This window comes from Henckelia pumila, chromosome 1 (genome assembly GCF_033568475.1).
Source record: "Henckelia pumila isolate YLH828 chromosome 1, ASM3356847v2, whole genome shotgun sequence".
Taxonomy (NCBI): Eukaryota; Viridiplantae; Streptophyta; class Magnoliopsida; order Lamiales; family Gesneriaceae; genus Henckelia; species Henckelia pumila.
This window is the reverse complement of record NC_133120.1, coordinates 105891910-105963779: the sequence shown is the minus strand read 5'-3', so window position 1 is coordinate 105963779 and position 71870 is coordinate 105891910. Positions and strand designations below refer to the sequence as shown.

Here is a 71870-nt window from a genome sequence, read left to right as displayed (position 1 = left end):
AAGTTCCAGATGTTTTGAAACTGCTGTCCAAATTTCAGCTCGATCCGATGGCTAGAACTGAAGATATGAATTTTTCAAGAAAACTAAGCGCAGACAAGGTTGTATGCACGGACCCCGTGCATGGGTCCGGATAAGGGTCCGTGCATCCTCGTAAAAAAAATCGGCGTTTTCAGTTTAATGCATGGACCTAGACACGAACCCTTATCCGGGGTCCGTGCATGTCGCAGAATCAGAAAAAATAGAATTTTCGGGAATTAAAACTTTCAAGTTTTCGGGCTTTATTTCTTGGGCTTTCAAAGACATATAAATAGAAGATTGTCAGACGTGAAAGGGGGTTCAAATCGCATAAGAGAGACGGCGGCTAGGAGACTTGGAGATTGAAGAACGCTCCATTCGAGTTTTTCTTCTTTTCTTCTTTAGATTATTAAACTTTTGTTTGAACTATATTTTCGTTTATTGATTAGTTTTTCTTCAATCAAGACCGCGAGATTGGGCCAGACAGTTTTATGTTGAATATTTGGATGTTTATTTAGGATTTTTGGATTTTTGTTAATATTATTGATTGTTGGATTTAAATTTTATCTTGTGAATAACCTGATCAACTATTTACTTGCTTGTTAATTGATTCCAAGTCGACAGAGGAGGAATTGATTTCGATCACTCCAATAATTGACATATGGTTAAACCGACTAGAAATAGTATTCGGTTTCAGTATGCGGCTTTAGGTGAAAACTGAATTATCATAAATATTGAATGCATTCATGTTTGATTAGAATTATGAAAATTAATCCGTCATAACTTGAATAGGTTTAACATGTTCTAGAAATAGACTATTAACAAGATAGAATAATCCGCCGTGATTTAAGATTAAATCTGGATCCTGGATTTGCCACTTGTTTGCATGATTTGTTTGGTACCTGCGTGTGTCTTGGTTGTCTCTATTTAATTGAATTTATTCTTCTTCTAGTTTAATTCTTATTTTATTTTAGTAATTAAATTTTAGTTAGTTCTTAGCACTTGTTTTATTATTTTGTCTAGATTAAGTAAAATAATTAATTCTTGAGAATTGACAACAGTCCCTGTGGGATCGATACTTGGACTCTCTGTCCACTTTACTATTACTTGACCTAGTGCACTTGCTAGTACACCGAATTTGGCGGTCACTATACAAGGTGATATGCACTCAGGACGTTGTGATAATTAAGGTATATTTTATTATCTAAAAATAATTTATCAAACAAATTTAAAGAGCTTATAAGCTATTTCAAACATCGTGTAATTAACCACAATAGATTTCAAATGATTCCAATATTCTAAGGATTTGAAATTCATAGTTATTAGCTCAATTATAACTAGTGTAAATAAATATAGAGAATTTATTTTGATTACATTTAAATCCATATATGAATTCCTTATCCTTTCATTCAAACCTAATCTTAATTAATTATTTGTATTTTAATTATTTATTCAAACACTCAAACTTATTAATTTGTACCACTAATTACATAAAAATAACACCTCGTACATCGCATGAATCAAATACTAGTCTAGACTAAAAATAAACTTGAATTTTTATTTTGACCATGTATGTTAATTAAATCATTTACATGCAATAACTGACATATCAATTCGTCAATTTATTAATTAGTCATGTACTACCTATATGATTTTACTCGCTCAAAAAAAAAAAAAAAAATTTGTTTGACGTTGTCTCGCATTCAAAGTCACCATCTACATTGTACAAAGTAGGAGTATTTGGTCCCCAATTAACTCAAACAAATTAAGACAAGAATATGGAGATTTTGGCGCACGGATTTTACCTGTTTTGGGCTGCGATCAGCGCTATTTTCTTGAAACTCGCCTTCAACGCTATCGATAATACAGTGTTTTCAAACTCAGCCTCCCCGCTTTCTATGTTGTTGTTCAAGCATTCTTCGGCTGTGTTCACTTGCTACTCCGCCAATCATGCTTTCTATCGTTTCCGGATGAAGGAGCCTATCGACTCGTATCTCGTACTTTTCGCCAACGGAATCATAATTCTCGTGATCCTCACCGGAGGTTCACTCTTATTCTGCTTTGTCCCTATTTACGCCGCCATAAATCAGTACCATCTATTCATCGAAGCTTCTGACGATGGCCGTTTCAGCTCCAAATGGAAACTCGTGTTATATGCGTCGTACATAATAGCAACAGCTTTTGTATTTGTTCCTGTAGCCTTTGACCCGACAAGTTTCAATGGTCATGCTAAAACCTTTACAATGGTGGCCGTCACATGTCAGAACATTATATCTATCATAGTTTTAAAAGATGGCAAATTCGGATCAAAACGGGAACTAGTGGGATACTCTTTGTACGTTATAATAGCAACAGGAGCTTCTGCAAGTAATTTTACATTTCCAGCTTCTGGCTGGACAAATCTCGAGGGTAATAATATTATTTATAATTACTTGTTAATAATTTCTTCATCTCTCATTTTGGCTCCTGTTCTATTGTGTGGCCTTGTTAATACAAGTAGCGAAGGCGAATCTCGTCCAACGACCGAACCAGGACATGATCCATTAATTCTCATTCTCAATTATAACGATGACAATTATAAGTACAAGATAAAAAAGTGGGCAGAATTTGCAGTTGGGTTGCTGGGAACCATTCTTTTCCAGAATTTCTTCAGAATAAACTCCTTTGAAGAAGTGGTGGGGTTCCTCTACTTCGCGGTGGCGTGGCTGGCCAACACCACCATGCTCTCGGCTTCTCATGATCTCGGGGTATTCAATTTTCTGCTGGGAAACGCCATCGTGGGTTGCAGTGTGAGCGAATTCGGGCTCGGAAGACAGACTTGGATTGCTTATGCTGCTTGTGTCTTCCTCTACAGTTTGAGACTCAAGACCCAATCTCTGTCCTTTGTAAACACACAACATGGAAATCGTAAGGTTATTCTATGGTGAAACTACAAAATAACACTAGTGTTACGTTTAAGCCTTCAGCCTGTAAAATTTGATACGACAGCTGTTGAATATTTATTAATGGGTAATGCTACATGTACACGAAAGGTTACACGTTGGGTTACATAATGTACTTGAAATTACATGATTATCCTACATGCATTTTTGAAAGATTTTTTCCAAATAATGTGCAGGGATAATCATGTAATTTCAAGTGCATTGTGTAACTCAACGTTTAACCCTCCATGTACATGTAGCATTATCCTTAATTAATTTGATTGATTACTTTGATATATTTTTATAAAGAAGGATCGATTTAATTAAATTAATCTGAAATGTACTGATTAATGAATTTAATTCAGTCACCAAATTAACAATCAAACTCATCACATGCATAAGAATTAATATACATCATTATAACAAGTATAATTAAGCTTTTTTTAGTTCTATTATTAGAAGAAATATTAATGACACAAAACTGAAATTAATAAGTAGCTAGATATATAGTTTTTAATATTAATACTTTGTTCATTAAAAACCTTAATAAATTATCTTGAAATGATTATGTGTAAGCATGGTTCTTTTTACGCAAAAGGGGGCAATGAATACATATATATATATATGTACACTTCTGAAAGTAATACCAAAGGTCAAAGAATTTTATTAAAAATTATATATAAGAGATTCTGAGGCCTAATTGCATTAATCTTCTATGTGAAAAGTCTAAAAACCATAAAACCTCCTAAAAAATATTAATAGGCTAATGCATCCCTCTGTTTTTTAAAATATAGCACATTTCACCCCTATGTTATACAAAATCGGGCACATTTATACCCTCTCATAGGGGTTTTTATGCTAATTTTTTTAAAACATAGGGTCTAACATGCTATTAATTTTACACAAGGTGTTTTATGTCTTTTAGACTTTTCACGGGGGGTGTGGATGCAATTAGCCCAAGATTTTGATTATTAATTTTTTAAAATACATACAAGAGATGAATTGATGTTAAATATTATGTTATTTCTTCAAAGGATTTTCCACCACCCCCTCTCCTGGTCGCTGTCGATTTTAAATCTTATCCACCGCCTACGTAACCCATATTTTTCTGGGGAAGTTTCCAACGGAATAAAAAACATTTTAATTTGGGATATATATATATATATATATATACATATTTAAATCTATGTGGTAGACAATAAATTTGGGAAAAGTTTCCCATTTAAAGTTAGGTTATATGTATTTAGTCGCAAGCTACAATATTGTGTCAAAGTTCTATGGACTGTAATAATATCATAAACATCTCGTTCATATAAATGATACTAAACGTTAAATGTTCATATACGTTTTAGAAGAATTGAATAGTAAATTTAACATTCGAATAATAGCAACAGCTTTTGTGTTTGTTCCAGCTTTTCGCACAAGTTTCATTGGTCATGCTACTGTTGTGGTATAATTTTTTTAAAAAAATCAACACGTTGGATCCAATTTTAATTAAATAAAATATACGCTAATTAGTAACGATAATTTACGACAATTTATTTTCATTTTATCAGTTAATAACTTTAAATTAAAAATATCAGACAAACCAACTCATGACAGGACAAGTAGACCATCATCCTAGCAGGCCAAAAACCCAACCGAACAAAACCCGAGGTGGGTTTCGGGTTAAGCGAGGTGGCCAAATAAAAAATAAAAAAATCTTTATAATTAATTACATTTTAATTTCATAGATATTTTAAAAAAAAACTTGATAAAATTTTTAATTATTAATTTCCACACTTATAAATTTTATACAAAAATAACTAAAAAAAAATACATATATCATCTTAAATACGTAATGCAAAAAATAATTAAAAATCCCTTCCAGGCCCGCGGCTAATCCGAGCCCATCCTACATGGGCCCGCGATCCGCCCATCTTTAAATAGTTTAACAAAATTTAAAATAGACATCTCTAATTAAATTTCGACTTTCGAGGTTCCTGCTTATTAATTCGCACGTTCAGTTGTTCACCACTCGCTGCTCAATCCATAGACTTTCAATTTACCAGACCACATATTCTATACCAAGAAGAAGAAGAAGAAGAAGAAGAAGAAGAAGAAGAAGAAGAAGAAGAAGAAGAAGAAGAAGAAGAAGAAGAAAGATATGGAGATTTCCGAGGATAAATTTTTCTTGTTTTGGTCTGTCATCAGCGGTATTTTCTTGAAACTCGGATTCAGCGCTATAGATGATACAGAGCTCTCGAACTCGGTTCCCCCAATTGTCATGTTTCTGCTCAAACATTCCATGTCTATTTTCACCTGCTACTCATCCGTTCATGCCTTGTTTTTTCGTCACCAGACAAACAAATCTGTCAACATATGTCTCCTCAATTTCACCTTCGGAATCTTGTTTCTCGTCCCTTTCTTCGGTGGAGCATCTGGATATTGTTTCTTGCCCATTTACGCCGTCGCCACTTTATACAATCTATTTCTCATCGTCTACGATCATGGCGATTTCGCCTCCGATCCCAACTACAAATGGCAACTCCTAGTCTATGCGGGTTACACCGTATCAGCAACTATTTTTGTATGTCTTTCAGCTTTTGACCCGAAAAATTCCGAAACTCGTGGTTATCTCATGTATGCGTTTTGTTTGTATGCCTCGTGGCTTTATCAATTTGAAGACAAACGATGGGGGAAATCGCTCCCATCAACCCATCCAGATCGAGTAAATGATCAAAATCTCACCATCTCCGATGGTACTACTCGCAGTAGTAACAGAATGAAAAAGTCGATAGAATTCGCAGTTGGTTTGCTGGGCACCATTGTTTTTCAGAACTTCTTCAGATTAAACTCCTTCCAAGAAGTGGTGGCGTTCCTCTACTTCGCCGTGGCGTGGATCGCCGACCTGACTCTGCTTTTGCCTTCCCACGATCTGGGGGTGTTCAATTTTCTGCTGGGAAACGCGATCGTGGGTTCTAGTGTGAGTGAATTCGGGCTTAGAGAGAAAACTTGGATTGCATATGCTGCTTGTGTTTTCCTCTACTGCTCGAGACTCAAGATCCAATCTTTATCCTTTGTGAACACCCAAGGTGGAAATCGTAAAGTTATTCTATGGTGAAAAGTTTCGATTACTTTGAATAGCAAAATTAATTAGCATTGTTTGCTACGAATGCAACAGCTATACATTGATTTTATTCGAATACTTGGATGTGTATCTGAAATGTACTTACTAAATGAATCTATAGCTAATTGAGTAGCCAAAACAATCAAATTCATCGAACACAATATATATACATAATAACATGTTTAAGCTTTTTGAGTTCGATTCGAGGAAAAAATGAGACGAAAATCAAATTCATCATCTTTTAAATAATTATTTTTAAACATGGTTCATTTTACTTTAAATGGGGGTAAATGGTGGATATATAAATCTATAATGATACTGAAAATGTAATGATCTCTCATATCACCATCAATGGTCAAAGAATCAATCATTATTTAATTCAACAGAGGAATTGATGCTGAGATTATCTTATAATTTCATCCCCAGTCCCCTCCTCCAACTCGACCCAGATTAATTATTTTTTGCGTTTGAATAAGTCTCCCACGGATTAAAGAACAGTAAATTTGTTTCAGTCAACACACCGGATCCACGTATATAAAATTGGTTTAATACATGTCGCCCGCAAGACACTATCTTGCGGGTGATGTGTAACTCTATGATTGAGCCAAAATTAGTGGGTTTCACGTGTGGCCCACCGATTTTAACCAATCATGAATAGCCACGTCACCCGCAGGACACTACCTTGCGGGTAGCATCTACTCTGCGGGCACTACCCTGCGGGTGATGTGTAACTCCATGATTGGGCCAAAATTAATGGGTTTCACGTGTGGCCCACCGATCACGTCACCCACAAGGCACTACCCTGCGGGTAGCATCTACTCAACCATCTATAAAATTTATGTAATAGTCAATAAATTTGCGAAGACTTTATTTTCATTTAAAGTTTATTATTAACATAGGTATTCCATGGATGTTCACCGTAATAAAATATGACTACACTGGAAATAGAAAGAAAACACCCAGAGATGATATGTCCCTGCCTGACCAAAGCTAGTGCCCTCTAGCACACACGCTAGTTAACACTCAACAAAGAAAAATGAATTGATCCCTACAAACTCCCATCCTTCCCATATTTGTTTATTTCCTTATTTCTAGACTCTTCTGGAGTTGTGACTATTGGATCCAGACTCACCAATAACAGGTTCATAATAATATCTCCGATGGATAAATCGAACTTTAGACCTAATGATCTTAGGATCTCATATTCTCAGCCTTAATCATTGGACTAAAACCTCGTCGGCATCTCCCTGCTAATCATAAAAGTTTGTTTTATTTGAGTCACTCATTTTTATCAACTAGGAATGAACACGTGGTTGAAAAATAATAGAAAATATATCACGAGATTTAGAAAATGTCTAATATCGTTTAAATAACATCATATTTATGAGTATTGATTATAAATCTAAATAGAACAAAACATAGTAGATAAAAATATATTCAAACAATAAATCATATATGTTCATTTATTATAAGACCATCTCACATGAGTTTTTATGAATTCATATTTGTTGTAAGGATTATTTTGATTAAAACATTATAAATAATATCACATACATTTAATTCACAACCAAAAAGTAATTTTTTAAATAATCAAATTATACTACAAATAAATATTCGATTACAAATAAAAATATCTCATCCGAAAGCAAATCAATATATTATGTCATTTATACTCCACCCCACAATTTTATCATAACAAATTTGGATGAGATAGTGACAATAATTTGTTTATATCTACATTCCGTTGAGTTGCGGTAATAATAATAATAATAATAATAATTAAAATAATAATAATAATAATAATAATAATAATAATAATAATAATAATGTACTATTTATTAGTAATTATTATCTAGTTGATGTGTAATATTCATTATTAACAGTTTTGTCATTTAAAAATTAGGTTAAAAGTTATATATATATATATATATATATATATATATATATATATATATAATCAAAAATATATAGAATGAACAAATAAGACAACAAAGAAAGATAAAATATGGACAAAGTTACATTTATTCGCGGAAAAGAATAACCCAAAATTTTTCCATTTGAAAAAATTCTTTATAAAATAAAAATTTGCATTTGGTGATATAATTCGCTAAATTTTATCATATTTAATGTGTGTGTTTAAATAGAGCTATGTACATTAGACCTAGACAATGCCGGGTCTAACCCGGACCCAGCCCATTGTCAACGGACCGGTTAACCGAGTCAATGGGTTTGACCCGAAACTATGACCGGACCGATCATTATGGTTTATGGGTGACAAACCTATTGAATTTCCAGGTGGGACAGGTTGACCAGCGGGTCAGTCCATTTTTTAAAAATATATTAATATATATTGAATATATAATGAAATGTGATTATATGTGAGTGAATATAATGAAAATGAAATATATATTTTTTATTATATAAAATGTTAAAGTTGAAATGTTATATATTTTTTATTGAATAAATGTAATATATTTTTTATTGGGATAATGAAATATTCGATAGAATTTTTAATAGAACAATTGTGCAAAGTTTTATTTTTAAAATTCACTTTTTTATTCTTTATATATTTATTTAAAAATAATTTTTTGGTCGTCCAGCATTCACTAGAGTGAAGACATCGGGATTCAAGCCATTTATAAATTGATCGGCTTGAGCTTCATCACTCCCAGCGATATGTGGAGCAAACTTCAGTAAGCTGGTGAACTTTGCAACATATTCTTCAATATTCATATGCCCTTGTTGCAAACTTGCAAACTCCGCTTCCTTGTCCTTACGATAAGAAATAGGATAGAACCGTTGATAGAAAGCAGTTTTAAATACAGCCCATGTGATAACTGTACCTCGATTTTCAAATGCTCTCTTTGTCGCTACCCATCAATTCTTTGCAAGGCCATGTAATTGATTGATCACCAGTCTCACACGACGTTCATCTGTATAGTCGAGAGATTCAAATAACTGCTCGATATCCTCTAGCCAATTCTCACAATCCACAGCGTTCTCAGTTCCATGTAACGTCAGTGGTTTGAAGGATTGAAATCGTTTCAGCAATTTTCCATCGGATTGGCATCACCACTCATCGTATCAACAGAAGTACTACCCTGTCCTAGTTCAGGTGCTATTACTGGTACCTGTGGCAATGTCTGTGCAGCATTAGTCTGTTCTGGTTGATTCACTGCCAAAGTACGTCTAGGAGTCGGTGCTGGTCAGGGAGGCATATCTGATAACCAAATAGATTAGTGCACAATTCATCAATATATATCTTAGACCATAGTTCTGTTTCAGTTTCCCTCTGATTAGCACAATCATGTCTTCTCAAAAGATCAAGTCTGATTCAATCTCAGTCCAACATGCTTCCAATCATATCATATAACAGATAGCATGCAATGTCTTTGTAGTGACCCTGCATGGAATCACCTACTAACTGACAACTAATAGCATGTATTAATCTTAATACAACAAAATACTTAACAGAGTAAAAACGTGCGGAAACATAACCATAATTTACATATCAGCTTAGTAACATAATCCAGGCTTATATCTGTAGTGATACAACCATATCGAAAACTTAACGTAAATAGTCTTAAAACATGAATACAACTAAAACAAATCCTGCTGTATAAAATCTCCTGAAAAGCTTCGACTCCCTAGTCCTGCCTCGAACTACCGGCTCCGTCCATCCTGTGACCTGCCCCATGGAATAGGGTGTCCAAGATAACAACTAGGACGTGAGCGCTAACGCCCAGTACATAGATATGAGTAAACATATATATATATAATGCATGCAACATGATGACTGGTAAAGGGTCATCCGAAAATTCATGCTCAGTACCGGCGCCACATGAGTGCTGCCACCGCACGGATCAACCTCTGGGTGCAACCACACTCGTCTAGTACACCAGAGTAGACAGACATAAATGCCCCCGCCGTCGCGGTACTCTCAGTGACAGACTATCGAGTATAGAGCTGAGCGGCTCTATAGTCAGGTATAACAAGGTATAGGCTCAACGTGTATATGCACATGACATATGAATATAGAAAGAGATAAATCATATATCATGCCATATAATAATGACAAATAAATGCAACATATAAACATGTATATTTGCTGGCAATCTCAGTCAATGTGTACGTACCTCTAGGCTAGTTCAAATATAGTAGGATCCTAGATTCCAAGCCTATATTCAAAAGTTCACCGTATCACTACATAAATTCTATAAGCCTTAACTAAGCTAATAAGTACTTTCAAAACTTAAATAGATTCTCGGACCATACCTTCGTCCGTAGTAAGCCCTTTGATGTTGCTGACTCTGGATGACTATAACAACTTCTTTGTTATTCCAGAATCTCACTATTACCGATAGGGCCCTCTGTATAACGCTTACTATAAACTGAACACTCGGAATACTTGATTTATATCTAATTTCTTGTCCGAATGGCCCTATTTATAGGCAAAATATGCCGGAGTTCGGAGCCTCCGAACTGGGGTTCGGGCCCTCCGAACCTGCATGCCCGACACTTGTCAAAAATCGCGGATTAGTCATCTAGCATTTTTGTCTGGGGGAGTTCGGAGCCTCCTAAGAGCTGGGTTCGGATCCTCCGAACCCAGGTTCGGATGGTCCGAACTTGGTATTTGAGTTCGGATGGTCCGAACTTATTTCGGTGCCTCCGAACTGTCCGAGACCCCCGGGAACCTTCCTACCATTTTCGGACGTTTCGGAGCTGATTTTCCACTTATTTTCACCAAATAAGGACTCCTTAATCATGTTTTGCCACTTTTAAAATTATATGTCATATCATAGCATGTAAAGTGGAACTTGGCTACTACCTTTAGATGTAGCGATCCATCTGGTAATTCTGAAGTCCAATTAAGCCTCAGAATTGGTTAATTACTAACCCTTAATCATGTTTAACATATTATTATCTTAAAATGGGTTCTGGGTTACTACAGTCTTAAAGCTGTAAATTAAGTAAAATAATAAACATTCTTCAAGAATAAATAGATCATAATAGAAGACTCAATCTACCCCGCTCATCTATTCTCAGTCCGAGAAACTTAAGCTCTGATACCACCTGTTGTGGGGACCTCGGGTTGCTAATCTTATCTTAGGGTAATTAATGATTAATGAAACAATTAATCAAGTCTTTAAAATAATATTCAAACCAAGAGCTAAATTTTTTTTTAAAATACAGCACCTTGCTCGATCGGGCAAATTTAGCCGATCGAGCGAGCTAGGAATCCAAGCTCTCGGGTCTGCAACATTTTTGGCCTCGCTCGATTGGATGAATTTGTCCGATCGAGCGATCCCAAAAACATGTCTCTCGGGTTTTCAAATTCACAGGCCGCGCTCGATCGGTGGAATTCACCCGATCGAGCAGGCTCTGTTTCCAGAAAATCTGCAGAACAGGTTTTTGCTGTCAAAACTTGGAACATGGCATGATTCATCATCAAACATGGATTCTAAACATGTTATAAAATCTGGAAACATGCATACATAGATGTAGTAAGTCCCTAGCATCAAACCATGCGATTATTACATCAAACTAGTCGTTCAAAAAGCGATAAGAGTCACAACGACATCAATACTTATACATAAACTTCAACCTAAAATAGTTCTATGATGTTTGATGCTTCTAGACATAAAAGTTCAGCTATAACCCGAGTCCACACTTGCTATATATCTCTCCCAAGCATGTCAATGACGTCTTTGACTAGCTCCTTCCCCCTCTGTTGTCATGAACACATATAAAACAAAGAAACAGCCGGATAAACTCCAGTGAGAAATCATTCCTAGTATAAGACATATATAAAGCGTTAAATAAATCATATGAACTCTATTCATAATCAACTTAACAATAGAGTAAATAACGCATATATCGATCAAGAATTGATTCCTATAACGTCGTTGCCATCAAGATTCGTAACCGATCTTGATATGGATATCCATCTATCGTATTCATTCTTGACTAGAAAATAAGGTCGCCTCAGACCTCGGCATAGAATCAATTCAATATCATATCATATCATCATCGTATCGACTCAAACTCAAAGATCCACTACCTGAGATGGATCGACAACATCAAAATCAAATCAAAACAATAAACAAGTATGTGGTTTTGGCGGAACAACTCAAGAAACTTCATTCTCGAGTTTCAAATCCCTGACTCGCGATGTCGTCATATACCTTTGTATATCTTGGTTCTGAATACTTCAAATCTGAAACATACATCAAAACATTCATATCAAACTTTGTTCAAATCTATCATTTCAAAATCATCAATAGATCTTTAATCAAAATCACTTCAACCTCAACCTCTTTTTCTTCGGTTCGAATTCAAGTTCTTGAGTTGTTAGCCTTCAAAACTAGTCTGAAATTGAAGAATATAAATGCTACAACATCAACAATATCTCAAAGAACATCTCAGCTCAATAATAGGCTATCAAAACGGTCTCAAAACATGAATCGACGGCGTAGCGATTGAAAATCGATAATCGACGAAATATCGAAACCATTTCTACCCATTAAAAATCATCCGTACATCAAATATCAGCAAGATCAACTCAATATCACTTCTAATAGCAGCTATAAACATCGAAAATTAGCTGGAATTCATGATTAAATACAAATAAGATAAACCCTTCGCTCCGGTTTCGATATCGGAATGTATAAACGTCGAAGAACACATACATAACATCAATTTCTGATATCTACCATATTTCGATCTTCAAAACATGCCGAAATAAATCAAGACTTATATCAAATCGAAGCCTTCATCGCAAAGATTCCAGAACTATTTTCGGAATCGAAATCAGACGAGCGGATCAAAAATTACGAGGATTTGAAAATTGAAATATCAAGAAAAACGAAGAAGGTCTCGACTTGCTCTTTTCAATTTCTGAATATCATTAAGAAACTACACGTATGCATGCTGATAATTCACTAATAATCGGATATGTTTTGCATAAATTGCAATTTAATTCCTGAAAATTTCATAAATTGCAATTCAGTCATCGACCCTCTATTTAATTCAATTTTAATCCTAAATAATTTAAGAATATTAGAATTTAAATCGAAACTCTAAATATTCTCAAATTAAATATACTCGGATTAAAATTAAATTCATTCTGGATCAAATCAAATAATCCCGGGCCTTACATATATATATATAGTATATATATATTTTTATTTATTTATATATATTTATGTATATATAAGTTTATTTTTCAAGCTCAAGATCGAGTAGTTATAAATATATACGAGTAGAATTTGAATTTGAAATTAATTACTCGATCGAGCTCGATTAGACCAAATATGAATCGAATCGAGTTCGAGTAGTATGAGATTTAAAAGATGTATAAAATTCACGATTCCTAGTAAAAAAAAATAGAAAACGAATTTAAAATGTGATGGTCTTGATTTTTCAAATGCAGTATATTTTAAATTAAAGAATAAATTAATTTCTCTGTATTTAACTTTTTTAGTTTTATTTTTAAAATTATTTCATTCGATCGAAGCATTTTAAATATTTGTTTCATGAGGTCATTCGAAATTTAAATTTCAAATGCCTAGGCCAAATCTCATCAAAAATTTTATTTAACAGCTTTTTTTTTTCAACTATCGTGTGATGTTGGGAGTGAATGCTTATTTTAAACTTTTATCTTAAGAAATTCAATGTATTCAATGTATTTTAAATCCTTATTTTATGAGGCCATTCCAAATTAAAATTTCAAATGCTTAAGCAAAAGCTCACCAACAATTTTATTTTAACAGCATTGTTTTTTATCAACTATCGTATGATGTTGTGAGTGCATGCTTATTTTAAACTTTTATCTTAACAAATTCAATACTATATTCAATGCATAACTATTAATGTCCATAACTTAATAATTAATTATTAGTTAAGATAGACAATGAAATTATAAATTAATCCATATTAAAATAACTTGCTAAACTAAATAATCGAACACATTTAAGGAATTTCACAATTGAAAGTGGTATATCTAAATTTCAAATGCCGAGGAAAAATCTCACCAACAATTTTATTTTAACAGTTTTTTATCAACTATTGTGTGATGTTGGGAGTGCATGTTTATTTTAAACTTTTATCTTAACAAATACAATATTGTATTCAATGCATAACTGTTAATATTCATAATTTAATAATTAACTATTAGTTAAGATACAGAATGAAATTACAAATTGAACCATATTAAAAATAACTTGATAAATTAAATAGTGGAGGATATTTAAGGAATCTCACAATTAGAAGTGTCATATTATAATAAATAATAATAATAATAATAATAATAATAACAAAAAAAAAATTTATAATATAAATATTGTTGTGAAAAAGTAAAAATTTACGGTAAAAAGTAAAAACTCAAAAACTCAAAATTCTACACTTTATAAAATTTTTCTCTCTTCACAATTGTGTTTTTCTACACAAATGGAGAGACCTATTTATAGATCTCAATTGGAGATTAGTCAAAAATTAATACATCATTAATTACATCATCACACACTAATTTTCAATATTTTACAACTCAATTTTCAACTTTCAACCTTCAACATTCAACAATAAATAATAATATATATTTATATATATTTTCAACACTCCCCCTTGTGATGATGATCATGATAGAATGACTATCTCCATTACGTGTTGTATACTGCCTCGTTAAAAACCTTACTAGGAAAAACCCATTGGGACAAAAACCATAGTAAGGAAAAAAGAGTGCAGCCACGTAAACTCTCCCTGATGTCAAAATGAATGATTCTTCACATATTTCGTAGATTGCGCATCCCAATATTATAAATGTGTTTTCTGAATATCGCCGTGGGAAGTGCCTTTGTGAAGAGATCGGATGAGTTCTCACTTGATTGAATGTAACAGATATCAATATATTTATTCTTCTCCAGCTCTTGAGTGTATGCAAAGAATTTAGGAGGAATATGTTTAGTTCTGTCACTTTTGATGTATCCTTCTTTCATTTGGGCAACACATGCGGCATTATCTTCATACAGTGTGATTGGATTCTTGTCCACTGATAATCCGCAAGAAGTTTGGATATGCCGAGTCATTGATTTAAGCCAGACACATTCACGGCTTGCTTCATGTAGTGCAATAATCTCGGCATGATTTGATGAAGTTGTAACAAGTGTTTGTTTCTGTGATCGCCAAGAGATTGCAGTGCCTCCACGAGTAAATACATATCCGGTTTGGGAACGTGCCTTATGTGGATCAGATAAGTATCCAGCATCAGCATAACCAATTATTCTCTGATTTGTATCTTTTGGATACAAAAGTCCCAAATCCGTCGTTCCTCGTAAATAACGGAATATATGTTTAATTCCGTTCCAGTGCCTCTTCGTTGGACATGAACTGAATCTTGCCAATAAATTTACTGCAAAAGATATGTCTGGTCTAGTGCAATTTGCAAGATACATAAGGGCACCAATGACACTTAGATATGGTACTTCAGGACCAAGAACAACTTCATCATCTTCACATGGACGAAATGGATCCTTTTCTATATTCAATGATCTGACAACCATTGGAGTACTTAAAGGATTTGATTGATCCATATTGAAACGTTTAAGGACCTTCTCTGTATAATTAGACTGGTGAACAAAAATTCCACATTCTTTTTGTTCAATTTGTGAACCAAGACAATACTTGTTTTTCCAAGGTCTTTCATTTCAAATTCTTCCTTCAAGTACATCATAACTTCTTGAATTTCTTTATTCGTTCCAATGATGTTTAAATCATCAACATATACAGCAATAATTACACATCCGGATGTTGTTTTCTTGATGAAAACACAAGGGCATACTGGATCATTTACATATCCCTTTTTCATCAAGTGCTCACTTAGCCGATTATACCACATTCGGCCAGATTGCTTTAACCCATATAATGATCTTTGCAATTTTACAGAATAAAATTCTCTGGGTTTTGAACTTTGTGCTTCAGGCATCTTAAATCCTTCAGGGATTTTCATGTATATATCACTATCAAGTGATCCGTATAAATAAGCTGTAACAACATCCATTAGACGCATGTCCAAGTTTTCAGACACTGCTAAACTGATCAAATACCGAAACGTAATTGCATCCATAACAGGAGAATATGTTTCTTCATAATCAATTCCAGGTCTTTGAGAAAAACCTTGTGCAACAAGTCGAGCTTTATATCTCACTATTTCATTTTTCTCATTTCTCTTTCGAATAAAAACCCATTTGTACCCAACAGGTTTAACACCTTTAGGTGTAAGGACTATAGGTCCAAAAACACTACGTTTATTTAGCGAATTTAATTCAACCTGGATGGCATCTTTCCATTTTGACCAATCCTTTCGAGTTTTGCATTCACCAAAAGATTTTGGTTCATTATCTTCATTTACGATGTCACATGCCACATTGTACGAAAATATCTCATCAATATCTTGTACATTCTTTCGGTTCCATATTTTTCCAGTATTAATATAATTGATAGAGATTTCATGATTCTCGTCAGTTTGTGGTTCTGACAGAATATTTTCATCATCGTGTGTTTCTTCTGGAACACCATTTTCTATTTTCTGATCATCATTTTTCTCTATGTATTTTCTTTTCCGAGGATTTTTATCCTTTGAACCGATTGGCCTTCCACGCTTCAGGCGTTTTATGACATCATGAATGTCTTCATTTTGTTTCTTTGGAATTTCAACTCGAGCAGGGGCATTTACAGCAGGTATATATGATTTTGTTACCCCTTTTGTGTCTGCAAATGCATCTGGCATTTGATTTGCTATTCTTTGCAAATGCACAATTTGCTGTACATCTTTATCACATTGTTTAGTTCTAGGATCCAAATGTAATAATGATGGTACATACCATGTGATTTCTTTTTCGATGTGTTTCTTTTCTCCCCCTAACATTGGGAAGTTATTTTCATCAAAATGACAATCAGCAAACCGTGCTGTAAACACATCGCCTGTCTGAGCCTCAAGATATCTAATGATTGATGGACTATCATAGCCGATATAAATACCATTCTTTCTTTGAGGTCCCATTTTTGTTCTTTGAGGTGGTGCAATAGGCACATACACCATACATCAAAAAATTTTCAAATGAGAAATATCTGGTTCTTTGCCAAATACAAGCTGCAATGGGGAGTGTTTATGATATGCACTTGGCCTGATGCGAATCAATGCAGCAGCATGTAAAATTGCATGTCCCCATATAGAAATAGGGAGTTTCGTTCTCATAATCATTGGTCTAGCAATCAACTGCAGACGTTTAATCAATGATTCAGCTAATCCATTTTGTGTATGAACATGAGCTACAGGATGTTCAACAGTAATTCCCATCGACATACAATAGTCGTTAAAAGTCTGGGAAGTAAATTCTCCAGCATTATCAAGTCTTATTTTCTTGATCGTATATTCGGGAAATTGATTCCGCAATTTTATTATTTGAGCCATCAATTTTGCAAATGCCACATTCCGAGTGGACAATAAACATACATGTGACCATCTGCTAGAGGCATCGATCAATACCATAAAATATCGAAATGGTCCACATGGTGGATGAATTGGCCCACAAATATCACCTTGAATACGTTCAAGAAATATGGGTGATTCCTTTTGGATTTTAGCTGGTGATGGTCTTATAATAAGTTTCCCCAGAGAACATGCTTTACACTGAAACTTATTATTCTGAAAGATCTTCTGGTCTTTCAGTGGATGACCACTTGTTTTTCTATAATCCTTCGCATCATTATTGAACCAGGATGTCCCAATCGATCATGCCAATTTGTTAGTATTGAAGAATTTCCAATAACCATATTTGATTCGATTGGACTTATATGTGTATAATGCAATCCAGTAGGGAGCATTGATAATTTCTCAACTACATATTTCTTTCCTGATTTATATGTAGTAAGACACATATATTTCTCATTTCCTTCGGTTATTGTTTCCGTATCATAACCATGAGAATATATATCATTAAAACTCAACAAATTTCTTTGTGATCGTGGTGAATATAAAGCACTATTTATCAAAAATTTTGTACCATTAGGTAACAAAAATTGTGCTTTGCCACATCCTTCAATCAAGTCTACAGGACCTGATATTGTATTCACCATTGTTTTTGTTGGTTTTAATTCCAAGAAATATTTTTCATTTCTGAGGATAGTGTGCGTTGTACCACTATCTGGTATGCAAACTTCCAGTGCATTATTTCCATCTTTGATCATAGCTTTTTCCATAATGATCTTCAAAAACAATATGCAATAAAATGAATTAAGAAAGATACATGCAAATTATAATATGTTACAATTTAATTTCAGAATAAAACAATACATGCAAAATATAATATGTTTTACAATATAAAAATTACATTGTTACATTCTTTTCCCACCAGTACATTTAATCAATATCTTCGAAATCATTCAAAAAGTACGCAGCATCTAAATTCATTGAACCACTTGCATGGTCAATGTTTTCAGTAAAATTGGTCTCTTTTTCTTTCCCCTTTATTGAATCTTTATAGAGCTTACACAGATGCTCAGGGGCTCGACAAGTTCTTGACCAATGTCCTGGAGTGCCACATCTATAACAAACACTCTCAGTTCTTTTTGGATGATTTTCATTTTCACCCGTATTATCATGCTGCCTCTTTTGTGGGTGGTTCGTGACGTTCCTTTGAGATGAGTTATTGAAATAACTATCTCTTTTATTTTCAAATCCACGGCCTCGACCACGACCGCGATCATTTCTACGCCCACGTCCACGCCCACGTCCTCGTCCACGACCTCGACCAAAATCTTGTCTATATCTTTGATTTTGGTTTTCATTTTTACTTACGACATTTGCTTCAGGAAATGCCGTTGAACCAGTAGGTCTGGACTGATGATTTCTCATTAGCAATTCATTATTCTTTTCCGCCACGAGTAAACATGCGATGAGTTCTGAGTATCTTGAAAATCCACGCACTCAATATTGCTGTTGTAGAGTTATATTTGATGCGTGGAATGTGGAAAATGTCTTTTCAAGCATTTCCATCTCAGTAATATTATGCCCACAAAATTTCAGCTGTGAGACAGTTCGATACATCGCAGAATTATAATCACTCACCTTTTTAAAATCTTGGAATCTTAAAGTATTTCATTCATCTCGTGCGGTCGGAAGTATAACTTTCCGTATATGCTCAAAACGTTCTTTTAACCCTTTCCACAAAATCATTGGGTCTTTTTCGGTCAAATATTCACATTTCAACCCCTCATCAAGATGTCTGCATAAAAATATCATCGCTTTTGCTTTATCTTGTGAGGATGATATGTTATTTTCTTTGATAGTTTCGTTAAGACCCAATGACTCGAGATGCATTTCTACATCGAGGGTCCATGGCATATAATTCTTTCCGGTTATATCAAGTGCAATGAATTCGAGTTTCGCCAAGTTCGACATGGTGGTACTAGAAAATAACAATGCATTTTATTAGTTAATTTCTATAAATATGACAATACAAAATAATGGAAGAACGTAAATTACAAGTGCGTATACAAATAGAGAAAAAATATGTGTTGGAAAATCGCTGGTGAGTAAAAGACTCGTGAGCATGATGATCATAGTCGTTATGAAAAATATCCTTATAAATGTCATCATCTCCATCTTCGAAAAAACCGAGGATAAAATATTTTGAGAAAGAATGAATTTGGTGTGATTGAAAATGAGTTTGAGTGAACATATTTATAGGGCAAAAACTAGCCGTTTTGTTACCGTTTGTGACCGTTGGGGGTAAAGAAAAAATTGAGTATGTGTTGAATAAAAATTCGTGATAATCATGTAATGCATATAATGATAATCATAATTAAATAATTATGTATATCATATCACATTATTATAAGGTCAGTGTCGTAGACAGCTTTTTATATAATGTTGTGAAATTATACCAATATAGTTAGTATAAAGTCAGGTATAGTATATCATATCACATTATTATAAGATCGGTGTCGTAGACAACCTTTTATATAATAACATGAGATTATACAAATATGGTTAGTATATAAATACACAATAATATATATCATATCACGTTATTATAAGGTCAGTGTCATAGACAACCTTTTATATAATAACATGAAATTATATATTAATATAGTTAATATATATACATAATAAATATATATCACGTTATTGTTTAAAAACCTTAGAGGCTTTTATACTTGTCGTATCCCTTACCGGGAGTGTGGGATGTCGTCTTAACATCCTCCCAGGATTTATAACAAGTTTTGAAAAAAAACTTATTTTTTTCATAACATGATATTATATATTAATATATACACAATAAAAATATATAAACAGTAAAATAAAAATTCTTACTTGTTGAATATTTTTGACTTCTTCTTGTATTTTGGAGCGTCGGAAAATATAGAGAACCTTCGAGCGATCGTGCTGATAACGTGTTGTGAAAAAGTAAAAATTTACGGTAAAAAGTAAAAACTCAAAAACTCAAAATTCTACACTTTATAAAATTTTTCTCTCTTCACAATTGTGTTTTTCTACAAAAATGGAGAGACCTATTTATAGATCTCAATTGGAGATTAGTCAAAAATTAATACATCATTAATTACATCATCACACACTAATTTTCAATATTTTACAACTCAATTTTCAATTTTCAACCTTCAACATTCAACAATAAATAATAATATATATTTATATATATTTTCAACAAATATAAATATAATAAGAAGAAGAAAGAAGAAAGAAGAATTATATATATATATATATTATTTATAGAAGATAGATGGATAGAATAGATAATAATAATTCCTCAAAAAAAAAAAGATAATAATTGGCAAATTAAAAAAACATATTATTACAAAATTCAGTCCCCCAATTACAAATTCCTGACTCTGACGCTGGTTCCGGCCCTATATGCGAGTTCAAGATATATCAAGATGCATACGCCGGAGAGGTTTATGAAAAATAAAATATAATAAACAATAAGGCCTCTCAAGTCAAATCTCCCCTGTATAAAAGACACCGACTTGAGCTCGAGGCGCAGACGGTAGAGGAGAATAGATGCGGGGTAAGCAATCAGCCAAGTATGAACTCTGAGCCCGAACACAGCCACCGTAGAACCGATGATCACGTTGGTTAGTATAAAGTTGAAAACACCGAAATCGTTGGAAAGGGAAAGAAGCGTGATGGTAGCAAGCCAGCTCATAGCGAGGTAGATGAATGCCAAGACATGCTTAAATGAGCTTAAGCTCAAGTATGACTGAAAAAGAATGGTGCCCGCCATTGCAAGTGCAAATTTAGTCGTCTTTCGGTTCCTGGCTGATAAGATGTTATCGGCCTCTTGTCCCGGGATAGCACTAGCAGTACTATCTAGTACTGGTAGAAGGAAGTTAGTTTCTTTGTGGTGTAGCATGTATATCCGGAGCCAAGTGGCGCAGATACGAAGTGAAGGGAAAGTGAGGAGTCGGTGAAACAGGGCAACATACCGCGAGGGCAAAAGAACTGGATAGAGCATGAGTGAAAGAGTTGCTAGCAAGCAAACATATTTACTTTTCGGGAAAAAATGAAATATTGGTTCCATTGAGAAAAGAAAAAGAACAAGAAGAAGATTAAACAATTCAAAAGCGGCATTGACGAAGAGATTGTGTGAAGGGAGGACTAAGAACACCCGAGAGGTTGAGTTGACTGTGAGAAAACAAAAAAAATATTTAAACAGAGACATGACAAATGGGGGGACTGAGCTTGAGAGGCCTGATGTGTGCATGGTGCCTAATCCAGCGATCAGGTAAAAGAAGGCAATACCTATGAGAGATATGGTATAAGTAAGCTCATCAAGAGAGCAAGAAAGAAGAGGGCTTTTCGCCATGTTTCTCTCTCTTTTTAGGCTAAGTGAAAATTACATAAATATATCTTTTAACAACCCAGCTGAGGTCACAATGAAATACCGCGTAACCCAATAATATTTATAATATATTGGTCGCGACTTTGGACTTTGGAGTCGTCCATGGAAAAGAACAGCTAACTACTACCTATCTAAAACTAAATTTTTGGCTGAATCAGAGCCATCGCTATTCACCTGCCCCCACTGCAGGGTCAAATAATCATCCCTTCTTAGTAGCAAGAGAAAATGATTTTTCCGTCCATTTTTGGCTTTTGTTTTTGGTATATTAATTTTTAGTTAAATCAAAAATGAAACTGAGCTGGGGAATATGTGAATCTAAAATATCCCAGAAAGCATAAACCGGAGAGCGCCGCGATATATAAAATCCGACAAATAATACGACCTCTGGAGTCTAATCTTCCTTGCATAAAAGACACCTATTCGAGCTCGAAGAGATGCAGCATATGCAAGCCAAGTATGAGCTCTGAGCCCGAATTTACCCACCGTAGAACCTACCACCACGTTGCCTGCCTAGTATAAAGTTCAAAACCCCCAAGTTGTCGGCAAAAGAAAGCAGCGTCAGAAGTTCAGACATCCGGTGAAAGTTGGGATCTAACACCCCCATGTTCATATTATGTTCTGATTCCTCGCCTTATGTTCCGATTCCTCGCATTTTAAAGGATAAACATACGAATTAGTTGATAAATAATAACAAATAGTTAAATAGTAATTTAAATACCGAATATCGAATTAGTATACGAAAATCAAAAGATAGATAAGTTAATGGTCCAAAAATATTTGTTTTCCCTACTATTCCAAAAAATAATACATATGCTGCAAATAATTAAATATGTGTCGCCAAATACATTACCGATGATAAATCGATAAATTGAGAGGATAATAACATTTCTAACACGACCACCATTTGATATACTTTTTTAATTTATACAATGGGTTGGAGGATTTTCGTCCAACTAAAGACTATAGAGTAAATTTTTTTATAGGCCTGTTATCATTATTAAGAAAACCCATTATTGGTTAGTAATGGAACACAAAAGAAAGGATAAAAAAAGGTCGATTGACAGAAATAATTTACACGATAGGATTTATCTGCATCTAAAGTATCAATTCCAACAAATATAAAAAAAAGAGAAATTTATTTCTTTCGAAATCGTTTTATATATCCGATGAATTGAATCTAGTAGTTCAATTTGTTACTTGTTTGTTAATTTTAAAAATAATCCCAATTTTGATCTTGTATGTTGAGTATGTATATTAGAGCTAATACCCATAATTGTTCCTCCATATTTGATTTGTTCGTTTGTGTTACTTAATTTCCTTGGTAATTTTACTCATTTTTTTTTTGGTGTGACATCCGTGGTTATTGTGTTATATCAGGTCAGCACTAACTAGGAAAAAAATAAAATAAAATTACAAAAACAAATATAGACAAAAGTTGTAATAAGTTGCATTAACATGTATTTTTGACCAAACAGGAACCAACATAGTAAAAATACCTAAGTGCACCAGTACATGAGGTTAAATCTGCAATCTTTATTTCAACATCGAACACATGTTCGGAATGAGTGGATCCCGGAATGCAGACGCCGATCAAGCATATGATAGTTGGAAGACTAACAAAAATAATAAAACCTGATCTGGAAGCTAATCTTCTCTGTGTTGAAAACACGGACTTGATCTCCAGGCGTAGACGGTAGAGGAGAAGAGAAGCAGCGTATGCAATCCAAGTATGTATTCCCAGCCCTGATTCACCCACCGTTGAACCCACCATCACGTTCCCTAGTATAAAGTCGAAAACCCCGAAATCGTCGGAAACAGAGAGCAGAGTGATATTAGCAAGCCACGCCACTGCAATGTATGTGACGCTCGGGGCTGAAGAGGCAGAGAGTGATCGTCGGTGCCAAAAGGTTGCACGGACAAATAACGACTTCTGGTAGGTTTCTAGGTGGAGGGAGACATGAATGAACCGAAATGAGAGAGATTCTGAGACTGTGTAGATATGAGACTACATGGTTGAAGAGAGCTTAAAAGATTTCATATGTACTATTCATATCAAGAAGGTGCATCTTCTTTTCGAGAGCTCATCACATCAGAACTCCAAAGTTAAGCGTGCTTGACTTTGAGACAATTATAGGATGGATGACTCTCTGAAATGCTTGTGAGTGAAGAAATAAACACGCTGAAAAAACAAGACTTAATACAGTGATGCTTTACAATGTAGATAAATGCCATGACTTGCTTAAACGAGTTTAATCTGAAATAATTCTGAAAAATAACGGTGCCCATCATTCCAACTGCACATTTAATGGTTGTCACGATCTTCCTGTTCCTGCAAAAGATGGAGGTCCTGTTCCTTTGGCTGATTAAGGGAAGAACGTAGTTATATTTTTGGTTGTTTGACATATATATATATCTGCAGCCAATTGAAAATGGGACGAAGCGAAGGGGACTTGAGAAGTCGGGATAACATGTTAATATAGTGCGAGGGGAAAATACAGACGTACACAAAAGTAGCTATCAAGTAAACATCGATGAGTGTGGGAAAAAAACACATTACATATTGATGCAGATGAGTAGAGAAAAAGAACAGCAAGAAGATGAAACAATTCAACAGCAGATGTATGATCAGCAGCAGAAAGTGGTTGAATAGCCTGAGATGATCCACAAACAACGTGCAAACAGAAACATAACCACCGGGGGAACTGAGCTTGAGAGCTCTGTCGTGTACATGGTGGCCAAGCCAGCTTGCAGGTAAACGTAACAAATGGCGATCGATAGCTACTAGGAGGAGGAAATGCCAAATAGAATTCAAAATAACTAGCCATATCTTCCTGTTCTTCCTCTTTCTTCTTCGTCTGCAGCTTCTCCATGGTGTAAAGTATGAGGTGCATGTGAGGAGTTAAATGCAAGTAAGATATTTATATAAAAGCTAAGGTAGGTATATATATATATTGGAGGCCAGAGAGGAGGGAGGAGAGGCGCCGCTACTGCGAGATTGATCATCATGAGCTTTCATCTACAGTGAAATTTATGACAAATATTTATATAATTTAAATTTAGTTACCCTTTTTATAATCTAATAGTAATTTCTAAGAAATAATATAACTCAACGTGCATGCTTGGGAATAAAAGTAAGAGTTACATAAACTCAAAAAATGTAATTGGTATCAAGTTTAACTTACTATTTATCATCAAATAAAATAATTAAAAATTTAATTTTTTTGTATAAATCAAATTATTTATGTAAATAAATTTAACACACTAATAAATAATAATATATTAATAAAAATATTATTAGTAATGGGTTTTACTTTCTTTTTTTTAAAAAAAAAAAAGAAAAAAAAAGGAAACTCGAAACATGTTTCACAAATTAATGAAAGTTTTTTTTAAAAAAAAAACAACACAAATTTTGAAATTACGCTAGTTCAGCAACATGTCTGCTCGGATCTGGATCCTATGTTGTGAAGAGATAAATAACACGAGATACTGTACATTGAAATAACTTCTTTAATTCATATCACAAGATTAAAAAATAATATATTTAATTAATTATACACATAAAATATTGCAAATCAAGATTATTTTAATGCACAGTATCAAGGTTATATTATTTATCTCTCAACAGCATTAATACTTTTCCATTTCTACTTTGGATAGAAACCGAATTAACAGGAAATTAGTTCTCAAATATAAATCACTAGTTAATTTTATAACACATATTGTTTATAAATTCGAACAATGAAAATATATTATTATTATTATGCATAAATATATATATTCATTATAAATAAAAGTTAGATCAATCTTATAGATATATATATGTGAGATACACTCATCTTTAAATTTATTTTAAAAGTAATCGAATATTAATATGCTTTAATCACCCAATTTACTCAAAACAAATTGAAGTTCAAAATTAGAGTGCAAACGAATAAAATCGGTATGCAAGATTTTTTAACCGGAGCAATAAATATTTGATTTATATTTGAACTTGATTCGAACATGAACATGTTTGAATTTTTTTCGAGTCAAAATTATTTTTTTCGATAAATTACGAGTCACTCGCAAATTTTAATATTTTATTAATATAATATAATGATATAATAAATATATATTCATTTCTTACATTTCGAGTTTTCGAAAAAGGTTAATACCCAAACAATGATTCGAAGTATTCACATATAATTTCTAATATTTTAAATTAAAGTTAAACTCCAACCAAAATATTTAAAATTTTAAAATTACCCTCACTCGTTATATTTAATTCGAGCCTAACTCTAGTATTTAAAACCGGAAGTCCCGTTGACTTTTACCGCGTGTTCAAACTTCAAACTCTTTTTGCTGATGAATCTATGTTCAATTACCAAAGCAAGAGAGGATCCGAGCATCAATGGAGATCAAGACTTGGCTGTTCTTCTCATTCTGGGCTACTGTCAGCATCGTTTTCTTGAAACTCGGATTTAACGCTTTCGACGCCACCAATCTCTCCCACACAGTCTCACCCTCCGTTTTGTTCTTGTTCAATCATGCGGCAGCCATCTCCGTCTGCTATTCGTCCCATTACACCTTCGTTCATTCCCCGCAGCTCGACGAACAATTAGTCAGAGAAAATTACCAATTTTTTCTGGTCTTCGCACTTACAGGCCCTCTGATCTACAATGCTATTGATGGCCCAGCCATGTGGTATGTTTTCCCCTACTGGGGCTTGATGGCATTCGTTTTGTATTTCATCAAAATGTGCTTCGACGGCGTGCTTGGGGATGGAATTGGTTTCGGGATTGATTTTAGCACAAAAATGCTGTTGATTTACTTCGGGGACAACAAGAAACTTGTCCCCATTTTGGTCATCTTGGTTTCCTGGTACGCTTCCGCCGTTTGGGCAGAAATCTCCGATGCCGAAGGTACTCAGCGATCCCCGCCATGGACGCTGGATCGTCCCGTTAATATACTAACGAGAACCGTAAAGAAGATAGATCAGTCGGTTCAATTCGGTGTCCGCATAGTGCGTGGCATAGTTTCTGATCAGGAGGAGAACTCGTCGATTCTGAGGAGGACGATACAGAAGAGAAGATCACTGATCGAATTTGCAATCGGAATGGTGGGAACCATTCTGTTCCAGAATTTCTTCAAACTAACGACTTTCAATCACGTGTTAGCTTTTCTGTATTTCGCGGTGGTGTGGCTATCGAATCTTGCTCTGCTTCGAGCTGCTTCTGATCTCGGGGTGTTCAATTTCTTGCTGGCGAACGTGGTGGTCGGGTGTACGGTGAGCGAGTTCGGGTTTCAGGCTACGACGTGGATTGCTTACGGTGCTTCCGTTCTTCTTTACGGAATGCGTGTGGAGCTTCAATCTCTGTCCATTGTCAACAGAGGAGAAGCTCAAGCACGAGTTCTCGTGTGGTAACAAGAAAAATGTAACGACTTCCTTTTTCTTTTTTGTATAATAATTAATAACTCTTGCGATAGTTGACTTACGTTGTATTTATTTATTACAATCCTGTCCAAATTAAGCAACTTGGTTTAAAAGTCAACTTGGAATTTAAATATCTAATCTAGTTGAAAGAGAAATTTCATGGAAGCCCAAGTTGGTTCACGCAAGACTGGAAATCTCTTAAGTGACTATTTGATTACATAAACGCCATATTTTTTTAATTTACTATATTTTTTGCTTTCTTTAAAAATAAATTGTATAAAAACGCAACACATGCATTAGAATATTAGTTTACATCTAATTTGCGGATTACAACTTTAAAATCCTTTTTCAAATAACGCAAAAGCTCGAGACGGTATCGCTGATAAATTTTTTAAAAAAAATCTCTTATTTGTGTCCTGAATAAAAATATATTATTCTTATATCAAAATATTATTATTTTTATTATGAATACGAGTAACACATATCTCACAAAAGTCGTACCCTTCACGTAGTTCGTCTCCTTTTTTGGTTTGTTCAAACTACGAGGTGTTTGACTGATATATATTATTTAAGATGCCATATATATATGTTTAAGTTCAACGTGGAGTGTTTGAAAAATGAACTGGTGGAGCTGGCTTGGTAATCGCATATCATCGTATCTACTAATTACCTAAAACAGATCGTTTGAGTTGCGAATGGAGGTTCCCGCGCTGTATTTCTTCTCGTTTTGCGCCGTGATGGGCATAACTTTCTTTCATTTTCGATGAATCAGAGCTCTCCTACTCGGTTTCTCCTGTAATAATCTCCCTATTCAAGCATGCTTTCGCCATTGCCATCTGCCATTCATCCTCCTCCGCGTTCATATTCCGACCGAAGCACATGATCATGGTCGAAACATGCACGTTACTTTTGGGTGGTATTCGGACTTCTCCAGGTTCTGATTTACCGCCTCACTCCCGACAACGTTAAGGTGGCAGCGTGGTGTTTCTTGGCCTGCATTTTTCTCCGGCTTACTAAATTTGTTCCTGTGGGCATGCAATATCTTGTTCTACCCAATCTTGACTTTTACGAGCGAAGCATTCCCATGGTATATCCCAATCTACGCTTTGATTAATTTTCTTGATCCCCTTTGGCGTCTGGGTTCACATGATGATCGAATCATCAGTGTTCTGTTTCGGTGGCGGCAAGATTCTCTTTTTTCCCATTCTGGTGATTTACATTGCATACTACGTACACCTCCGCTTCTTTGGCAGCAATGTCCGGTTTGGAACCTTACACCTTTTTTTTTTTTTTACGAAGCGGACTCCAGGCGACGAGTTCTTTCAGAAACTGCAGCCTCTGGCAGCGCAGGGGAAGGAAATTTTGTCGAAGCTGGAGGAGAATAAGATGGGGAAGCTGATTGAATTTGTAGTTGCAATGATGGGCTCTATTCTTTTCCAGAGTTACTTCAGATTAACATCGTTCGATCAAGTGGTGGCGTTTATGTACCTGGCGGTGGCATGGCTAGTGAACCTAGCGTTGATGGGGTGAGTTGGGATGGCGGTGTTTTCAATTTCCTGTTGTGGGTTGTACTGCGAGCCAGTTTGGGCTCAGGGGGACTACTTGGTTCGCATACGGCGCATCTGTTCTGCTTACGGTTTACGGATCAAGGTCGAGTCTCTACGCATGGTAAACAGAGAAAGAGAAGGAACACGAGTTATTTTGTGGCGACTTTGTTAAAATTCGATTAAATTAATAGATATTGAAGTTTTCAATCATTTTCATTCTCAAACGTACGATCAGTTTGGGAGAGTCTGATCTCTGAAGAAGGCTCGAGGCTATACACATTGAGTCATAATTTGTTAAAAAATTTTTATGTAAAATCATGTCCACAGATGAGCACCATATTGAACATAATCGAGCTCCATGCACGAGAGAGAGAGAGAGAGAGAGAGAGAGAGAGAGAGAGAGAGAGAAAGAGAGAGAGAGAGAGAGAGAGAGAGAGAGAGAGAAAGAGAGAGAGAGAGAGAGAGAGATCACAAAGGAATCACCATACTTGATCGAAACGAGCTCGAGTTGTGAAATGTGGAGGAGAGATGCATGCAGCTGGTGCAAGCCAAGGAGGAGATCTGAGACCCGCGTCCAACAACAGTAGAAGCCACCAACACGCTGAGATAACTCAGGAAGGAATCTTGTAATATTTTCCTGCCTTACATGGGATGGGAGTCGGAATTTAGAACATTAGTATAAACATTCACTTCAAAAGGCAAAAATATAATTACATCTGGACATTGTAAATCATGTAAATTTAAAACAATACACAAGTCAACTCACAAAAAAGGAAATGAAGAGAAGAGAAATACACAGTCTCATTTGTTAGTTGGCCCCATAATATCCAATCAAATTCAAACCAGAGTCATTTCTTATACAAGCAGGTTTTTTGTCACAAATAAATCCACTCCATGATCAAACCCTCCCAAAAAAACACAGCCATTTAGCACTGTACACAAATTACAGTATGGCAACAAATCTCTTCAACACCACAGCTAACGCATGCAAAGCGTCCCCTTTATCACAATAGATATCCCCTTCCTAGCTTAGTTTCATGTCCACAACACGGAGGAAAACATTCCGACAATCCACCAAGCTAACAAAAAGCGACCAGTCCAATGATTTTTTTATCACTCAAACAAACATAATCGATCATACGGATAGGACGCCAAGGGTAAATAACAGAAAGTACGCGGCTTTGATGCTTTTAGAATTGAAGAGACTATGATCTTTCTTTAGTTGGAACAGCAAAATCCCATTATCTTAGGATGTAGCCTTCCGCTTTTCTTCAAGAATCAAACCCTCTTTAAGTGCAATTTGTGCGTCGTTCTCCCTCCCTAAAGCGAAAAGAGCAGATGCTTGTAAATATGATGCTAAATGCCAAACGGGAGATATAACCTGCGCTTGCACTGCATCATTGAGGGCCTCCTGTGGCATCTCACTCATGAGATAAGACAAACTACGACGGGCAAAAACAGTGGGGGAGACCATTGTTCCAACTTCAATAAACTGAAAAGAAACATAACCGAGAGGCAGCTTTAATTTAGATGATTAGAAGTAAAGGGCCTAGCATTTATCGTCGTACTAAAAGCTATAGCTTGATAGTGATTTTGCAACTAAAGTCTGTTAAACAGTACGATAGTGTTGTGCCACAGGAAAATTGTAGCTCCTTGATAGTAAATAATCAAGTAAAAGCATAGTTGTCAATGCAGGGATAGAATCATGAACCACTAAAGATCTAACCTGTGAGTAACATTCAATTGCAACCTTAAAATCTTTATGACGGAATGCGGCATCACCCTTTTTCTTCGAGTTCAAAGTCTCCTGCATTTGATTGGTCCACATCTGGAACGAAAGCTGTGTGAAGAAAGTAAACGTTTATCAGTGAGACAGATGAGAGGAAACATTACAGTGATGCTAAACAGAAACAAACCTCGGTTGCTGCTCCTTCATCGTCTTTGTAACCTATTTTTTCTAATATCTCTTGTATGGCAGTTAAATCCATTCTCAGGCATGCTTCACCAAGTGCTGATAGAGGCATAGCACCCTGAGGGATACCCATCAGTACATGAGAAGGAACCTGTAAACGAAATGAATTAAATACTTAAATGATTCACCAAGTGCTGATAGAGGCATAGCCCCTCCACCATGTAGAGAATAGTAATTCGAATTCAAGCAACCAATGGCTTCAAAACTTTCCTAATTTTTTTTGTTTCTAATCTATATTATGCCTTTGACCATGTCATATACCTCTTCATAAATTTTTGGGAAAATGACACATATCACCCTGTGAAATCCTGTGTTTGCTGATAACCTCTTATGAAAGTTTTTTGAGCTAGTAGCCCCTGTGATTCTAGTTCTGTAGAATACACACCCCTTCCGGCTAAAAAATGACTAACTTCCCATAAATGACTTTTTATGAATTCTTTTATCACCCTTTATTGAACATTTAAATTAAAACATCAATGCATTAACTTATATTTTCAATTAAGTTTATTTATGCAATCACTTAATTAATTTAAATATTAAATTTTATTTAAAAAATAATTAAACTTATTACTTAATTTATTGTAATACTATAATTTACTATTAAAAAATATTTCGCGTATGACAAATATTAAGTTAAAATAATTATATATAATTTTCATAGTTCTTTAACTAAAATTTGACTATGTTATTCAATAATTATAGAATTATAAAACAAAATTAATTTAATTATTTATTTAATTAGGGGTATTTTTGTCATATTTTTAGCTGAAAAGAGTGTGTATGCTACAGATGTAGAATCACAAAGGGATATTAAATTTTTTTAAAGATTTTCATTTGAGGTCAAAGGACTGATATTCACCTAAGCAAATATGTAGTATGTTGAAAGATTATTCTTTCACTGCACAACCGTTGTCTTCTAGTATGAACTTCAGGAAGATATTTCACCAAATACTAGACCATATGCCCATAAAGCGTTAGAGAAGAACCAACCTCGGTTTCCTTCTGAAGAGGAGATAGTGCAGCAACTAGTGATTTTGGATTTGGCCTCTCCCGGGGTTCATATTGCAGACATCTTGACGCTAGACGTACCAACTCGGTTCCATCATCATTTGAAAATTCACCTTCCAAGCAAGAATCTGTTAGCATTTGAAGATTCCGGTCTTTTATCAAATCAAGGGCCTGTCACCACTCACCAATCAAAAAGATTGTTAGGTGACAATAAATGAGTGAGGCAACTTTGCAGAAGTCAGTGATTTTGGGGATAAAATAAAGTGATTCAGATTTAAGAACAGCTTGAGGCACGATCCATCAGGTCAAGAATGCTCAAGTAAAGTTGTCACGATCCATGTTTTGGGGAGCACAATTAAGTTGATATTATCAGTCAAACTCGGACAACAAAATTCAATTTTAATAAAAAAAACATCTTGTACTGTGAAGGCTACATGAGTTATTTGGCGACACAACAAAGAAAGTACATAAGCAAGATAAAAGGAAATAGGATTCATTGATGTTTATTGACTTCAGTTCTTACTAGCTTGTGCCAGGGTTCTTACTGGCTTACACTAGGGGATTCTTCTAGTAAAAGGATTCTATCCTTGGCTGGGATATTTCTCAGATTATATTTCATATTTCGTATTAGTAAACCTGATTTCCTTTACTATTAGTTATTATTTGCAGAATTGAATGTGTTGGGTGATTTAGATCCTAACATATCGAAATGTTATAAGTGCATCGCCATTGGCATGCATCACTGCCCTGTAAATGAATGTGGTTGTGTTGGTGCACTTGGATAGTCATCAAAAAAGAAGAGGTGGAATGACAATAGGTAATAACGACTTTCAACCTAGATAGATTTGAAACTTTTATTTCTGGTTGACTGACAAGTGGCATATTTGTCATGAGCTGGTTACCATACTTATTTACCAACATAAACTATCTTGAGACATCAAAATTAACATGGATAGACTTACGTGACTTGGTGGAATGTGTTTTCCACTGAGGAGGTCAAGTAAAAGTGTGCCAAAGCTGTACATTACGCTTTCCGGGGTTACTCTCCCTGAAAATTTAGAACATTATAAATAGCTTCAGTGAAATCATAGAAAACAGAAAGAAGTTAATATCAATAATGATGACAAACATCAAAAGGATAGAGACATATTCACAGAATGCAAGAGAATATAGTGCCGAGAGCAAAGAGAACTGGTCAACATGAAAACAATTCCATCATACAAATTAACTCAACTGGTTCAAAAAATTCACAGACTATCTTTTTTATCCACCAAAACATGGAATGCTAAATAACATTCGCTTGAAACCATGTTATGAACCCGATTTAAATGAAGAAATTCAATATAGAATATATATATCCCAGAGCAAGCTCTGTAAACCCTAGCAAAATTGCTAGTAACTCCCTAGCCAAAGCTAGTTACAAATTAAGATTGGCATGGGATGGAGATTTCGCTTCAATTAGAATATACATTTCTGGATATCATATTTGTTAGATATATTAGTTGGTAGTCTTAATAAGTCATAAAATTGCGTTTTTATCCATTAAGCTTTTAAATTTACCTGTTGCCATTACTTTGTACTAGTACTCGGATGCACGCAACTTGTATAATATATTTTTTAATGAAAAACAAAAAAAATAAATAAATGGTGAAATAAAAAATACAAAAATGAAGTTTCCGTATATAAAATATCTACAAAATGGCAAACAAAAAAGTAAATGTGACATTTTCGTAATTAAATAGCTATCAAAGGACAAAAAATATTGGACATATCAAAGTACCAAAGTCTCATTCATGCTTAATACGGTATGTTAAATTACATTATGGTAATTCTGACATTGAAATGACGGGCCATGACACTAAAAGATCTCAAGTTTAAAAATATAGATATAGATATAGATATAGTATAGATATAAGCACCATACTTGTACGCGGGTAGTTATGGATTTCTATTCAATTCAAAAAAATGAGTTTTTCTACTCACTTTAACCGGATTTATAGAGATGTTCAGAAACATAGTAGGCACAGTCCCAGAGAGCTTAACAGATGAAGGAAAGGCAAAAATGGGTCATCATATACAAGCAGTTTATACTGGATATCATTAAGAAATCCCTTTATTGGATTTCCATATTGTCAAAACAGAGTGATCCATTTTTTTTTTCAGAATTACAATCTGATACTCTCTGGCTATGTCACAAACTTATATTATTTAATCAAAGAGATCACCAAGGGAATCAAAATTTTCAAGAATCATCATGTCAGAAAGTACAGGCAGGGAACTAAATTCAACCCAAACAAGAAAGAAGAAATAAAACTGAACACGAAAAAAATACTTACAGATAAACCGGATTGCCCTCCAATAAAACCTTAAAGGGAATATTTATTTCTGAAGTCCTCTATGTTTTACCCTCTGTGTGTGAACTAGAGTCAGATCTATGTGTGTTATAGAGAATAAATTAATTTTAAAATATGAAAGACTTGCTTCGGCATCTGTATAATATTTCAAATCTTCTACCCTCTAAAGTCCTTGCTACCATGCATGAGTGGAAAAAATCAGCCATCAACTACAACTTAAGAATACCTTTAATTGTGACTATACATCTGCTTATGACAATGAGAGATCAAGAATGTAAAGCCTCAGCTTTCATCAGGCAACAGATCAGCAATTTTGAGACTAGCAGTCTAGCAGATCTCGAAGATCCAACCTTAACTGACACTCTAACAGAGAAAACACTCCATTTATCAACCTTGTGTCCTCTATATGGCATCCTTTTTATTCAAACAAACGCCTGCAACTGAGGCACGCTAATTAAACTGCTTCAGGAGAATCCACCTTTTCTAACGTCATTAAGCACAGTGGATTAGTTACTCCCCCATCATATGAAGAGAAACCTCATCTCAGAGGTAACAGGTGCAAGTCAACAAATAAAATTAATTTTTGACATACTAAAAGAAGATATTCTGGTAACAAAGACTGAAATCATAATAAGGGTATGAAATTTGTGCCTCGCAAAAGAAGATATGCCTGCTTGGTTATCTTCAATAGACTTAAGTCACAAAAAGGCTAACTGGCAAGAAATAGTAGCAAATTCACTCACCTGTTCAAGGAAATTCCAAAGACCAAAGGTTGAGGAACATTTATGCACTTACACAGAAGATAGTTTATCTAAACTGATTTTCCCCTATATTAGAATTGCAAGCCGAGTAACAGTAAGATTATTGGCCATGATGAGTGAACTAATACTATACACCAAAATACAAGCACAAAACCACACAGACACATGCAGTATAATCCCGTGTTATACAGTTCGAGCGGTGATAAATATTTTCAAAGTGAGATTTGTTACCGGTCCTCAGGTACTCTGGAGGAGTAAATGCCAAATTTGTACTGTAACTTTTTCCATCTCTACTGTTCTTCATCAAACCGAAGCATGACAGTCTAGGATTGGCATCCTATAACAGATTAAATTCCCAAACAGAATCAACGGCATGTTTGTGCTGATGGCTGTCTTGTGTACATAAATGGGAAATTAGGAACTTCATACTTACATCATCAAAGACTACTCTGTAGGCATTAAGATCATGATAAAGAGCACGCCCTTTACTTGTGCAATATTCTAACGCTTGCGCAAGATATAATGCGACCCTCAATCGCATTGCCCACTTCATCGGCTGTGTTTCCCCTGAAAACATAGAAGTGAGACATATCAATTTGACAATGGGGAGATTCAACATCTAAATTAAACTAAATGAGAACAAACAGATTAGGAAAGCAAATTGAAGTGTAAATTAAGCAGCAAATATCTTGTTTTTTCTTGGAAGTATGAGCAAAAAATGTTGGGAAGAAAATTTAAAATATAGATCATAGCCGTTTTGTAGGTCTAAGAAGCACAACCTATATACAGTTTTTGGCCTGGATTTTATGAGGCAATGATCTAGGCAGATAGCAAAATAGAAATATGTCTAAATACAAAATAAGGCTATGATTTAAGTAACCAAGAAAGGGGAACGTGCGAAAATTATCATTTTTAAATGGACGGAAATCACTCCATATTCCTCTCAAAAAAGAAATCACTCCATATAAATAGAAAGGAGATCAACATGCACAAGAAATTGGTTACGTTCCGCAAAGAGAAATTCAATTAAGAGAAGAATTATTCAAACAACAGTACAACACATCACCCCGTTGTAGTAACGACCACTTACACAATGGTGTGAATAATTTAGAACTTTGGTTGGATACATGATTATCAAATGTAATATACTCACAATGAAATAGATGTTTTGCAAGTGTTTCATTGGGCATAAATTCAGCAACCAGCAACCTCTCATCACCTTCACAGCAGCAACCAAGTAAGTTCGCCATTCTATTATTCCGGAGTTGACCAACAGCTCTTGCTTCTTCCTAAGGATTTCATTATGGAACTTTTTCAATTAAAATCAAAGCAAGTATATAAATCGTGATCTAGAAGGCTAAGAGAAAATCAAAGAAGTTCTACAATTCATGAAACAACTCCTCGAGAAGAGTGAAAACACACATCTCACTTCCTGAATCTCTGGAAGAATCAAGTGAAATATATAGTCCAAGCCTCCAAACATCAATATGAGATAAATGTGAGGAAACAGAAGGAGAGACACTTCAAAGGAGAAACAGGAACTAATAAAGACCATGGAGATGCAAGTGGTGTCAACTCACCAAAAACTGCCTTGGATCAGGCCAAGCAGACCTGTTAAAGCGTTTGACAGCTATCCGCCTCTGGTTCTCCAATTTCCCCTTATAAACCACATTTGGAGCTTTCTCCCCATGTTCTGAAACTATGTTTGGTACAGCAAATCCAGATGTAGCTGTCTTGAGTTGTTCAATTGAGTATTCACGAAATGCAGGCAAATCACTGATTTCACTTTTATCGTCAGTTTCTGCAACAAATAAAAATAAGTCAAACTCAGTTTCTTCACAAGTTAAGAGGAAGAACACATATCTATGACAAACCAGCATTATTAGCTTCATGGCCCCGCCCATCACTTTCGGAGGTAAAACAACATGAGGTGAGCTTGGAACAATGGCAGCCCATCGTAACCCGACAACTAGGACAGGAACAGGAACAAGACTTCAAAATTCCTCGTAGCCAAAAGCCACTTTTTTAGCTCAGAGGTCATCCATCTGACTCCATGCACCAGATGTATATTTAGTAGGTTACTCTATACAAAATTAAGATGCATAAATAAATACAATAATTGGTGTCCACCAAGAAATGAACAGAAATATCAGCTTCTAGATACATCCAAATAAGTTTCTAATAACGACTAACTAAGGACTTGCACTAAGGAATCAGCAGCTTAGTTTGTGAGAAAGTTGAATGCACAAATCTACAACTGATTAACTAACTAACTAGTTCAATAAACGATGAATGCAAAGTTAGATAATCATAATTCATAAACCCAGAAGAAAAAGTTCCACAATTCATACAAAATCATATTAGTTTAGCATCTTCAGTATGTGCGATAAAACAATATAAACTCGCAAAAAAACCATATACATTTCCAAATTGTAGCCATAAACAAGGAAAGAGCTCAAATAATCAGTTCAATCATGATTTACAAGTCAACATAAAGCACACAATGTAAGGATCAAGAAAATTACTTTAAGGAAAGAATCAAATCTGGGAAAACTCACGGAGACCAAATCAACATTTTTGAATCCAAAAGCTTGCAGCTGTCACCAGTACCGCTCAAAAATACTTCCTTTTTCAGCTATATCAAGTCAACAATTCACCTAACGCACATTAAACATACTCGGTCATTCAAAGTCAATTCCACGAACCCAAGAAAAAAAATCCAACCAAACCCACCATCCCCCAAAAGTACAGAGCAAACTGAAAAATTTCAGAAAGAGCCCATCTCAAGTAAATCAAAAAGAAAAAAACAAATCAAAACCCATTTCCAGAATGCACGATTTCAAGAAACTCAAACCAAGACCAAGAGTATCGAGAAAAAGGGAACCTTAAAAACGGTTTCTTGGCCAAGCTAGCTTTGGTCAGAGCACAAAGCCAACAACTGATGTTATCAGCGTGTATGTATCTTAGTTTACAGAAGAAAATTGCATCGCGTTTGTTCGAGTAGAGCCTGAAACGAAAGATCAGCAAGTGTAAACGATCTAGGGGTATATGTATAGACAGGTAAACAGAAAAAACATACAGATAGACATATACACGGCATATATAATAGATACAGATAGATACCCACAAATGTGTTGTGTACTTGGGAGAGTGTCTTTGTGCTATTAATGCAGATCCATTCCGAGCGTGTTGCGCTTAAATGCTTTTGATTTTGCTAATTTCCCCCATTATCCACCGACATCATTTGCATTTTATTTTGTTTTTGCCAAATTTTATGTTGTGTTATTTGGTATCCACTTAGAGGTGTTATCGAGCCGAGCTGCTCGTACTCGAGTAGCACATTACTTGAGCTCGAGCTCGAGCTCGATCGAGTAAAAAAATATGAGCTCGAGCTCGAGCTCGGTTGTAGTTCGAGTACTCCAGTTTTTATATTATATATATATATATAAATTAAAATAAATAAATAAATAAATAAATAAATATTATATTATATTATATATATTATAAAATATATAAATATAATAAATTAAATAAATTAAATTAAATATTATAAATAAATATATAAATATTATAAATAAATTAATATATAAATATAATATAATATTATATATATTATATTCATATTTATATTATTTTTTAATATATATATATATGGGGCTTATCGAGTAGCTCGCGAGCTACTCGATCACATAGTTTCAAAGCTCGACTCGAACTCGGTCAAATCGAGCTCGAGTCGAGCTTTGACCGAGCTACTCGCGAGTTGCTCACGAGTATATCGGCTCGTTTACACCGCTACCACTGCCCCATGTTATCAAAAATTTACACTTAAAAGGATATTTATTCTGCTCATTCAGTTGTCATTCATTTTATGTTCAAGCATTATATTTGACACCATAGTTAATTTAATTATTATTGTTATTGATTAATTAAAATATAAACTAATCTAACCAATTTGTGCTCTTAAATCATGTCCGATATTATTTAATGCATTTTTTTTTATCTCAAATGTCAACAAAAGCAGTTGTAAGAAAATCTCAATATATAACTAAACAAAAAAAACATATGATGATTACATATACATTATATTTTAATGCAGATATGATTTATATACAGTGACTTTATATATTGATGTATATATTATATTTTTTTTATCAATGATATATATTACATATATTTGTTATATAAAAAAAATTCCCTGCCACCGCTATTTTTCTACGATGTTGGATAAATTTCTGGATTCACACAAGTCCATGTATTAAATTAGAAGTGGGTTGTTGCTTGTTACAATCAAATCAAAAAAAAATTCAATATATATTATATAATTTAATAATCATAGTGGGCTTCGGACAAGACAATCGGCCCAACTTCATCTCAGTTCCCTAAAATTTCTGTCGACTTGATTTTTGATTTGAGATTTGAATCACAGAGAGAAAGTATTGTAGTAAATTTTTTAAAATAAAATTTAGTGTAAATTATTAATTGACAATTCAAAAGCTATTTGTATATTTTAAATATAATATAATATTCATTGACATGATATTTTAATAACTACTTTGAGATTAAAAAACAAATGCATAAAGTTAAGCTTCATAATTAATAAATAGAAAAAAAAATATGAGCTCGAATACACACTTTATTTCAAGTTGAATTTGAAGTTAAAATTTTTCAATTTTTAAGTTTCAAGTTCCTTGATGTAATTATTTGATTAAATCATAATACATTTCGATTTTAATTTAATCTTACTTAATAGCTCCACATTGATCGGTTATTATGTTTAGTATTTTTCTTATTATTTAGGCAAATCAAGCATTGAATCAAAGTTGAAAGGAATGAAAATTGAAAACATAAAATTAAAAAAAATTAATTATCCTATCTGAAATTAATTTTAATTATAATTACAGGGTACTTAATTAATTACACCATAAATACTAAATTGTATCATCATCATCATTTAGTCGTCACCTCACTTTAATTCAAAAGCTCAACAAAATTTACCATTTCATCTAACTTTTGTCGTTATCTTACAGCCCCTTTCGCCAAACTCACCCTTCCCCGCACTCTCCTACGCTCCAAATCTAGGTTTTCGTCTCACTTTCTCCATTTTTTCCTCGCCACGACATCGAGTGTGGTTGGAGGCCTGTTGAATCTGAGTGCAAATTTGAGGACTAGACGGCTGTGAATTTTCGACATTTACAGAGTAAGGTTTGATGTGGGTTCTTGGCATTCCGTTTCACCTCAAGATTCGACCTTTTTTAGTTCCTCTGTTTTCATTTTAGTTTCTTTGTCAGGATGAGACCTGAAATCTCTAGTTTCTTGTTTTACTTAACTCCTGTATGCAATTGATGAAAAACCCATGTTAAACCCTTGTTGAAATTCCGGTTTTCCTGATGTGGCTTTCTAATTCATGCTGTGCTTTCTGTTTGTCTCTTTTTCGGTTTGTTTTTTCAGGGATTTTTTCGGATTTGGTGAGTGAGTTTCAGATTTTTCGAATACATGGTATAAAGGGCGAAGGAGCTGTTTTGAGGTGAACTATTTTGGGAAAAAATTGAATCTTTACTGTGATTTTTTTACCAAGTAAATGCATGGATGGAAGAGAAGGAATTGCATATCAAGGCCCAGCTTCATATTACTTTAATAGAGGTGGAGTCGGTGGATCTGATGGTTCCGGTTCTGGACCAAATGGACATGGTGCTGGTGGTGGCTCAGCCATGGCACAGGCTCGTGAAATACACCCCACACCTGTTTTCAAAAATCTTTCGAATCCCAACATCGCGATGCATCCAAATATAGGTGTTAATGGTAGTGCTGTAAGTGGTTCTGCTTTCCATGTTGAGAACTCATCACCCAATTTTACTCATGGCATCACTATGTCTATGGTGCCTGTTGCGCCGCCAAGTGGTGAAACTGTGAAGAAGAAGAGGGGTAGGCCTAGGAAATATGCTCCAGATAAGTCTAATATGTCTTTAGGATTGTCACCTTTGTCAGCTCCCACACCTCGATTCGACGAGATAAGCCCTTCTGAAAAAAGACGGAGAGGGCGACCACCTGGCAGTGGATGGAAGCAGCAGCTTGCTCCTCTTGGTATTTTTTTTAATTGTAGTTGATTACAATTTTATATATCTAAATCTCTGATGATTGCTGGATGCAGTGCATTAGCTTTTTAGCGCAAGAAGAGTTGATAGTGTGACATATATTAGTGTGCCCTTCTATGGCCAAAAATTCAGTATTATGGTTATCTAATAGTAATATTTAAAAGAAAAATCACCGTCATTGAACCTTTCCTCAGGAAAGGTAAGAAGAGGTGACCTCAGAGAGCAAAGATTAGTTTGTTACTGGATCTGAACCCTTGACCTTGATTTGAATGCTAATTTGTTGCTGTAAAAGGAGTCCTTGAGGAATAGAATGGACCTTAACCCGTTTAGTGCTTTATGAAGTTTCCACAATCTGCATTTGCAACTTTAATCAGTGTCAGCTACTTAACGCATAAAAAGTAAGCTTTTTCTTTATTTTTGTCCTGATATTCCTATAAGAGTTTGGAGTTCCTCACTTGTTATATTGATGTCACAATTGTGGTGTCCTGTGTGTAAATTTCACTGCTTGATTTGTCACGCCCTTAATGTTTCTGATTTCTAAGTTATTCAAATTCTCTCCTCCACTCCCAACCACCATGAAAAGAAAAACAACTGTAAATTCTTATTTATTTAGACATGAAATTGGGAAATATTGGTCTTTTTTCTTCTTTTTGTGGCTGTGAGAACATTTATCTTAAATAAAAATTTTGACCAGGTGAATGGATGAACAGCACAGTTGGGCTAGCTTTTACACCGCATGTTATACATGTTGGAGTTGGAGAGGTAAGTTATTTCTTAAGTTTCAATTATCTTATCAATTCTGGTTCTGTAAGCACATACTTGATACGGACATGTTACTATTACACTTTTAACACGCAAGAGTACATTTGTTTTAGTAGACTTGCAGCAAGATAATTTATTCCTCTCCCTGCAGGATGTCGCCGCAAAAATATTGGCATTTGCACAACAGAGACCAAGAGCTTTATGCATCTTGTCTGCTAATGGATCAGTTTCTTCAGTAACATTACGCCAGCCTAGTACTTCTGCTGGCACTGTCACTTATGAGGTTAAAACCATCTTGATCCTTCATCTTTCATGTGCTGCTGTATTTTGAAAGCTTTGGAAACTCATTTCTTTCATCAGTTCTGTTAATATAATAAATTTTTTGCCACTAGATACCTTCTGTTACAAGTTATCATGTGTTTTCACGACCTGTCATCACATCTTAATGTCCGAGCTAGTTATGTGTGATCAATGTTATTTATATTGTTGCGGTCGTGGGGTCACTAATTTTGCATCTATTTGCCCCTTATGAAGGTGATCATTATTTTCTTGGTTAATACGTTTTGTATTAAATAGTAAAGAGCTAATTTCTTCGTGGAGATTTCAGAGTGTGATGTTTGGCCTTACCTAGCATAACATCAATATTTGTTTGTTGAATTGTGTTAAACGATTTGGTGCCCACTGCCCAGCAAATCCTTAATCTTTGGAGGTGTGGATGTTTTGGAAGAACCAAAACTCTCTTGTGTAACCCTGATCAGCAGGGTGGTATCGTATTTTAAAATAGACCGAGTAATTCTTAATGGAAACATGTCCGATAAAAGTGTTCCTTTTGTCTTCAATCGGTATTTATTATCTCCTCAAGTTATTTGTTACTCCCTCAATGTACCCTGTAGTATTCTTGGATTTGAAAATTATGATGTTGATTTTTTTTTAAATGGACTGTGCTGATTTTCGACCTGATACAATGCTCTACATAAAGGGCCAGACTACTCAAATGAATTTAACCAAACTCCATTCATAGCCACACCATTTAGCAGCAAATCTATCATGTAATTTGGGGTTTGGTTTCCCAAGTGTTTGAGGGATTTTATCATGTTGAAAGTGATGAACTTTTTGCAATATGGATTCATGCTACTAAATAGGCAATCTGTAAGGATATAATATCTAATGGTATTGTAATGCATCACATTAAGTCATTGCCTGTTCTAAAATATAAACAAAATGGCTTGTTATTTCTCTTAGGGCCGGTTCCAAATACTATGCTTGTCTGGTTCATACTTACTCGCTGAAAGTGGCGGTCCTCGCAATAGAACCGGTGGACTAAGCATTTCCATTTGCAACCCTGATGGGCGTATGATTGGTGGAGCCATAGGCGGTAGACTCATTGCAGCAAATCCAGTGCAGGTATTCATTTGATTTTACTGGATTTGTGTGTTCACCGGTTGAATTCCTTTGCACCCTTTATATGACTTTATATTGCTATTTTGAAAAAATTTATGCAGGTGGTGGCATGCAGTTTTGTATATGGTAGCACTAAAGCAAAGAACAAAGCTGAGTCAGAGACAAAAGATGAAAATTATCTGCTAGAAGAGTCTGCTGAGAAGTCATTAACATCAGATACCGCTGCTCCAAGTCATCCTAATTCTGGCGCGAGTCTTTGGCCACAGGGATCACGTTTGGACGTAAAAAATTCTCAGCTTGATTTCGACCTGATGGACGGATGACGATATTTGCTACAATCAGCACTTGGCATTTTTTGTATATATGTGTTTGTTGCAAATGAACGACATCTGGAATCTGCCGACTCTGACTCACCGTGCAAACAATTTCTGGAATTTGATGGTGAGTTTGTCCTAACATATGTTGTAACGAAAGTTTTCTTTCTAGGTTCTTGAGGAGCTGCAATGCTAGAGGATTTTATTGTTGTTGGGAAGTAAAAGAAGGTATTTAACTGATATTTATGTTAAGAGTATCGTTGTCTATTCCTGTTGTAAGAAAAAAACTCAAGTCCAGAACTATTTGTCGATGTATTTTAGCTTTTGTTTTCTCGGATATGTTTTCAATGCTTTTTAACAATCTTCTAAAAGTCGCCAAGAGTGACAAAACTTTGATCTATCGAGATCAAGTTTCAGGTTTTATAAGTTTGAATGAGTTTAATGTGAGTTAAAATGTGAAAATTTGTTTTTAATTTTTAATTTTTATTAAAATTTTAATTATGGCCTACCATTACATAGACTAAATAACACACATAAAATAAATTTAAAAGTAATATACAAATTTCTCAAATGTATAAAAGCAAACAAATCTAAATATTATAATTTTTGTAGTGTCTTTAGTTACGTCTAAATTTCTAAATATTGTCCAATTCTTTTTCAGATACTAATTCAATCTCATCTTCAGTGAAGAAAATTGTTTTTTTAAAAAAAGTTTTTAATTGACATTTTTTAAAAAATTATTAATTAATTTACTTTTTTGAAAAGAAAAAAAAATCAGGTTCAATCGCGATTAAACACCTTTAACGTTGTGATAAATTTAAAATTGATCTTCTTAATCGCAATTAAAAACGTTTAATGATGTGATAAATTAAAAGTTGATATTTCTCCCCGCTTTTACCCGCATAGTAGTGTTTTTATCATGTTTTACATTTTTAATCTCGTTTAATCCAGGTTTACTCCCATTTTCTAAGAACAATGCTGCTTCTTTTTCTTTTTTCTTTTTTTTTTTTTTGTGTGAAAAAACTTTTCATTACTCGATGCTTTTTTTAGAACAATGGTTTTTAGATATGCAAAATTCGCTGTATCAAGAAAGGAAACCAAACTATGCTGGTAAACTGATATTGGTACCCTATTCTTAATCCTCGTCAAAAGATCTTTTGAGGGCTAAAAAGTAAAAGGAAAAGGGGATCAATGGTGTATATATGAGACGCTAAATTCAAATCGATACAATACAATTCTCCTTCAACACAAGCAATATGCTTATGCTTATTCGCACACATGCAATGAGTAATTAACAGCGCACTATTGAGTGACAAATGGAAACTGGTCGTGCTCAAGCCTTCTCCAAGAGCTTCTTTATATCCTTCTGCAAAATTGAACGTGAAACCGATTATTTTTTCAGCAGTCGAATTGAGATAAAATAACGTTTTTATATAGTTCAAACTACCAGGCTAGAAGCGCGACCGTAGTTACCTCTATGCTTGAAGGAGATGTGGTGGGAGCGTAACGATCGACAACACGACCCTCCTTGTCGATAAGGAATTTGGAGAAATTCCATTTGATACCGTCTCCAAAAAGGCCACCTTTGACAGACTTCATGTACTTGTATATGGGAGCAGCATTGGAGCCATTTACCTCGATCTGAAGTCAATAACATAACATGATTAAATTCGAGGTTTCTGGAAAAATCTTTATCGCAGTGAGGCGATCTCATGTTTCTATATTATACCTTGTCGAAAATGGGATACTCGGCCTTGAAGCGAGTACAAGCAAACTCCTGAATTTGTTCATTGGTGCCAGGCTCCTGCGAGCCAAACTGATTGCAGGGAAATGCCAGTATCTCCAAACCTGAGAATTATGTTTACAATTTCTTGATGATCAATAAAAACCGATGAACGCCTCTGAAGACTGCAAGATTCTCCATGAGCAAATTAAGAAAACCGATTTTGATGTGTTCCATAGAAATAAAACTACAAAAATAAATATCCAGCAGACTAATATCAAAGATCGTGCAAATAAAACCAAAACAAACCTTGATCCTTGTATTTGTCATAAACCTTCGTCAACTCGGTGTAGTTTGTATTGGTTAGGCCACTACATCAAAATCAAAATCAAAATCTACACCAACTCATAGTATAATTATTTGCCGTTCATTTTTTTTAGGTGACAATTGACATGGTTGACTTTTTTCATTAAAAATGATGCATCATCCAAATGTAGTCAGCATAATTACGGTAAGAAAAAATAAGCTGCAATTAGAGCTTAGAATTTCGCTGTAAAGCTAACATTTAATATCTTAATTTTTACAAGGCTAATTAAATGATAGATGTGAAGTTCTACGCATAATTGTGAAGTTTTTAAAGGCAAATAAGTTGCATAGAGAAACCAAAGTAAAAAAAATACCATTGTGAAGCAACATTAACAATGAGCAGCACCTTTCCCTTGTAAATACCCAAATTAACATCATCCCCTTTACCATCCTGAAACCATCAACTTTCAATCAATAAAAAAAAAAACCACCAGTCTGCAAATATCAAAAAGATATGTTTTTTGGGCATTGAAAAACTCCAGAGAGCTGAAAACCAAGAAGCAAGTACCTTGACGGTGAAATCATGGATCGACTGAGGCGCGCTTGATTGGCTGGCCATCGCTACGATCTGTTCCAAAGCCCAGAAAAAAAAAAACAGTAACTTTCCTGTGAATCGAAATGGGCAGGCTTCAGAATTGAAGGAAAGAACTTTGGGGGGGTCGATGAGATTAGGGTTGGCAAGAATTCAAAAGCCTCCAAGAAGAGACTAAATATAGGGAAAGTGCATAGTTTTTGGCGAATTTAATGACTCGCAAACTGTCTCCTTGTGCATGCAATGGCAGCAAAGGGAAGATGCTTGGTGAATACGTGGCGGAGCCTACGCACGCCACGTGGCATCACGGTGCCCAATAGTCGTCCTGGGTGTGGAAGCATTGAAGGTGTTTCCGATGTTCTAGATGAATCCCAGTCTCTGTTCAAACCTTTTTCTTTTGGATTTATTTATTGGGTAATACTACGTGTACACAGAATCTTACACGTTGGATTACACATGAGATTTAAAATTACATAATTATCCTTGCACTTTATTTGGAAAAAATCTTTCAAAAATGCATGTAAGATAATCATGTAATTTTAAGTCTCATGTGTAACACAACGTGTAAGAATGTGTACACGTAGAATTATCCTTATTTATTAGGTGATTGTTGATGGTCTAACTTTTCTGCCTACTTTCTAGTTTATTTAAGAAGCAGTTTGTATTTGGTTTGGCCTTCATTCATTATAAATCAATAATGGAAGTATGAACCGAGCAGCGTATAAGTTACGTACCTTATTTAAATAACTCTCGTTTGTGATTGGTGTTCTAAATCGTGTTACATTTTGCTCAAACAAATTTTGTTTACGCAAATTATTAAAAATTAAATGCACGAAACAACACGTATAAATAAAATACTATTAATAAATGATAAAACATCAATTCATCTATTAAAGAAAGAAAAAAGAGAAAATAAATTGTATCTGAGCATGATGAATAATTAAAACAATATTTTGATGATTTTTTAATTAAAAATAAATGAATCATGTATTTTATCAATTATTTATTTTATTTTGTTCATTGTTTAGTGTGTTTAATTTTTAATAATTTGTATAAACATGGCTTGTCTGAGTAAACTTTAACACAATTTAGAGCACTAAGTAAAAGTCGTTTGATCAAGTGTTGGAGAGCTCGATTCAAGTTCCTCCTCCGCTGGAGACTATTACTATGTTTTCCTTGTTGGAGAGCCAAATATATGAACCGAGATGTTCTGCTTTGTACTATCAAGAGTGTTGTGGTTATTTTATTTTATTTTATTTTTTTAAGATAACAAACCATTCATTCAGCAGAACTCAAATCAGTTACAATAATATTAGACAACCAACAAGGTAAAACACCATTAAATCATTCAAAGTTTAAAGACGATGAGAGTGCATGTCGAGCAAGACAATGAGCCATTGCATTTGATGATCTTCGCATATGAAGCAACGATATAAAAACTCGAATTTTTAAAGCTAAAACATCATTTGGACTAATATCTTTTTTCAGCTGAGTTACTGCTTGAACCGTCTAAAATAAGTTTGAAAAAATATAAACATTGGCAAAACCAATGAAAACAAAAATCCATTCCAAATCGGATAGTAGTCAATTCCGTTAAAATTAGTTTTATCACTTGTACGGGAAATTTTTTTTGTTTTATATGCTTATGTTATTGAGTTTTGATATTTTATATTGTTCACTTTTAGATTCAGTTTGGATGCATAAACTTGTAACTTTAAAAAAATATTTAAATATGAGCGGTTTTATTTTAAAAAAACGATTATGGCGTTTGAATAAATGTTGAAAAATTACTTTTATTTAAATTTAAAATATAAGCGAAAGTCCAAAAAACTATAAATTTAGTTTTTGAAAAAAAAAACACTAGTTGAAGTGCTTTTTTAAAATGATTTTTGTAACTAAACAAAAAAAATTTTAAGAAAAGTGTTTTTTAATATAATAAATAAAAATCATCTAGTTTTTTCAACCAAACGGGCTTTTGGTATGATATCATTGTTTTTTTTGCAATCTTAATCATTTTTTCTCATTTGGTGCAAACATGGAACAGATAAAGTGATGATGTGTAATATCTATTGTCTATTTAAAAGAACTAAAAGTGCCAAAAATAAAAATATATACATATAAGAGGAAAATTGAAATTTGATAAAATTAAAAAAGTAAACATACAGTTTTCCAAAAAAAGCGAACATTTTTTAACGATCTATATTTTATATAATGATATAAAGCACAAAAAATTTATAATATTATTAAAAATTTTACGTTTGTTAAAACACGCCTTCATTAAATAGTGAATGATGGTATTATAGATTAACCTTAATTTGTTCAAAATCAAAATACATTGAAACCATTTTCGCTAAAAGTAAATAAATAAATTAATTAAGGCGTGTACAATTTTTTTTTTTAGTTTTTTTTTTGGTTTTTTTTTTAACAAAAAATATATAATATCGACTCGAGTATGTTATGATTGGCTAACTGCTAAGACAAAAACTTGAAAAAAAAAAAAAATAAATGAAAAATCCTTCACAAAATCAAAAGAAAATAGTCATCTTCCTCGTCGACTCGGCCATTCTCGAGGCTGCAAAATGAGACTAAAAGTGTTTGCAGATCGAATGTCCCAACCTTCACGAGCGGTGATTATTTTCTGCAAGTAATTTTCTTTTACTATTTTTAGTTCCAGCGATTTTTTTATGCTCTTTTAAATTAATATAGTGTTCTTTTAATTTGGGGTTTTTTTTGGAAGCTATATGATTCATTTAGAACATGATACTGATATGGGATTTTTTCAAGATTAAATGGGATTGATTTTGAAGAGGTGAAGACGGACATTTCTAAACGCCAGCATTTAACTCCTGAATTTAGAGGTTTTTGTAGTTTTTTGCTTCACCTCTTCTACTTGCACTGGTTTGGATAAGTAACCTTTTCTGCAATTATGTTTTCTCTTGATTATTTTGTGGCAGAAATAAATCCCATGAAACAAGTACCTGCAATAGTCGATGGAAGGTTCAAGCTTTTCGAGAGGTACCCTCGATTTCTGGATATTAATTTTATTTTGTTCTGAGATCAAGTGATTATATTTAAATTTCTGATAGTTGACCAGGATGTGTTAAAAAAATCTAATTAAAATTTTATGTTTTCACTTTTCACGATTTGAATTGGAGCTTGATTATTAACCAGTTCTGTTCCACCAACAAAAAACAGGTGTTTGCAAAGTGTTTGTTAGTGCATTAGCTTAGCCAATTACTATGATTAATGGTGCAATTTCTTTTTCTGGTTGCTCTGTCTTCGTAGGACTTGGTAGGTTCATTTTAGGAAGGTTGAGCATCATTGACTGGGAATTTTGTGAGACCTGGTTCGCTTACCATCGACACATAGGTGCAATTGTTTCTATGCTCGATGTATGTATATTATGATTTTTGAAGCAAAAATAAACTTGGGCATGCACGTCAATAGAAAGTGGTTAAGCATAAAGTTTAGAGCCTCACTGATAACCTGAAAGATAAAGATATCAACTTTGATGGTTTTTCAATGAATTGTCATTCAAAATGGTCGATCAACTAGTCAGGGACAAAGGGCGAGAGATTCGCATCAGTATACTGACATATTTTATCCGATGATGCAAAATTAACACCATGTTTTGTTTGAAGTTCATAAAATTTAGAATGCACATTTATTTAGATTGAACTTGAACAAAGCCCTATCACATATCTCATTTTACTTGGATTATGGTTCATGAAGTGTACGTTTCCCTTGCCAAATAAAATTTATTGGATACTCCGTGTCTACAACTTATTCTACCTTTTTGGAATGTTTTGCAGCCACGCAATCATGATATATTTAGCTTCTGTATTTCCTGGAGTTGCTGACCATTGGTGAGTCCATTTGATTTAAGTTTGTTACTGATGTCTATGAAATTTGTTTTGTTGCAAATAAAGTGCTGCCTGTTGCACTAGAATTAAACAAACAGATAAAATGATAGTTTGATGGGTTCTATATTCTTCTGCACTTCACCAATCAAGTTTAACTCTTTTTTGTCCCCCTAAAACACGAGTAACGTAAGATCCAATTGATCGTGTGCTTATTATCAGAATGGATAATGTTTATTATTTCTTTTACATACACGTTTAGTGCATAAATTTTATTTTTATTTTTCAAATTAATTTAATTAAGAGTTAATAAACTGACACAAAAATATTTTGTTTAATCTTTTTAAGCACACACAAAGCATGTTGATTGCTTGTGTATAATATTCTGCAACATTACTCTTTATCCTTGTAGGTATCCTGCTGATATTTTCAAAAGAGCCAAAATTCATTCGGTGTTGGATTGGCATCACTCGAATCTACGTCGTGGTGCAGGTGTTTTTATCTCTAATCCTTTCTCATCAATTTATGATTCAACTTAGGGTGTCAGATTATTTGGAGTCATAAATTGTTATGCTTTTATATTTTTATTCTTTAATACAATTAAATGGTGGTCATGAAATTCTCAAAAGTAATGAACTGCAACTAGTGCTAAATTTGAGCTGTTACATGATTCAATAAATGCCTTTCTGAGGAGAAAGCATGTAAAGGTGCTAAAGCTTATTCAAGGATATAAGAATATTTTTGCCAAAATGAAATTAAATTTTTATATTTCATTTTCCTTGCATGTATCCATGGATATATAGCTATGGGTTCTTCCAAGAAATAAGAATATTTCAACAAAGGAAACAAAGACTTAATAATTCATTCTCCTTGAACTTGCACACAAACACATGTATGTATGCTTACAAATTTTTGCATTTGCAGTTACCTATGTGCTCAATTCCACGCTTGCACCTGAGCTTGGGCTGCCTTTGAACCCAAATGCAGCAGCAGAAGCAGAGAAACTTCTTTCAGCCTCTCTTGCTAAGATCGAGTCTGTTTGGCTGAAGGGAAATGGACGCTTTCTGCTTGGAAGTTCCCAACCTTCCATAGCAGATCTTAGTTTGGTGTGTGAGATCATGCAGCTTGAGGTATAAAGACTTTTATTTCCTTGCTCTTTTTTCGAGACTCAATTAACAAGTTGATGAATTAGAAATATAGCAACCGTATCCATACTTTATTATATCTTCAATTACTCGTCAGACGCATTTATACGTATCCATTCATTCAACATTATTATTACGATTTTTTTATGCTAGATTGTCCCAAAGGCATATGGAAAATACTGAATTGCCTGTCCTCTGATATACCAAAATTTGGTATATGGAAAATTTATGTTTTTCTTTTATTTTAAGATATACCAGAATTTGGTGTACACTTTACAGATATTGTTTTTTACACATAAGTAGACACGTCATGTTAGAATCATTGGTGAATCGGGCGAATATGTTGTAAACGTATGTGCTTGAGCGTTGAAGAAACCTCTGAAGTGACAAGGTCCCATATTTATCCTTCTTTCCTCTCAGTTGCCTTGCTTCTGGGTATAGGTTGTAGCCGAGAAGGATCATGACCGAATATTAGGCCCCCATACAAGAGTGTTGAAATGGATCGATGACACGAAGAATGCAACGGCACCTCACTTTAATGAAGTACATTCAGTCCTTTTCAAAGTGAAAGAGAAGCTAAGGAGAAAGCTGTCTGATGAAGCAGAAAACAAGCTGGAGTCTTCAAAGAAAACATCGTTACATTCAAAGATCTAAATTGACTGATACAAAAAGAATCGCTGAAATATTTTTATAGTTGATCCTTGGCATGGCTTTAACTTCGAATCTGAGATCAAAATGTAATATGCTTATTGTTCTGTTGTATGAACAATTCAATAAACATTTCTGCAAACTTCATCAGAAATTTGAGCTGTTATATGATAAAATGAATAAGGTTTTCTCCATCTTAATTGCTCCTCTTTGTTTATTATCTGAGGCCAGTCTAGTAGTGTATATTTTCAGTTGGTCAAAAATAATTATTACTCAATACGATTATTAGGATATAATGTCAACGAATATTAGTTAAGATAGTGAAACTGAAACGATACAAATTTAAATACGAAAGAAATATAGTTTTATTTCAGTGTTTGAGAAAAAATTTTAAAAAGAAATATAAAGGTATCGAACTTGCAATTTTCCAAAAAGTAGATCTTTTGTGAGATGAGATAGATCAACTGATCTTACAAAAGTGATTCGTGATCCCGTTTCATAAAAATTTTTGTGCACCAAAACCAGTCTCCTTTTCCTGACACGATAGGATAGAACAATTGTTGAAGTCATGAAGACGTAATAAATTTATCCCTTCCTCTGCTGATATGAACATATATATCAAGTTGATGGAATATGTGGCCACATCTCAGATAATGATTTTAGAACAAAAACAAAAAACAAGGTAATGGATTTTAGTGACATTCAAAGCATGTTAAAAAAGGTGCAATTAGGACAAGTGTTGTGAAGGACCATGTTAGATATCAACTTCAAAAAAAAATATTTTTTTTGTCATGTAATTCGTAATTTTTTTTTTAAAATTGTAAATCACAATTAACGATTTTAGTACACTAATTTTATAATTTTAATCCTAATTCACCATAATATTGATGTGATTTCGGAAATCGATGATGTGACATCAGAAAATTGTTTATAAGACATAACATTGTTAAGATGTTTAATTCTACGTCAACAATCAGGTGAAAAAAGATCTAAAACTGAACAATGTAGATTAATAGACCAAAATTATGAACGACTATCTCGTCGAAAATTAAAAAAAAATAAAACGCAAATTAGAAGACTAAAAGATTCCAATTAAAAAGTACTTGTAGCAGTGGGAATCATTTCTCGAATATTCAAAGTTGAAAAAGTCGCACTACGCGATATTGATGTCATGAGCCCACAAATGTCATGGCATACGATTACTTTTCGAATCATCGATAGAAATACTTATTAGTCATCAATTTTCTCCAAAAGCTAAATTTATGAGGGTTTGTCGTATATCGGCCAGCAAGAACTTCAACTTCAGATTTTTGACAGCAAACTTATAATATTATTAACGAAGAACAATATCCAAAATTAGTTATAATAATTATTTACACGAAATAGTAAATTAAACAATGTTTAGAAATGTATACAAAAATTATATTAAAAAAAGAGAGATTTTGCAAATCAATATATACAACAAACTACTCAACGGTTATCCCCTTGATTTCAATAGCATCCACCACCTTAGGCCTCTTGTAATTCTTCAACAAAAGAGAGCTACAAACAACACTAACTGAAGAAGCTGCCATTGCTGCACCAGCAATCCACGGCGGTAACCTGAATCCGGTCGATGGAAAAAGCACACCGGCAGCTATTGGGATGCCTAGGACGTTATAACCCAACGCCCAAAGATAGTTGAGACGTATCCTGAAGAACGTTTTCCTCGAAAGGTCGATGGCAGTTATGACATCTTCCAAATTGCTTTTCATGAGAACAATGTCAGCCGCCTCAACTGCTATATCCGTGCCTGCACCAATTGCTACCCCAACGTCTGCAGCTACAAGTGCCGGTGAATCGTTGATTCCATCTCCTACCATTGCTACGACGTTTCCTAAAGCCTGCGCGTGGAATGCATGATTCTTTTTCATCAGATCACAAAAATGATGTATAAATGACTTGGATGGCATTCAAAAACTACAAAGTAAGAGCTATTAGAATAAGGAAAAGGACTAATGCAATTGCTACTGGAGCAAACTGAAAATCGAAAAAGAATCCAATACTTCATATTGACAGAAGTAACATCAGTGTGTGTGGCTGATCATAGCAAAATTAACATGAAACTGTACCTGCAGTTCCTTCACTTTCTCGGCTTTATGCTCCGGTTTGGCTTCAGCAATAACAATATCTATACCAACTTCCTTGGCGATTGCCTTTGCAGTTCCCCAGTTATCACCTGTCACTACCATACTCCTGACTTTCATAGACTTGAGAATGGAAACAACCTCACGAGCCCCAGGCTTCAGCGGATCAGATATAGCAAGAATTCCAACCAGCTCCTTGTCGATAGCCACGAGAATCCCAGTTTGTGCCAAGCCTTCAGTATCTGCCAGTATCTCTTCAGCATCAAGTGAAATGGGGACATTACTATCCACCATTAAGCTCTTGTTTCCCACAAGAACTTGTTTGTTTCGCACAACAGCCTTCACACCATGGCCAGTTATGGATTCGAAGTCTGAGGCTTCCGGCCAAACAGGGTACTCTTCATCCTGTCTGAATTTATTGGCATACTCAACAATTGCTTTACCTAATGGGTGCTCACTGTTTACCTGATGAATAAGATTTCGTGATTGGACTCGTGTATTTTAGCATAATGGAAGAAAAGCATTCGCAACCACCTCTCATTTCATAAAATATTCTGAAGCGAAAATGGGAGAATACCTCAGCAGCAGCCACCAGTTCATAAAATTCTTGAAGGACCCTATTTTTCAAAAGCCTAGTGTTGACAACCACTGGCTTCCCAACTGTAAGAGTTCCTGTCTTGTCGAAAACTATGCAGTTCACCTATTAACAAGAATGATCCAGTTATATAAATACAGATATTACACCAGAAACTGCACCATGTTTCCTTGGTGAATTTAATTTTCTTATATTGCCGTTAAGACATTAACATATGACAACGGAATATTATAACCTTATGAGTGCTTTCTAATGCCTGGCCGCCTTTAATTAGAACACCTTGAGAAGCACCAACTCCAGTACCAACCATAACAGCAGTTGGAGTAGCTAGGCCAAGTGCACAAGGGCATGCTATGACCATAACGGATATGCCAAACTGAAGTGCAAGCTGGAAACTATCCATGGAAGAAGGAATCCATGATGTAGGATACCACTTCAGCTCCCCAGATAAAAACCAGGCGAGCCAAGTGGCAAGTGAAAGTACTATAACCTGCGAATGGAAAACAGGCATGAACCTATTAAACATCGTCATCACCTGGAAGTTTTGAAGCAATAATTGATAAAAGCAAATAGATATCTATACATACTAAAGGAACAAAGAATTTGGAAATACGATCAGCAAATTTCTGGACTGGAGCTTTCGCCATTTGCGCTGACTCAACAAGTCGAACGATTTGAGCAAGAGCACTCTCCGATCCAACCTTTGTTGCCTTAATATGCAGCACCCCGTTTGCATTCAAAGTCCCTCCAATGACCATGTCACCTTTCCTCTTTGCTACTGGCCTAGACTCTCCAGTGACCATACTTTCATTTACATGGCTTTGGCCCCATATAACATAACCATCACAAGGCATTTTCGATCCAGGGATGATTTTCATGACATCATTTTTTTGTACTAATCGACTGTCTATTTCTACCTCATTCAACACATTTCCGTCCCTGTCTAAGGTTAAAAGGATTGCTGTATCGGGAGCCAAGTCCATGAGCTTCTCTATGGCTTCAGATGTCTTTCCCTTGGCCAGAACTTCCAAGTACTTTCCAAGTAGTATAAAGGAGATGAGCATTGAGCTGGTTTCAAAAAAGTCAGTTGACTCAAAACTAGGAGTAGCGGCAGCTCTCAAAACCGAGTAGACGGAATAAAAATAGGCAACATTTGTGCCCAATGCAATTAAGACATCCATATTTGCTGAGCCATTACGTAATGCTTTGTAAGCGCCAATATAGAATCGTCGGCCAATGATGAACTGCACCGGAGTAGAAAGTATCCATCTCAGAATTTCCCCAATGCTAAGCATGTTCACCACCTTAGCATGCAATCCACGCTTTATACCAGGGATATACATGAAAACCATGGCCATTAAAAAGACAGGAATCGTGAAAACCAGACTCCAAAGAAAGGATTTGCGGTATTGTTTGATTTCCTCATCTCGATGAGCTTCTCTTCTGCCTCCTTCAGGAAATATCTCTGCTTTATAACGTCCTGATCCAGTTGACTCTATAATCTCAATAAAATTTCTAGGTCCAGTCAAATCTGGTTGGTATGCAAGCGACAATTTTTTGAGCTCTGGATCAAAGTTCAGATCTTGAACCCCTGGAAGGGCTTGAAGAGAACGTCCAATCAATTTAATGGACTTTTCTGTGCACAATCCATCAACTAGAAGGTGAATTTTGCGCCTATCTTCGCCTGTGCTGATGAGCATGGCCTCGAATCCAGTACTTTCTACTGCTTCCAAGATTTGGTTGTATGTCAAGATCTTTGGATCATAATGGACTTCAGCCTCTTCAGTTGCTAATGCAACTTGTGCTCTCAGTACACCAGGCAAAGCTTGCAAACCGGATTCCACAGTGGTGGAACAAGAAGTGCATGACATCCCTTTGATCCAAATACGGCATACTTGAGAAGATTTCTCATTGATCTCCTCAATAATCAACATGGCTTCAAATCCCACATCTTCGATTGCCTCACGGATGGTTTCCTCCTGGACGTTGCGACATTTGAATTTGATGGTTATTGATTCCACAATACTCACAGTATCCATCATGATTAAAAATTAATAAATTTTGCAATCCAACTTTTTATAACAACAGAATTGAAACATCATTCATAGATTCACAACTATAAAAAGACTTTTTTTTTTATCAACTTAAAGAAGAATACCCGGACCCCATAAAATTATTCCTATTCTCTGCAAACAAACAGTCACAAAATGATGGTAAAAAAGAAATTCAAGAAAAACGACATTCAAAACATCACTCACATTTACAAAAAGAGGGTAAAACATGACTTGGGCCCGGTTGTTCAAGACATCAACCGCCGCCTCCTTGATTCCGGGAAGGCGTTTGACGGCCTTCTCCACCGAGCCGGCGCAGGCGGAGCACGTCATTCCGGTGACTGAGAAAAGGGCCTTCGCTTCCGATCCTTGCATGGATTTTTCAACGTCTGACGATGCATTTACACCTCTAGGATACTTGGGCATCGAAGGGTAGTGTGGATGGGGAGACAAATCCCCGCTCTTCTTCCTTATACATGCAAGTGATAGAAACTTGTCGGAGGCCATGAAAGACTCTTAATTCTTGATCGGTAAGCGTTATCCCTTTGGTTCGATTGAGGGTTTTTGGATATAATTCAGTTGAGTAATTATATATATAGGATTAAATTGGAGCATCTCGCTCTTATTCATTCACGATTACGAACGCGTACGTTAAAGTTTGGACTTTACGGCATTTATAGAATGCGTCACCAGATTCAGCTTTATTCTTTTTTATAGGCTTCTCACCACTGTTAATTGCACTTTGCCCCCTCTACTAGAGAATTTCTTTCATACATATTATTGCCAAAGAATTAAATATCAACTCTTTTAAATCAAACTTTTATGGGCGCAAAGGCTTGTAGTCCATCTTGACATACTGTTGGAACAGATATCGAGTTCGAGATTTAATAAAAACAATTTCTTTTTCAAATTCAAAAAATTAAAAGAAATATAAAACAATATATATGTTTTTTTTTATGAGTTCAAAAGTTTAGCCACGATGCATATACGAATTTCATTGTTTTAACACTAGATTCGACATATCAGTTAGGGAAAAAAATTAGCGATCATAACCTAATATACTTGGTTGGGCACCCGAATAAAATTAAGTATTCGGTATCAGTACCTGACTTCTCTCTTTTTTCAAAACAAAATATGATATATATAGTTTTTAATTGTTTCATTCATATTTTGTTTTGAAAAAAGAGAGAAGTCGGGTATATATATAATAACAGTCAAGTACTGATAAATCAATAATTGAAAAATGCTTCAATTCTTTTTTTTTGAAAAAAAATCAGAAACAGCTTGTTGATAAATTGTTAAATAAAATTTGTTGATAAAAAACGAGGGGAAAAAAACAATTACCTTGAAGAAAACTTGATGAATTCATATTTTTTTTAAAAAAAACATCAAAATCACTCAAATATTATCTGAAACGACCCTAACTCTATAATTAATAAATAAATATGCGGAAATTTTTTTTTTTATACTTACTAAATAAAATATGTACATATATGCCCATACATATATGCACGGAATAAAAAGATTTAAAAATAAATAAATAAATAAATAACTTAAATAAAAATGCATTCTTTAATAAAATAAATATCTGAGTCTACATTTAATTAAAATACTGTCGTGAGAAAATAATTAAAAACTGCATGCACTAAAAATATTTAAAAATAACATTCCAAAACCCAACCACTGAAAAATACTTAAAAATGTAACATACTAAAAATATTCAAAACATGCATAACGACTCAGACATCTATCACGGTCACGGGGTCACTGCATGTCCGCTCATATGTCCTCGTCACCGGTAGGAGCTACATCCTCCTCTACGTACTCACCTCCACCATACCAGTGTAGTGAGCTTAGAGGTCCAACATGCTAACATAACAAGGGTTTAAAATAATTTAAATCAATTTAATACTAATACATAACATATACAAGAATGAGCATGCTTAAAAATATCATAACATATCATAACTTAAATTAACTTGAATAACCTAATACATAAATATTGTTGAGCAAATTATTTTCTAACATCGCATGGTTGTATCCGTAGTGTAACCTTAAATCATACATTAAATACTGATCAGCGTGAAAACCAACGTACGTGGCGGTGACGAATCACCTCTTAAATTGGCAGTAAACTGCCCTTCAATAGTTCACATATGGGGACGAATCCCCCTCAAATCTCAAATTGTCACACTACTTCAACTTCCAACATAAAATATTTTCTTATTGCTCAACCTTAAATATTTAATCATACATAAAATTATTTCATGAATGCATGTACTTAAATAAAATGTGTGTCCTTCATATATATTTAATTTAATTTCATACTAACATATAAATATTAAAATAACTTCCATGCATAAAAAAAATAATTAAATATATATTCAGGACACATGAAATTTCTCATGGGTTGCACTGGACTGCTGGCCCTAATACTCAAGCCCAATTACTTAAATCTGGCTCATTAACACTGAGACTGGCCCATTAACATACTTAAGCCCAATTAAATAATTCTAAGCCCAATTAAATAATTCAAGCCCATTAACAACCAATTCTGGCCCAATGGGCCCAAAAGCCCAAAGACTGGCTCAATAACTTTCATGGGCCTTAAAGCCCATAAAAATTAGTGGGCTCACTTAATTAAATTAATTAAACCCAAATAATTAAGTTCAACCCAAAATAATTAAATGAAACCCAATTAAATTTTTATGATTTAATTAGGCCCATTAAACACCTAAACTTAATTAATAATTAACTTAAAAATAAAATACCCGAGCCCGACTAACTTAACCCAGACCCGGACCCACTAGACTTGACCCATTACTTATTGAACCCGACCCGGATCCCTCAAAACCCTCTAACCCGATCCCCCCCACCCGACCTCCCCTCGGCCGTGAGCAGCAGGCCTTCATGGCCTGCTGCCGGCCAGCTCCGGCCACCCCTGGCCGGAGCGCCACCGCCCAGACGTAGCCCACGTCTGGGCGGTCCAAACCTGACCCTAGCCCTGACCCCATGCTGCTCCAAGCACCGAACCCGAAGCCACTTCCACAGAACCCTAATCTGCAACCACAAGGAGCCCGATCGAACCACTGTGGTTTCTTGGGCTCGTTTGGCTCGAACCACTCGAGCCATTCGAGTCCAGGCAACCCCCACACTCCCTCTGAACCTAGACCAGCAGCCTAGGCGCAACCATGGAGGAAAAATATGAACATGAACCATGAAACATCAAAAAAACCGTGCGTCTCCAACCTAGTTCAAAATTTTTTCTGAAAAACTTTGAAATTTCGATGCCTACACCATGCACACACTTTAATATCTGATAGGTACGAAAATAGGAAAGAAAAATCATGCCTTGCACCGAAGTTGAAGAGAAAGCAACGTGTAAAACGATTCCGGGACGACGGGACGACGAGCAACCTTGAAACTTCGAAGAAATTCGGCTATGGAACCTCCTTGGCTGTGGTTCGAGGAAGAAGATGATGGATATGGGGTGGGGTGGCGGCTGATGGAAAATAACGTGGGGTTTGGGTAGATTAGGTTTTGTTTTTGTTTTAATTGAAATATAGGTTAATTAAATATAGATAAAAGGTTTTAAATATAAAAATATACAACTTAAACTTTCAAATAAAAGTTAAAATCTGATAACCCAATTTAAAATCCCGAAATTACAATTTAAGGAAATTTTAAAAATAATTAAAAGTCATTAAAATGGCTTAATTTGGATAAAAATGGACTCCTAAAATTATATAAAATTAAATACTAAAATTTTTGAGGTAATAAAACTCAAAATAATATTTTTGGGCTCTAAAAAGACTCATAAAATAATTTGGATAGTAAGTTGTCATCTCGTCCGTCCACGGTCCCGTCTACGCGATCAAAAACAATTAAATACTAAAAATCATAAAAATCGCTAATTATGGGTTAAATGCTTAAAAATAAATTAAATCATGCACAAATAATTCACATAATTATTTAACCCATAAATCTAAAATTTTAAATAATTAAATACCCTAATTATGCATGCGGATTTACGTATTTAAAATACCGGATGTTACATTATCACTTTTCTATCTTGTGAAATAAGAATTATTAAGAAGAAAATAAATAAATGCTTGCGGCTCACACCAATATTTAGTATATATATATATATATATATATATATATATATATATATAATAATAATAATAACAGAATTTTTGCCATTTTTGGCAAAATTCCGCCAAAATCGTATTGCTAAAATGAAAATAAAAACCACCTTGAATATATATAAAATTAATCTCATCAACAAAAAAAAATGTGTGTGAAATAGGAGATCATAATTTTTCGTCAAATATATTTGAATTCAAAAACTTCAAAGATTTGACTAGCACAAAAATCATCGATGAAAATAAATTTTTGGTATATTTAATTTTTGAAGTTTCGTGAGTTTAAATGATGTTAGCATTTTATTATTAAATATTAATGTATTTATTGATCATCATGTTTTTTTTTTTAGATGTGATTGGCGTAATGATTTCAAGAGACAACTCTAAAACCAAAAAAATTAATGGATGTCCTAGAAAGCTAATTGATTTTGCCATTGAAGATATAGAGTGAAAAATTGTATTTATAATATAACATTTGTTTGGTGATAAGAAACTTTAATGTAGATATATTCCATGTATATTTATAATTTATTAGGTAAAACAAGTTACCATGCATTTTTTGATAAAATTTCGTAGATGAAATAATGACGTTTTTTAATACAATTAGCGATGAGCCGGTGATTGTGGTTCTTGATCAAATGTGTCGTGCAAGAAGATATAAAGGTGAAGTAGGTGTTTCAAATACATTTTATATAACCAAATTGATATAAATGGTGAATACGAAGAAATTCTGGAATTTTGAAAGAGACGATATTACTCTTATATATTACTTCATTTTGTTTAAAATTCTAATAAATTTATTTTGGTAATTTACATAAAATCAATGTCTCTTTGGATTTAGGATCACCTCAAGCAGTGCTCCAAAGAATTCATTCAGCACAATGTTATTTCCATCTGCCCGAAGTTTTATCAAGGAACTTAGCAATTCCAAGGATATTTTCAGGATTATAAAACAATTATTTGAAAACGACGAGGTATGATTGAATTTTTTAATAATTTGAGTATTTGTAACTGAATATTTATTTGTACTGTTTACAAGTAGGTAGTTTTTTAGTACCTGCAAAAATAGTATCCGTGTAATCAAAATGAAAATTTGTGGTATTTGTCATGCAAAAAAATGTCCTAAGAAACTCAATGCAATGGGTGAAAAATTTTACTGTTAAAAGTGTGACCATTTCGATAATCAAGGAAATATGAGGTTGGCTAAAAAATATAAAATATATATATCATAATTTGCATATATTACACTGATTATTTAATTAAATAGGTTCAAAAGTGAGTTTTTGACATCAATGAAAATGCAGTTTTTTTTACTCTGGGATAGAGCGAGTGTGCTTAAATTTTTTGCCGTTTTAAAAATTACTTTTTTAACATTATTATTCTTATTATTCATTATAAAATTAAATTTATTTACATTTTAATTTTATAGTCAATAGTTTCATTTGATCCAATTTATTTATATTATACACAAGATACAATTCGTGCATCGCACAAGTGAAATACTAATTATATAATATAGTCAAGTTGATACATAATTAGATTTAATTCATGTAATAATATTATCAAGTTACTTATTTAATAATTTAGGTATAGTACATTGATAATAGGCGGGTGCTCAATCGAGTTTCGGTTAAGATTTTTCCTACCCGAACCAAACCCGACCTGATCACAATAGAGTCACTCGAACCTGACTTTATAACAAAATACCCACGACCCCGATCGGGTCGGGTATCTAAAATCCCCCGCCCCTACTAAATAAGACCATAATCAATTTCGATTACATTGTTTCTTAAAATCTACAAAGAAAATTAACCTGAATTTCGACAAATCCATATTTTAAGTTTGTAACAATATTTAAATAACGTTTGTCTTTGATTTTTCAAAAAAAAAATATTGGTTTTTGCGCAAAACTGTGAAATTTGTGAATTCAATATTTTGAAAAAATATGTATAAAATTTATCTACTCAAAATATATTGAGTTGTTTCATAATTAAATTACTCAAATTTTTGGGCTAGTCAATGCATGCAGGGGAAAATTTAATTACTATTACCCTCACCAAATTGCAGTTTGCCCCTCATCAAATTATAGTATGACTCCTAATCAGCTTTTTTGACTCCTAATCAGTTTGTAGGATTATAATATTACCTCTATTTAATAAATCAAATTAATTACTAAAAAATTGATTAAGCTCCAAAGAGTGCGTACCTATTTTTTGGTCACATAAAATCGAACTGTCAATTATCCTCCGCTCATGGCTTCTTATTTGCAACTTTTTTATAAATAAAATTGAAAGAATTGTGACTTTTTTAGAGAACTGAATTGTGTTAGCATCCAAGAAGTCAACATCGAAATAACTATTTAATGGATGGAACAGAATCTTTAACTATTTAATTAAAGATGAACACCCTATAAAAACTTATTGGTACGTTGGTGTGTCAATATTTTTATTTTACAATTTTGCCCAATCAGTTATCTACTCAAACCTCTTACGTAAGCTTCTATCTACCCACGTTAATTCTCATCCAAAACTTACAACTTCTTCCCCAATAACCAACTCAAATCCCACCCCTCCCAATAAAAAATCCTTCTACTCGGCTCCTATTTAATTCTCCTTCAGAATCATCCAAGATGCCGAATTTCATTCAAGAGTCCAGAGCCCAATCGATTTTGGTGAGTGTTATAGTGCTATGAAATTCAAGTTCACGCTTTCTATTTTTCTTTGAGGAAATTCTGGAAAAAATCAAACAAATACGAGTGTTATCCACATATTTTTGGCATACTCAGTTGGCAATCTGGAAAAAAATCAAGCAAATACGACCTACCTTCACCATTAGTATCAGAAATAGTTTTATGTTTCACCAATTTTTGAAAATCGCTATATTTATTTGTTGTATATTTCTGTTCGATTTGTTTTTATCTTTGGGTTGAGGTTGCTTTCATCTGTGTGCTTATGTTAGAGATTTTCGAAAATTGGTGAATCATAAAACTATATATATAGAAAATTGGATAATCGGTGGTGATAGATTTGAGATTTTAATGATTATTGTTACGGTTTGTTTGTTTGTTTTCTTAATTTTATTTTGTGTTTATATTGGTGCATTTTTGGGTGTTCTATCTTGCCTACTATAAAACTTATTTACAAAAAAAATTAATTGTTTTGTTTATTAATATGCTTTTCTCATCACCAAATATGTTCTACCTCGGGTTTCTTGTAAAAACCAACTAAACCAGTTCAACTTGGCATTCAATCCTTGATAAAATTTTCAGTGGATTTATTGATTCAGGGCTTTGAAGAAGAGTTATTGGGATATGGAAGTCCATCCATGGTAATTTTTTTTTTGCAACCCTTGAGCTTAGAGCCACCAATATTATTTGATCTAACTTTGTTCAATTTATGTTGCTTCACACATTGATGATTATCAAATTCGCTTCTCTCTTATATCATTGTTATAATCTATTGGGTAAAGAGGCTACTATTATTTTTCTCATTTTTTAAGTTTGTATTTTGTATGACTAAGTAGAATTTTCCTTACATTAACTATTTTTTTCATCGTTTACTGTTTATTAAGAATGAGCAAGGTATAAAAACTTATTGGTACAATTGGTACGTCCAATTTTAAATCACAAAGTAATAGGAAAAACAGAAAACAAACCACAAAAAATATCTCTCCTACCTCTTCGATTCTCCGATTTTGTTAAAAAAAAATCACTTTTTTCCTCTCCTGAGATCGTGGGTCACACAAAGATGGGGTCATAACCACTGACAAGTTTTACATTCTCAATATGAATCTTGATTCTTAACTTTTGCTAAATTTATATTTATTGATTACTCAATCCAAGATGTTAGTTTTTTTACTGCAAGCGTGTGTTCAACTTCAACTCATGGTGATATGTTACATTCTTCTTTCCAATTATTCTTGAAATTGATTTCTCTTTTTAGTGTTCTAATGAACTCAACCTTTACCATTAGGAGATTTATTATTTTCTTTTGAGAACTCCATAAAAAAATTCTAATAGGCCGTATTTTAGAAAAAATTCTTACTAAATGGTATAAAATATAATGCCTACATGGTCGATGATTAAAGGACGGTAGAGCTGAGTTTTGTATAATATTTCAATTTTTATGATTTATATAAAACTTGATGTCATACTACTTTATTTTATTCAGGATTGAAAAAAGATATTATTTTATTTTGTCATGCTACTGCTTCAAACCAATACATGGTCCTCATCTTTCTCATTCAAAGTTGCAAATTATATGGCTCTGTTTCTGGGAAATCTCAGCATCAATAGCAAATCCGTGTAGTTACGGACGTCAACTTTGCATTTCTAGCACATTCTTTGGTGAGACCTCTTATCTAGATTGTGATTCTTACACTCTTTAATATGTTTATTTCATTGGATTTCTATGTACTTCTCTCGATCTGTTATTATGTTACGCAAACAACATGTTTGACAAAATAAAAAACTCAAAATTAAAGCCAATACTACCCCTCTTATGGCGGTTTCTGAAGCTAAGTTACATAGATGTTACTCATGCTAGATTCATCATCAACTTGCTGATATTTAAAAAGAGATGAATAAATACACGCTGTTATGCGCCCGGGTCTTATTGTGTGTTCTTATACAATAAAAACAATTTACAACTTATCGTTCTTAGTTTGAGTGAATTTCCCGGTTGAAAAAAAACTTATAAAATTTTTATTCTGCCAATCCTAAAATTTCTTCATGTTTAAATTGTTATCAAATTGATTAAGGCCTTGGGTGATCCGTGTAGTTACGGACGTCAGCTTTGCATTTCTAGCACATTCTTTGGTGAGACCTCTTATCTAGATTGTGATTCTTACACTCTTTAATATGTTTATTTCATTGGATTTCTATGTACTTCTCTCGATTATGTTATTATGTTACGCAAACAACATGTTTGAAAAAATAAAAAGCTCAAAATTAAAGCCAATACTACCCATCTTATTGCGGTTTCTGAAGCTAAGTTACATAGATGTTACTCATGCTAGATTCACCATCAATTTGCTGATATTTAAAAAGAGATGAATAAATACACATGATGTTATGCGCCCGGGTCTTATTGTGTGTTCTTATATAATAAAAACAATTTACAACTTATCGTTCTTAGTTTGAGTGAATTTTCCGGTTGAAAAAAAACTTATAAAATGTAGTAGCCCGTAACCAAAATCAGTAATTAAGAAATTAATCATAATTACTTGGGTAGAGTTCGGAAGCTCCGAAGGTGAGTTCGGAAGCTCCGAACAGGATCGGAAGCTCCGATGCAGGATCGGAAGCTCCGATTGTATTACGTCAGGCATGACGTGTGGCAAGATCGGAAGCTCCGATCAGGATCGGAAGCTCCGATCACCCTTATCCAAAGTCAACAAGTGATATTTTGACACGTGGCAGATCAGGATCTTCGGAAGCTCCGATGGCAGGATCGGACGTTCCGATCGAGGTTCGGACGTTCCGATCAAGGATCGGAGGCTCCGATCGTTGTCTATAAATAGAAGGCCGAGAATTCATTTTCAATTGTCAATTCCGGATTTCCTCTTTACTCTAGTCGTATTCGAGTTGTTCTAGCCTTTCTAGGCTTGACCCGGGAGTCGTCGAGGCATTCGATAGTCGTAGCGGAGTTGTGCCCGAGTTCTGGAGGCATCGACATCAAAGGGCTAACGACGGACGAAGGTATAGCTTTTGCTTCTATAAATATTTAGGAGTATGCAATAGCTTAGTTAAGGCTTTTAGAGCACTATAATGATAGTAGTATCATTTGGCAGTGTAGAGCAGACTATAGGCGTGGACCTAGAGTTGGTAGAGCTTGCACTAATTTGAGGTACGAAAGTACTGTTCGAGATATCCTGACTGAGTATGCATGTATTATGTGACTGCATGGTTTATATGTCATTGATTTATGCTGCATTCATTTGCATACTGAGCTATCTCCTTCGAGATGTCTGTTAGTAGGGTTTTTTCCCTATCCTGTTAGTGGTTGGACTTCCATCGATTTGAGTTCGGCATATCTACTTGTATTATGTTATGGGAGCCACCTCCTGAAGCGACGGCACAGCGTGCTACATACCAGGGCCCGGTCTATCTCTGTTATCTGATCCTTGACCTCGAATTTATAGGGAGTTCACTTTGCATGCATGTATACTCATACTCTCGTGCTGAGCGTTTTATGCTCACGTCTCGTACTCTGTGTTTATGGACACCCTATTCCATGGGGCAGGTTTGCGATTGGACGAGGCTGGTGGATCCCATAGGGGCTAGGCAGTGGTTGGCCAGTTGGAGCTTCGTCTAGGTTTTATTTCTGTTGTTTTGGGTTGATACGGCTATTCGATTTGGTTGTATAATATTTGGATAAATTACAGATTTCTTTCCTTGGGATTGTATTTATTTATGGTTTCCGCAAGTTTATTCTGATATCTGTTTTATTAAGTTAATTGCATGTCTAAGTTTTGTTTAGTAGGTGATCCGGGTAAGGGTCACTATATAAAATTTTTATTCTGCCAATCCTGAAATTTCTTCATGTTTAAATTGTTATCAAATTGATTAAGGCCTTGGGTGAACTCTAAAAGCATTCCGATGGGATAGATTTCATGGTGATTCACATTTATTTTTTAGTCCCACTTATTTCGTATATTTTTTTGTTTCTTCGGTTGGCCTTTGGGATACGCAAGTTAATATAAAATGTAAGCAATTTGTCTTTGCTATGTGGTACTTGGGCAGGTTGTTATCTTGGGTTCATATGTAAGTAGTCCCCAGACTGGTTTGTTTGCTCTTTCCAGGGCTCTATCTCAAAGTGGGATTGCCAAGAATATACAGGTATCATTTGTAGTCTTAATTTTGCCTTCTCTTGGTTTTCCACTGTATATTAAAAACTTTCAATGTCTTCTTATTGCAAAGGCTAGAGAACCAATTACCAATCAGAGGGCACATAAATTTGACTTTGAATGGAAACAAAATCTACAGATGGGAGCCGAAAGATTTATGTCGAGAAATTAAAGTTGAATGAAATAAGTCTATTTGTTTATGGAAATATTTGTTACTTAATTCCAAGGCATATGGATTTAAGGTTCGATCCAAATTAATGTTATGTAAACATCCCATTAGTTGGTTTATGAAGAAGGAACATTTTGTGTCATATAAATAACATGGGAATGGTAATGTCTTTGATCATCCATTACCTACTCAGTTTTTGAGATCATTTGGGTTTAACTCTGACCAAATATAAGTTTCAAACATATTTTAGTTATCTTATTTGATTGCATTAGATTTTTTTTTCAGAACATGTATTAAGTTATACATGAAGGTGTCGCCACTTTTTTTTGTTACACACGCAACGCGTGTGCCACGCTTGCTAGTATTTAATTACGAGTTTCACTGAGTTTTTTTGGTAAGTTAGATCCTACATATACAGGCACTGCCTTGAGGTAGATCTAACGGTGGACATTTATCAATAAATGTAGGATCCATTATTTTTTAGTGGACCTCACGTGTATTGATAAATAAGAACCCTTAGATCTATCATGGGGGTAAGGTCATCTCCAACCACAAACACCATTTTGGTGCAAGTTTTGCACTAAAATAGTGTAATTTCTGCATCAAATACAACATTCATCTCCAACCCATTTACACCAAATCTTGCACCAAAAAGAATATTCCCAGAATATTCCTTTTATTTCACATATATTAATTAATTTTATTCAACATATTTTTACAAAATATATAATTAATGTTGTTTTTATAAAAAAAATTTATCTTTAATAATTATTTTTACAAATTATTTAATTATTATTTTTATTAATTAAACAATATTTTATTTTTAATACATATAAATAATAAATTTTAAGTTTATGATTTAATTATTATTATATAACTTAATTTATAGATAATACAAATTAATATATGAAAATTATTAGAATTGATAAATATTATTTATTATTTAAAATACATATTTATTGATTAAATAATTAAAATAAATTTTTTTCGAATATTTAATTATTAAAACAATAAATTAAATATTTAAAATTTATTTATAATTATCAAAAACAAATAAAAAGGATTAAAAAAATTAAAAAAAAAAAGAAAAGATTACACCAAATTTGGCGCAGGCTTTGGTGCAGAATGTGGGGGGCGCTATTTTGGCGAAGAAAATAGCGCCCCCCCATTGGAGGTCAAAAGCCACCATTTTGGCGCAGCGTTGGAGATGGCCTAATTCCTATATAGGTAGGTTAAAATGAACCGAGTTTTTGGTTGGATGTGTGCTTGCTATGTATTATTATTATATCCATTTGAACCAAACAAAATTTTGATATTGAAAATTGGGTTTCAAAATTAAATAAAATTATATAGTAATCTCATTTTGTGGTTCCAAAAGAGTCCTTACCACCGTTTACTCAAGATGCCTAAAGCAATCCATTTAATTATTTTGTTATGTCATATGATATATACACGAAAGGTTTCCAAAACTATGGTTTAGTTTTACTAACAATTCATAGAAACTTAGGTTTGATACATACCGAGCATATCGGGTTTTTTTTTCCTCTTACCCGATATTTCGGTTACTCGAACCATTAACTACTCAAAACTGATAAAAACTCAATCTCCAACCACCTCTACTTGAATCTTAGGTAGTATTTGTGATTGTTTCGACCAATTTGTAATGAAAAATGTCAAAAACATTTTCTAGAGGCAGGATTATATGTTTTGCTAACCACAAATATAAATATTACAAAATGTGTGGTCAGAATTGCGAAATGAATTTTTATCTTACCTGAACCAGTCTGGGCGTGCGTTATATGTGCATGTATTGTAACTTTCAATGCCTTTTTGAATGTGGAAGATTTTGACTTCGATGTCCAAAAGTTGGGGTTAATTGCACCTAGTCCCTAGACATATAATTTCTTTAAAAATATTAATAATTTAATATATATATTTCATTTTAAAGAAATTAAAAACATTTAAGTTTACACAAAAAAAATTCAGATTTTTGAAATTTTTATAGGGGATGCTAATATAATTTTTGCCCCAAAATTATAGGCTTTATTTCATTATACTGCTTGTTATGTGGTTATTTTCCTTCAAATATCGTGAAAATTATATGTGTGTGTGTGTGCGTATATATATTTATAGTTTGTTTTTTAGAATATCACGCAAAAAAAAAAAAAAACAAACAAATAAACAAACTGTGTTTTGTTACATTATTTTTAATGGTTTTCCTCATACCTATCGCTATTTGTAAAGGCTAAAAAGAGCAGTAGCTATTTGCAAAATCGTATTCGCAATTCTATATGAAAGATTGATAGCGTATTCTCAAATTTATATTTTGTGGTTCCGTTTGAAATCTGGATATATAATTATAAAATGTTTTTATAAAAATGTTTTAAATTTTTTTTTATAAAATGTGTTAAAAGTTATTTTAAAAATAATATTTGTTTTGGCAACTATTATTAAACATATTTTAACATTTCAAAAGTAACGGTTTCATTCTAAAAATACTTAAAAACTAAAAACATATGTTAAGTGCTCTTTAAAAACTATATTTGGAGAATACTTTTAAAAAAATATTTTTCAAAAAAAATTTGCAAAAATATAAACCAAACACATACTTAAATTTTTTTCGCTTATAAAACCCTAAAAATATTTTTAAAATACACATATAAACGAAATTCAAATCTCTGAGTGTAAAATTCGTGCAATATCTCCATTTTTTTCGTGCACTTAATGAATTAATATATAAATACCTACTCTATAATTATAAAATAATCTTAAAATACATGTTATTCATATACATTATAAAACACAATGATTACGCTTCCAAGCTACACATGCTCTGGGGTAGCCCGGATAGCACACTCCTACACAAAAAGATTTTATAGATATTTTTTAAAATAAGTGTTTTTAAAAGTTATAATTTTTTGCTTTTAAAAAAGCTCTAATTTTGACTCAAAAAAAGTGCTTAACCAAACAACTTGTTAACTGAAAAGCACTAAAAAAAAGTATTTTTTTGGTCTGGCTTTTGAAACCAAACGAAGCCAAAACTTATATAAGACTGCGTGTATTGCAAATTCACAAGCGGGCAAGAGTTTTCTTTAATTAGCTTTTCATTTGCATACAAATTACAGTGATCATTCGCATTTGCCTTCGCCAAAATCAAGCAAACCATTTGATGAAAAACATATATATATAGAACTACAAAACACCAAAAACGTTTGAATTTTTCCTTTATCTGATGGATCAAACTCCGGATCATTTCATCTTTCTAATCCATGGACACTTGTTCTGTGCTATCCTTGAGATACAAACCATGATAATAAATCATAAGTTTACCACGTCTTGGTTATTTTCATGCTCGAATTTATCATTGTGCCCAATAAGAGTTTCAACTGATATATGTATCATACATATCCAGTCAACAAATCCTCAGCTGATATATGGTGAATCAACAAGTCTATTTTATAAATTTTTTCACAATATTTATAAGTTCCATACGACGATATTAAAATATCAACTTTGAGTTGATGGACATACATTATGTTATTTTAATAATACTGATACGAATTAAGTCGTATTGAAAATAATCAATTATTCGGTTTGAATGATTTCCTTATAGAACTTTAAATGGAATAAATGAGTCAACCTTTTTTCAGAAAGAAAAAAATCGAGCAAAATTTTCAAATAAGTGTTTATTTTTTCTGATAAATAAAAATATGTCTGGAAATTGAGAATAGTTTCGATATAACAAAAATATGTTAAAGAAAGAATAGCACATATAACTGTTTTTATCGTTAAAGGATTAAACAGAACATCAATAATTAAATATTATTTTTATGTGTACTAATTATTGAAGATATATTAATAATTATGTATTATTTTCATATCATGAAATATTATAATTTAGCCATATGGCCCATATCAGTAACAAATCACATTTTTTTTAATTTTATAAAAAAGCAAATTTGATATCAAGGATCAACGAGAACAACCTATTCTTAAATGTACCTACTAACCTATGACTATTTATTCATAGCTAAACTTTTTTTTTTGAAACATCATAGCTAAACATTTTCATTGTAAATAA

The 71870-nt window shown here is 33.9% G+C and overlaps 5 protein-coding genes and 1 long non-coding RNA gene across 17 annotated transcripts; 3 read left to right on the top strand and 3 right to left on the bottom strand.

Annotated features, from left to right (window-relative positions):
- Window positions 1-29624: 29624 nt before the first annotated feature.
- LOC140876118 (serine/threonine-protein kinase BSK7-like) lies at window positions 29625-38241 on the bottom strand. 9 transcript variants are annotated; one of them, XM_073279988.1, is made up of 13 exons: window positions 38145-38241; window positions 37902-38024; window positions 37543-37674; window positions 36892-37100; window positions 36598-36818; window positions 36171-36306; window positions 35451-35584; window positions 35249-35354; window positions 32865-32950; window positions 31885-32073; window positions 30839-30985; window positions 30649-30762; window positions 29625-30414 (listed from the first exon to the last, which is right to left on the bottom strand). In XM_073279988.1, the coding sequence occupies exons 4-13, from the start codon at window positions 36971-36973 to the stop codon at window positions 30169-30171; spliced, it is 1461 nt and encodes a 486-aa protein (XP_073136089.1). In that variant the 5' UTR covers window positions 36974-37100; window positions 37543-37674; window positions 37902-38024; window positions 38145-38241; the 3' UTR covers window positions 29625-30168. The 9 variants fall into 9 exon arrangements, with proteins under 9 accessions (XP_073136089.1, XP_073136091.1, XP_073136093.1 ...); XM_073279990.1 differs by having other exon boundaries at window positions 38141-38218; XM_073279992.1 differs by lacking the exon at window positions 38145-38241 and adding an exon at window positions 38111-38129.
- A 1760-nt stretch (window positions 38242-40001) lies between these two features.
- Window positions 40002-43925, top strand: LOC140875150 (AT-hook motif nuclear-localized protein 5-like). 2 transcript variants are annotated; one of them, XM_073278712.1, is made up of 6 exons: window positions 40002-40214; window positions 40466-41098; window positions 41804-41871; window positions 42023-42154; window positions 43114-43275; window positions 43374-43925. In XM_073278712.1, exons 2-6 carry the CDS (start codon window positions 40600-40602, stop codon window positions 43593-43595), a joined length of 1083 nt encoding a protein of 360 aa, XP_073134813.1. In that variant the 5' UTR covers window positions 40002-40214; window positions 40466-40599; the 3' UTR covers window positions 43596-43925. The 2 variants fall into 2 exon arrangements, with proteins under 2 accessions (XP_073134813.1, XP_073134814.1); XM_073278713.1 differs by having other exon boundaries at window positions 40002-40219.
- An 833-nt stretch (window positions 43926-44758) lies between these two features.
- Window positions 44759-46551, bottom strand: LOC140875152 (probable phospholipid hydroperoxide glutathione peroxidase). 2 transcript variants are annotated; one of them, XM_073278715.1, is made up of 6 exons: window positions 46184-46551; window positions 45990-46066; window positions 45619-45680; window positions 45316-45434; window positions 45060-45227; window positions 44759-44952 (listed from the first exon to the last, which is right to left on the bottom strand). In XM_073278715.1, the coding sequence occupies exons 1-6, from the start codon at window positions 46232-46234 to the stop codon at window positions 44920-44922; spliced, it is 510 nt and encodes a 169-aa protein (XP_073134816.1). In that variant the 5' UTR covers window positions 46235-46551; the 3' UTR covers window positions 44759-44919. The 2 variants fall into 2 exon arrangements, with proteins under 2 accessions (XP_073134816.1, XP_073134817.1); XM_073278716.1 differs by lacking the exon at window positions 45619-45680 and having other exon boundaries at window positions 46184-46244.
- A 2151-nt stretch (window positions 46552-48702) lies between these two features.
- Window positions 48703-52047, top strand: LOC140875151 (glutathione S-transferase T1-like). Its single transcript, XM_073278714.1, has 7 exons — window positions 48703-48851; window positions 48992-49065; window positions 49162-49222; window positions 50020-50073; window positions 50480-50559; window positions 50992-51197; window positions 51654-52047. The coding sequence occupies exons 1-7, from the start codon at window positions 48787-48789 to the stop codon at window positions 51864-51866; spliced, it is 753 nt and encodes a 250-aa protein (XP_073134815.1). The 5' UTR covers window positions 48703-48786; the 3' UTR covers window positions 51867-52047.
- A 1197-nt stretch (window positions 52048-53244) lies between these two features.
- LOC140874594 (probable copper-transporting ATPase HMA5) lies at window positions 53245-57290 on the bottom strand. The gene is made up of 6 exons (XM_073277908.1): window positions 56840-57290; window positions 55169-56560; window positions 54817-55071; window positions 54564-54686; window positions 53972-54451; window positions 53245-53743 (listed from the first exon to the last, which is right to left on the bottom strand). The coding sequence occupies exons 1-6, from the start codon at window positions 57137-57139 to the stop codon at window positions 53327-53329; spliced, it is 2967 nt and encodes a 988-aa protein (XP_073134009.1). The 5' UTR covers window positions 57140-57290; the 3' UTR covers window positions 53245-53326.
- A 6039-nt stretch (window positions 57291-63329) lies between these two features.
- Window positions 63330-67873, top strand: LOC140876034 (uncharacterized). Of its 2 annotated transcripts, none has more exons than XR_012148644.1 (6): window positions 63330-63448; window positions 64063-64104; window positions 64947-66472; window positions 66565-66620; window positions 67517-67612; window positions 67694-67873. It is a non-coding gene; the product is annotated as an uncharacterized lncRNA (long non-coding RNA). The 2 variants fall into 2 exon arrangements; XR_012148643.1 differs by having other exon boundaries at window positions 64046-64104.
- Window positions 67874-71870: the final 3997 nt, after the last annotated feature.

Bases quoted from the DNA above. Each gene is read 5' to 3' on its own strand.
- LOC140874594 (XM_073277908.1), bottom strand. From the start codon at position 57,139: ATGGCCTCCGACAAGTTTCTATCACTTGCATGTATAAGGAAGAAGAGC. The intron at 55,072-55,168 runs GTATGTATAGAT...TTCCATTCGCAG, and splicing joins CCAAATTCTTTGTTCCTTTA to GTTATAGTACTTTCACTTGC. The intron at 54,687-54,816 runs GTTATAATATTC...TCTTGTTAATAG, and splicing joins CATTAGAAAGCACTCATAAG to GTGAACTGCATAGTTTTCGA.
- LOC140875151 (XM_073278714.1), top strand. From the start codon at position 48,787: ATGAGACTAAAAGTGTTTGCAGATCGAATGTCCCAACCTTCACGAGCG. The intron at 49,223-50,019 runs GTACCCTCGATT...AATGTTTTGCAG, and splicing joins AGGTTCAAGCTTTTCGAGAG to CCACGCAATCATGATATATT. The intron at 50,560-50,991 runs GTGTTTTTATCT...TTGCATTTGCAG, and splicing joins GAATCTACGTCGTGGTGCAG to TTACCTATGTGCTCAATTCC.
- LOC140876118 (XM_073279988.1), bottom strand. From the start codon at position 36,973: ATGGGCTGCCATTGTTCCAAGCTCACCTCATGTTGTTTTACCTCCGAA. The intron at 30,986-31,884 runs GTTGGTTCTTCT...TTTCGTTTACAG, and splicing joins CTCTTCAGAAGGAAACCGAG to GTTCCTTCTCATGTACTGAT. The intron at 30,415-30,648 runs GTTAGATCTTTA...GTTTCTTTTCAG, and splicing joins CAATTGAATGTTACTCACAG to TTTATTGAAGTTGGAACAAT.
- LOC140875150 (XM_073278712.1), top strand. From the start codon at position 40,600: ATGGATGGAAGAGAAGGAATTGCATATCAAGGCCCAGCTTCATATTAC. The intron at 41,099-41,803 runs GTATTTTTTTTA...AATTTTGACCAG, and splicing joins GCAGCAGCTTGCTCCTCTTG to GTGAATGGATGAACAGCACA. The intron at 43,276-43,373 runs GTATTCATTTGA...AAATTTATGCAG, and splicing joins TTGCAGCAAATCCAGTGCAG to GTGGTGGCATGCAGTTTTGT.
- LOC140875152 (XM_073278715.1), bottom strand. From the start codon at position 46,234: ATGGCCAGCCAATCAAGCGCGCCTCAGTCGATCCATGATTTCACCGTC. The intron at 46,067-46,183 runs GTACTTGCTTCT...TGATGGTTTCAG, and splicing joins TCCATGATTTCACCGTCAAG to GATGGTAAAGGGGATGATGT. The intron at 45,435-45,618 runs GTTTGTTTTGGT...CATAATTCTCAG, and splicing joins TGACAAATACAAGGATCAAG to GTTTGGAGATACTGGCATTT.